A 69,857-nucleotide genomic window follows, 5' to 3' on the forward strand; every position below is an offset into this window, starting at 1 on the left:
TCTGGGCGGGCACAGGGCTCCCGAGAGGGGAGTTGGTATTTTCTTCCTTTCTGGTTTTTTTTTTTCTTCCTTTCCTTTTTTTTTTTTTTTTTTAAGTGGCTGCTTCTGCTACGGAGAGCATTCTTTCAAGGTGCATATGCGCGTGTACATATCTATGCATTGCGTGTACACGTGCACAAGCGGGCCTGTGAGAGTCCAGTTTCCAAACATGTGGCTACCTTGGCTTTCAGAGGAACTCAGAATCCTCCAGGATCTAGAGGAAGGAAGAAAAATGTGTAAATAATCATTTCTTATCGCTTTTTGTCCTTTCTTGTTTTTTTTTTTAATATACATTTTATTTTTTGACGGTGTGTGGTACAGTGTAAATTAAATATATTCAATATATCCCCACCAAGTACATATATATAAACAAACACAGTATCTATATATATAACTCTGCACTGTCTTCTGTTTAGTGTATGGAAAAAGAATCGTGTCCAAATGTCCATGTGCAGCCGGGACGGCCCCGGGGGTGTGCCCGTGGCTGAGGCAGACCCACGGCTGGACCCCTGAGGACTGAGGGTGAACTTCTCTCTTTGCCTTAAACCTCTATTTCCCTGCGATACCACTTTTATTTTGTACATACTAGTGCAAACCTTTTTAAAAAGGAAACTATAAAAAGAAAAGCTGTAATTTAAAATTCTGTGAAATAACCAACTGCTGCTTAGGAAACTTCAATGAAATGATATGCCTTTTTAGCAGGAAGCAAAGTTTTGGGGTTTTTATTTTTTTATTTCTTTTTTTTTTTTTCGTTTCTAAAACGTGCATTTTACAGTTCCAATATCAAATATTTATAATCTTATGAGAAATGAATGTTTCTATTTACAACTGTGGTTATCAGCATTGTGAACATTCCCCTTGCATTTTTTGTGTGTTCTAATTCTTGAAAGTTACATTAAATAAAAAAAAAAAAACTGCTTTATTGTAAAACATTGGATGTCCAAGGTGGAATGACTAGTTTTTCTAAGCCTGTTTCTAAGTCCAGCCCCACTGCCCTGGGCAACCTCCCCATCACTCAGGTACTCCTGGCCTTGGCCTCCATCGAACAGGGGGTACACATGCTGTCTTTGTAGCCAGAGGTACGATTTCTTTTTTTAAACAACGAAGACACTTGCAATATCTCCTGTGTGAGCACAGAACCACCGATGTCCTCTGAGTATGTTGAATAATTGTTGAAAAATCCCACAGAACGCAAATCCCATGAAAGGGACAGAGACGCTGGGCCCGTGGGGAGGGCTCTCCTCTTTTGTGTTTTGTTGTTTTTACTCCTGCCCCCTCCAAAGCAAGGGTCATGGACAACATCTCAGGACAGATGGGCGGGGGGTGGGGAAGGACAGGCTTTGCCCAAGCTGACCAGAGAGGTATCTGTCTGGGGTAGTGTTTTGCGGGGGTTGACGTCCAGGGCAGCCGGGCAGGGGAGCGCTCCCTGTTGATCTATGTCCAAAGTATCCTGGCTTGAAAAAGATGATTCTCCCAGGAAAAGCAGCTCAGAGACTAGCGAGAACCGTCTGTTGCCAAAGGAGACTGGTTAGGCGTTTTACGTTCACGTTGGCTTCCCAAGCAGAAGCTGGGCCTCCAGGCAGGAGAGCGGCCACTCCCGGGATTTGCACAGACACGCTGAGTGAGAGAGAGCTGGGGTCTCACCACAAAGCTCTGGAGCCCTAGCTGCCTCGTCCCAGGAGTGCCCCAGGGTCATCGCCAATGGGGCGCCATCACTCAGGCCATTCCAAGTGTCTCCCCCTCCACTGCACAGTTCTGAGGATTCTTTAGACTAAAAACTAAACAAAAAGCATGGGCACAGCTTCTGTTACCCGATTGGCTTCTCTCTCTTTTTAATAAAAAGACGGTACAACAACTTTAAGCAATCATTTTTGTTTTTTAATTTATTCACAAATCATAACGTCGAGGGGCAATGTATAGTTTTGTAAGGTAATGAGTTCCCCGTCCTCAGGGGAGTGCAAGCAAACATCAAGCCAGCAGTGGCATGAGGAGTTTTTCTTTTTTGTCTCTGATAGGGGATTGGACCGGATGAACCCCAGACCCTCGAAATGCTGAGATTCTGGTTTTGCTCCTATATTTATTACTTTTTTTAAAAAAAATTCAACATGCAATCTAAGTTCGAGACTCGCGGAGAGCCACTGTTGCACCAGCCAGCCCTCTCTCAGTGGCAAGTGGAGACCAGAGCCAGGCCTGCAGGCGAGGCGGTGCTCCTCTATGGACCCAGAGCCTGCGGGACTCCGGGCCCAGCGTGCCTTGCATCTGGACCGGGACCGAAGCCCCAGGAGTTGATGGAGCTGGACCGCTGCCAGACCGTCGCCCCTCCGGGAGGCCGGTTCCTTAAACGTTCTCCGGAGGAACGCCCGTTTATAAGGGAAGTCCTTGCTCCTTCCAGCCAATCGGCAGCCACCCCCCAGGCCTGGCTGTGCCCACAGCCCTCCGTCGCCCGGCAGAGTCCAGGCAGGGGCCCGGGGGGGGGGGGGGCTCGCTGGGGGTGGGGATCGCTGCCTGCTGCCCCCCCCCAGCCCTGCCCGAGCAGAGGCTCCCGCGAGGGGTGCCCGACCGAGGGGCCTAGAGGGCTCCCTGGGGCCCAGAGGGCCTTCCTCCTCCCGCTGCCAAAGTCAGATGAATAGGGTCGGACCCTGGGGCCCGAGTCAGAATCCGAGGGTCTGCACGGGCCTGAGCGTCACGCAGGGTGGACCCGCCACGTGCTTTCTTCGGGGCAGACCGGGACGGAGCCACGCGGCTGTCGCCCGTCTTATCTCCAGGAGGACTCCGACTGTGGTTTTGTCTTTTTCCTTGAGGGCAAAGGTGGGGCGGGCGGGGGCGTCTGGACCGCGCGGCGCAGGTGTGCGGGGCGCAGGGCGCTCACCACCGACGGCCGACCCTGGACGCGCACAGGCGCTCGCCGGCCGCGGGTTTGCGGGCTCTTGCTCCGCTACGAGCCGTCCTGCGTCCGCAGGACTAACGTCCGACCTCCGCGGTCACGGCCCGCCCCGGCAGCTCCCCACGTGTCCCCCGCCCCCATCCCGGCTCGGCCGAAACCCGCAGCCTGCCGGGAGGAGGCGCGGCGCCCTGGGAGGCTAATGGAGACTGGCGACCTGGAGCTGTGTCGCGGCGCCACGCCCGCACCCCGACATCCGCTCCGCGCTCGCACGGCACCACCACCCCCTCCCCCCGGGCCGGGACCCCCCCCCCCCCCTTTCCGCGCGTCTCGGGCGGGCCCAGGCGGGCGGAGCGCGAGGCTTTCTGCAGGCCTGGGCCGGGCGGCGTGCGGCGGGACGGAGCGTCGCGTCCCCCGGACCCCGCGGGCTGGCAGGACGCGGGTGGGGGCGACCCCTCGCGGGCCCAGCCTGGCGCGCGCGCGCGGGTGCGGGCGGCGGGAGCCCCTGGGCGCACGCAGGTCGGTGAACCTGGCCGCGTGAGCCCCGCGTCCGCTGCTCATGGCGTTGTTAATGTCAGACGCCCACGGAAAATAAAGGCCATTCTTGAAATCGCCCGAAATGTAATAATATTCATCAAAGTGGTTCCTAATTATGAGATTTAATCAAGCGTGGTCCGCCGCGCGGGCTTCGGCTGGTGAGGCTGATGACGGCGACAGAGTTACTAATATTGCTGTTGTTAGCAGCCCGGGTCTCAGCCCCCAGAGTGCCGCCTGCTTCTTCAGTTTGGGGGTTGGGGGGAGCCCCACGATGGAGGAAGCGGGGCGGAACGACTCCGGAACGGGTGTGGCCCAAGCTCGCTGCCTTGCCGACCGGCCCCCCAGGCCCGTGCAAGGCCTGCGCAACAGCTCCGGGAGGAGGTAGGGGGTCCCCTGGCTCCTAGGACCCCCGTGTCCCCGAGGGACGCCAGGGCAAGTTTTCTGGGAAGGGGAACGTTAGGTCCGGGGCCCGGGACACCTCCCTCCCCTCCCCCCCGTTGGCTGCTCCCTTTTCGGGGCTGAGCCCCGCGCTTTGCTCGGAGCAGAAACAAAGAGTAGCCAGATCTGCCTCCCGGGCCGCCTTTTCGCCCCCTCTGCCTGGAAGGCGTCCCAGAGAGGCTTTCCCCACCCCCCCCACCCCCCCACCCCCGCCGCGTCCCGGGCCCCCGGAGACCCGGCAGGGCAGGGCAGGAGGGCCTAGGGCCTAGTGCGTTGCGCCGCTGCCCGGGCCTGCGGGGCGCCTTCTCCTGCGCGGAGGGACCCTGGCGCGGCCGGGGGTGCTCCGTGCGGCGAGGAGCGGTGGGGATCACCGCGTGCACGGACCGTCTGGAAGAGTCGGGGCGGGCCGCCGCTCATCCCCATCTGTCTTGGCCGCGCGGTCCGAGCGCGCGCTGCCTGCGGAAGGGGCCGCCCAGCGCCTTTCAGCCGCGCCTTCGGGGTTCTCTCCTCCCGCCAAGTCCTTTGTCTGGAAGGGGACTGTCAGCTCCGCCGCCTCCTCCTTCCCCCAACCTCTACCCCCTCCGCTAACTGCCCTTTCTTCCCTCCGCTTTTCTCTCCTCCTTGGATGGTTAATCACAGGCTCCAGCTGCCAAGCGCGGCGAGCAGTCGCTGCCCTGTTTCTGTGTCTGCGGCCCCTCCCAGCGCAGACCGGCCGCTTCCCTCCAACCTCGCGGGGACCCCAGGCCCCTGCCCTCTGGCGTCATTTGGTGGCCCGGGGGGCCGCTGCCTCGGACTTTTCCCCTTTAGGCCAAAACTTTAGGTCCTCAGGTTTTTGGCAGCTTTACTCTCCATCAACTGATGTGCCCCCCCCCCCCCCCCGGAAGCTGGCATTTCTTTGGGTTCAGGCAGTAGGCAACACGGCAGAATCCCGGTGCCCTTGGCAGCATCCGACTCCTGCTAGGGCCAGCACCCTTTTTCTACCGCTGCCAGTAAGGTGCCCCCACTGAAATGCTTCTGTCATGACCCACGAGTCTCAGATTGTATCTTCTGATGCTCCAACATCTGGATCAAAGATAGGAGACCTCAGCCCCTCGAATGAGTGATGACTATGCTGGCTTCCAAACACCTGCTGGTTGGGGGAGAGGAGAACGTGTACAGGGCAGCAGGCCCGGCTGGCCGTCAGGTGCCCCAGGTCTGTGCTTGCACACCTCGGCTCAGGCAGTCCAGGGTGCACGGGTTTGTTTATATTTTTTTTTCTTGCGGAGGCATAATATCACTCAGCACTGAAAGAAGTGCCCTACAGTGAAGGGAATTTTCCCAACTGCTTCCCCCCCCCCCCAACCCCAGCTCATCCATTCATCTCTTCAATAGAAAGAAAATCTATCTAATGGGCTTCCCCATAGGGTTTCCCATGAGGGAAAATGAGCATAAAAGCCCTTGGCACGGAACGGGGCAGGGTGAGCGAGAGGGTGACTCATCACGGGGCAGTGACTCTGGCGCTGGGCTCGGGCTGTGCCCTCCACAGCTCAGTGCCTGTTGTTGGTAGAGCGCCTCGCCTTCCTGGCTGCTACCACCCAACGCGGCCTCGCTTTAGTTGTTCGGGAAAAGGAAAAAAGGAGGAGGTCACGACTAGGACAGTGTTCACACGGCTATACAAAGAGGAACCACGAGAGGAGCTGAGAACGACAGAGGAAATTCAGGATGCTGGTCTGCACTCCCCAGAAACACTACCCCCTTCTCTGGAGCACTGCTGTGTGTGCTTTGTTCCCGCCCGGCTGGGACGCAGGCACACCCCTTCCCATCAGGATTTACCCCCACATGTTTCTTGACCGCAAAGTAGGGAAGATGCTCCGGTTTCCATAGAAGCCCGGTGACTTCACACGCCACGCGGCTCTCCGTTCCGATCCCGTAGTCACTGCGTTCAGCAGCATAGTCCCATCACCCTGACTCAGACTTGACTCCGTGCACAGGACGCAGGCACCCCGCTGGACAGTGAGGGAGGCCAGAAGTCAGGCTGCACCTCGCACGCACGCACGTGGGGCCCAGCCTGTGGTCAGGAGCCTCCCTGTGCCCCCCGCCCGCGCCCCCCGTGCCCCCCCTCCCCGTGGCTCTTCCTCCAAGAATGAGTGGGCGTCCTGATGGCCTGATGAGCTATTTGGTCTAAAGTAACCCCTTTAAATTAATTGCTGTTCCTATAGCTAAAAGCATAACAGGCTTTGATTACATGCTAACCAGAATGAAACATAATCCTGAGTTAATTATGTGGGGATAATTTTATAATTATATCATTTAATTTGAGAAGCAATGTGTTGTTAACCTCTCGTTTTGACAAGAGTGTTGATTCGAAACGAAAATGGTCATAAATCTGGACCTTGTAAAAGACCTCTCAGGGCTCCCCGTTTTCCCCACATGGCAAAAGTGACTGTCAGCTCAACCCACCTCCAGTCCCACCACCTGCGCCACGTCCCCCCAAGAAAGTGGAAAGCCCTGGCAAAGCTCAGACAAAGGGCCATTCGGAGCCGAGCGTTTCCCAGCGCTGACCTGCTCTCAAATGCTAAGGAAGTCCGTCTGCATTTCTATTCTGTCCAGCTTGTTTGTGGAAATAACACCCAACGTCCCTCACGTAGAACCCCCCCCCCCAAACCGAGAATGACCGGCTGGGAGTGAATGGAGCCCGGGGCTGGGGGCTGAGGTGAAGGTCAGACCCCAGCCACCCCTGCAGTTGGCTCACTTCCTCTCCCAAACACTAGTGCTCTGGGAGGGGTGGCCCGTGTGGGGCCGGCGGGACCAGGGCTGGCTGTCACCGTCTCCCCTTCCTCCCCCTCCCTCCCCTCCCCCACCCCTAAGCCACCCGAAGGCGGCTCCGGTGGTGGCGGTGGCTTGGGAGGCGAGGTCGTTTAAGAGGTCCCCCGCTGGGATCTCCTCTCCAGGCCTGTTCTGCCAGCAGGCTGGCCTCTCCCGGGGCAGTTCGGGGAACCTGCGGAGGGCCGGAGGGCCCGAATCTCGGGTCTGGGTGGGGAGTGAAAGGGCCTGATACTTCTGGGCCCATCAAAGGTCAGCGAGACACGTTCCCTCTGGGCACCGGGTGTGCCCTAGAATTCATTCGCAGCCGACTGATGGGCGAGTCACTGGTGACTCATCACCTGGAAGGGGGAGGGGCAGCTTTTCAGCCGTGGCGGGAGCGCGCTGGTGGGTTCGCGGCCCTCAGGAGACAGAACCGGCGCGTCGGGAGGATAAATACGATACAAACCACTGGAGTCACAAGCCGAACGGCCCCCGAACCCAGCGCGGGCGTGACCATGGCCTTTGTGCCGGGAGCCGCGCAGAGCCGGCCCGCGTGGGGCACACGTTTGCACGCAGGTAGGCCCGTCTAGGGGGCACAACCCAGGGGCGCGAGGGGCCGGGCAGCCCCTCCCTCCCCCCTACGGGGCTATTTCATCCCTACCTTTTTTTTTTTTTTTTTTTTTAATGCTTCCTGGTCTAACTTGAATATGCAATGAGGCGCCAGACCTTTGTGGCGGAAATGTAATTAAACTGGTGGAAGATGTAAAAGAGGAAGAATGATGATGACACCAGGCCGATTTCACACTTGGCAGTCGGATGGCTGGGCCCAAGCCGCGCTCTCTCCACGCAAGGCAGATCAAAGTGCCCTGCCACTGCTAAAAAGGCAAAAGGGGACTTAGTATGCTAATCCCCAGGACAAATATATTTTAATCTTGTTAGAATACAAGTTAACGCTGCAGCTCAGTGGCTGAACTTGGTCAGACTGTAGAGATCCATTTTTATTTTAGCTGTGAATGAGGGGCAGACCGCCTGGCTTATTCATAGGTGGTGAAAGTAAATTTGCAAAACGAACCCCTCTTTGGGCTGCGGAGGGCATCCCCCTCACCTAGACCTTTCTCCACTGGGTTGGGGGGGGGGGCGGGATTCAGGACGCTCCCGGGATGGGCTGATCCCCAGGCCTCCCTCTCTCTGCACAGGATCCTGCCGGCCGAGAAAGGAACGCAGCTCATTTGGTGGAGAAGAAACAGGGAAACTCTGAAATTAATTAAAAGATTCTCCAAAGCAATCCGTTTCCCTTTAGGCCCGAGGTATGACAACCAACCCAATCCCTCCCTATCAGCCCCCTCACTTTAATTTTTACGATGTCAATTTTCATTACTATTAATTATTTGCCGAGCTCCAACTGTACATCCGGTGTTGCCCTGATTAACAAGAAGCTTGCGGGTGCTTGTGCCTCGGAGTTTCAGTCCCTACTAGATGTGAACGTGTAAGGGGGGCTTCATGCATACGCAGGCAGGCAGGCAGTTATGCACCGAAGGAGAGAGACTAAGTCTGCAGAGCTCCCCCTCAAAGCAAACCATCAAGGTAAAATATCATGGAGGCGTGTGGGAGAGAGAGAGAGAGAGAGAGAGAGAGGGAGCGGGAGCGAGCACTCAACTGTAAGGTTACAGAAGGTTAAACTACCCTGCAGAACCTACCTGCTAAATATTGCTGATGGCAGCCATCTAAAAGGCAATTTCTGTCTTGCTGTTCTAGCCTGTGTTAGAATTCCCTCTGCCTCAGGCATAAAACCTGACTCCCGCTAAAGCCGTCAACGCGTCCCTGCATTCCAAAGACCCGCCTTGGCTGTCCGGATCCCGCTGACCCATAGCCCCCGCCCCCGGAACGCCCCGGTTTCCAGGACTTGGGCATGTCCGCGGACATAATCCACCCCCCCGCCCCCCCAGTTTCCCTCGTGTGCACTGTAATTACTGTAAACAGCCCGTGGGTCCCACCTCTCACCACCAGGGGAAGGGGGGCCGGCGGAAGCTCACTGTTCCGAGGCCAGAGACTCCAGAACAGGAATGTCCCGGGATGTTCTCTTCTTTCTCCGGCCAGGTCTCTCCTTCCCTCTCTGTTGTGTCCCTTAGCTAGTGGCCGCCTTAGAAGACAGTCTAGAACTTCCTTTGTGTTTCTTGCCCCAGCGGCCCTGCTTCCCAGACATTCAGTCTGTTATATCCCTTCGGCCTTAAATAGGAACACCAGCCAACCCTGACAGGCCTCCTAGTATGCGCCCGTGGCTCAGTTTCCCAAGGCCACCATAGCAGAGAGCCACGCGCTGGGGGCTTAAAACAGCAGGAAGTTGTCGTCTCAGCTCTGGAGCCCGGAAGTCAGACACCAAGGCACCAGCAGGTCAGGTGGGCTCCTCCTGGGGCTCCAAGGGCAGAGCGGTCCCAGACCTCCTCCGGCCTCCCGTCTCACCTCTGTCTTCACGGCCCGCTGCTGCGTGCCTCTGTGTCCAAATCTCTCCCCCTTCTGAGACACGGGTCACAGAGAACTTAGGGCCCACCCTTCCCTCGACTGCATCTGGAGAGGGTCTGTTTCCAAATAAGGCCACAGTCACAGGTTTGTGCACGGACGTGGACGCAGCCGGTACAGCCAGGACGTGGCATTCGACGTAGATGGTCCTAAACTCTTGTGACATCACGCCTTGTGCCCTGGACCCTGCTCTTACCAGCACTTAGCGGTGAGGACCCCAGAGGTGAGACCCTCCCGGAGGGTGAGCGTGCTTTTGTTCTCGGCGTGACGCAGCCCTCCGGCTTCCTCTGCTGGTCTGTGGCACCGGTGACACGAGCCCCGACTTGGGTTGGGGCCTGGCCAGCCCGCATCCGTGTGACCCAGTGAGACACTGTCCCTCCCATGACACAACTCATGAGAACGGCCTTCGTCATCCGCTTGGCCAGATGCAGGGCACAAGGCAGCTACATGGTGATGCTCCCCCTCGCCCTCCGTGCCTTGACTTCCTCGTGTGAAACCGGGAGAGAGGGGGCGACAGAAGCCGTCGCGGGGGCTGGCTGGGGAGGGGGGGGGGTGGTGACCGGCAGGGCAGGCGGGAGGCCTTTGGACCGCCAGCCCGGCACCGCGGGGAGCTCTCAGGAGGCGTCAGCGGAGGAGATTACGACTCAGGCTTCCCACTCCTCTTTGCCAAGGTTACCTTCGATTTTTTCATCCTAAGAGTCCAACTACGAAGTCCTGTGTGCCGCCCTCTGGGTTGTTCAGGTTCAGGTAAGTCGCAAGCAGTCCTCTAGGGTCCCCGGCTCTGTGAGCAGCAAGTGGAAGGGACCCGGGCTTCGGGACCAGCCAGGCCCGTCTGGGAACTCCGGCAGATCCAGGCAAGTCGTCTCTGGGTGGCTTTCGGCACGTATGGGCCCGGGGCTGACGAGGACTCCACAACAGCCACCGCCTGGCCTCCCGGGGGCCCCGCCGGGTGCTCCAGAGCAAACCCCGGACCCTCGTTTGCCCGTCCTGTGTGAGCGAGTCCCGTTCCCGCAGAGCGGACAGAGGAGTGTGGGGCTGGCACGCTCAGAATGGCAGACGGCCGAGCGCCCGGGTGCAAGGCCCCCGACCGGACGACTGTGGTTGGAGATTCTATTTCAGGCAGGGAGGGACGGGCGGCCGTTGTCCGGTCGGAGCCCTTGGGGAGAAGCGTCAGGTGGAGACCTGCTGTCGCACCTTCTCAGGGGCCTGGAGGCACGCTAGCCGCAAACGCACGTTGAAGGCACTGTCCCGGGTCGTCCGGCTCCCGTCCGCTCAGGGCCTGCCATCGCCCGCAGCGGGAAGGGGATGTCACCACTGTGGCAGACACGTGGTGCTCCCGAACATTCCACGTGCACCCACGTGCTCCCCAGCCTCCCCGGCAGGTAGGCTGGGGACACCAGATTGTCACTGACCAATGATCTTGGGGCAAAGTGGCCCACTTGGGCCCTTGGGTACGAGGTCACTAAAAGCGGGCCTGGGTCCCCCCACATTCTTTCTGTTCTGCCTTCAGGGCTCTGGGCACCCAGGTTAGACCGTGATGTCACGGCGCGGTGAGGCCCGCATCCGCCTGGGTCCCTAAATGGCCGTGTGGGACAGAGCTGCTGGCTCACCCTGGACATGTACGTCACAACGTGACTCCAAAGCCCGCCGGTCCTGATGGAGGCGACCCAGTCCCCTGCCCTGGCCCTTCCACCCCCACTCTCGTCCTTTCTCACTTCAACCTCCAGGGGCCTAGACCCAGAGCAAGGAGGCAGACTGAGGCTCACACATGGGGCCCAGGGGGTCCCTGGGAGGAGAAAGGGCAGCCCCTGTTGCTCTAACCACTTACTGCGTCTTTATGAAAGGGCAAGAGGGCCCGTCTGAACATTTGCTGAGAAAGGAAGGAGCGGGGTGAACGGGTGCGTTCAAAGCCGCCGAGCGGCACCACAGGCCTCCCGCCGTCCAGGACGCCGTACAACACGATGGGATATGTTGATAGTCGCACTATTCCTGGGGTCTCCTCGGGATGATGAAAATTCAAGACTAACGTCGTCAGTATTATTCCTACGCCCAGCCCTCTTTTATGATGGTTCTGGGCGACACTCGCCTAACTCAAATAAATGTACATTTTCTTTCTTTTTTTTTTATGTTTATATTTACTTATTTTTGAGAGACAGAGTACAAGCGGGGGAGGGGCAGAGAGAGAGGGAGACACAGAATCAGAAGCAGGCTCCGGGCTCTGAGCCATCAGCACAGAGCCTGACACGGGGCTCAAACCCACGAACTGCGAGATCACGACCCGAGCCCAAGTCGGTCACTTAACCATGTGAGCCACCCAGGCGCCCCTAAATTTACATTTTCATCTCCTCTAGCTTCATAGGAGAAAATCCTACCTTTAAAACCATATGTTCGGGGTGCCTGGGTGGCTCATTTGGTTCAAGCTCTGACTCTTGATTTCAGCTCAGGTCATGATCACATAGGTTTGTGGGTTCGAGCCCCACATCAGGCTCTGTGCTGACAAGAGATTTCCTCTCTCCCTCTCTCTCTGTCCCTCCCCTGCTCATGTTCTCTCTCTCAAAATAAATAAACATTAAGAAAACCAAAACCATGTGTTTAACCATATGCTATTGGTTGTCTTGTATGACCCCTTCACCCCAAAACACAGTGCTTGTTCTCTACCGAGAAGCGAACGCAGTGAGGGGTTTGTCTTCTCTTGCTTTTCAGGGAGCATCCACTGACCTACGTTGGAGTTTCCTGTTATTTGCTAGTCCAGAGACAGAAGTGGTACACAGACAGGCCGCCACACACAGCTGAACAGGTTGTTCACTGTGCAAGGGCAGACCCGTGAGATGGTTGAGCCGTTTGCCAGGCCCCATGTCCTGGCGCAGGGCTGTATCCACCTCGAGGGAGGGGTGCATTTTTTAATTTTTTAAATGTTAATTTATTTTGAGACAGAGAGAGGCAGAGAGAGAGAGAGAGAGAGAGAGAGAGAGAGAGACCCAAGCAGGATCTTGCCACTGGTACAGAGCCTGATGTGGGGCTCAACCCCACAACCGTGAGAGCACGACCTCAGCCAAAACCAGGAGTCGGACGCTTGGCGGACTGAGCCCCCCAGGCGCCCCTGTTTCTCGTTAGGTTGCCTGAACGTGCTGCCCACTCACCGGGGTTCGGGCTCGACTGTCCACGGCGGCTCCCAGAGCAGAGGCTTTCTCGCACTTGCACACAGACCGCGGAAGCAGCCCCGCCAGAAAGGTTTGGGAGGCTACCCAAGGAGTGGCCACCCACACGTCACCGAGACGTGAGCGCCCAACGTGGACAAGACAGAACTCAGAAACAAAAGCCACAGCAACACAAAGCCCTGCCGGGTACCTTGACCGTGGGGATCTCGTTCAGCGAGGCTCCACTCCCCTCTCCCCGCCTCCGCTCCTGGCATGGAGTGCTGTCCCCACCACCTCCCACGTGCAACTCTGCTCAGGAATGCGTTCGCAGACGTCTTCGGCTTCCCCGTGTGCCCTGCTGATCGGCCGTGAGGAGACGTGGCTGCGGGCAGCCCGGACTCCAGATGCACCCCTGCGCCCTTCCTGAAGCACGGGGCCAGGGCCATCCCTGCTCAGCCCAACGAGGGTTGTCCTGTAGACCCGTGAGCGGAAGGGATCTCACCCCTGCAAGCCGCCCCGGGGCTCCGCAGCGCCCAGCAGTGCTCCACGAACCGCTAACGCTATTCTTTCTTTTTCTTTCTTTTTTTTAAATGTTTCTTTTTGAGAGGGAGAGAGACAGACAGAAAGTGAGCAGGGGAGGGGCAGAGAGAGAGGGAGACAGAATCGGAAGCGGGCTCCAGTCTCAGCTGTCTGCACAGAGCCCGACGTGGGGCTCGAACCCACGGACCGCGAGATCATGACCTGAGCCGAAGTCGGACGCTTAACCGACTGAGCCCCCCAGGCTATCCTTGCAAATGCCTTCTTTGCCCACATCTGGAATTTGGGGCTGTTTTTTTTTTTTTTGTTGTTTTGTTTTGTTTTTGAGAGTTTTAAACACATTTCAGTGCAATCCCACTTAAACAGGCCCCGTGTGTGACCCGGGCTGGCGTTGGACAGGGCGGCCCCAGGCGCTCTCAAGGGGCAGGTGGGTCACGGGCAGGTCTGGACTGAGCGTCCAGCAAGCACCAGGCCCTGTGCTTGCTCCTCGCTCAGCGAGACCCGCGTCCCCGGAGGAGGTGGCTTGCATTGCATCGAACGTTGGCCACTGCGCTGGCCGGGCTGATAGTGGGGACGCCCCAGGACGCAACAGGTGGACTTGGCTACACAGGGCCATCCCGAATCTCTGTTTGCTCCGTTTCTTGGACGCCCAGACCGGAAAGGTGGGAACACGTCTCCCTCTCGCGTCTCTGCGTGCGTAGTCCTGCCAGCAGGCCCTCCCAGCCATGCCCCTGTCTCTCTCTTGCTCTCCCCTCCCTCCCGATTCCTGGGCATCAGACCCTCTCTCCAAGCTGTAACTGGCCTTTCCCCTCCCGCATGGTCCCCTCACCGCAGGGAGAAGGGCTGGTGGTGGGATCTGGGGCACCGAGGCAGAGGCGAGAGGCGGGGCCCCCAGGTAGAGCCGGGCCCGGGGACGTGGGGACCCTCATGTGCCCGTGCACAGACTCCTCCCTCTCGGGGAGGCACGGGGTGCCCGGCAGTGCCAAGGACAGCAGGGCCTCCTACGGGGTCATAAGGGCAACTCTCAGGCTCGGTGCGAAGGGTTCCAGGGCTCATCCCGCTGCTTCTGGCGGTCGAAGCCCCGCCCCGGAGAGGAGCCTCTTCCTGACGGAGGGAAAGGACCAGAATGCGGAGAACCCGCCTGGAGCTGCAGGTAGGAGGCCCGACTGTGACGTGAACTCTGTCCTTGTTTAGAGAAGTTCTGGTCCTACCGGAGAGGCTACCCGGAGGCTGTTCTCTGACCCAGGAAATGGCAGACAGTGCTGGGGACGCTGGGGCCTCCTTCCTGCCATGCCTGGACCCGATCATCTGAGGGGACAGTTCACATGGCGGTCTACTTCTGTCCTCTGGCTGTGTCCCTCACACCCTGTTCGGGGTGGAAGGGTGTGCGTGTGGGCTCTGGGGAGAGCATGGTCTGTGTCTGAGCCAGCAGCTCGGGACGGGCCCCCGGCACCCCGACTATCTCAGCGGTGGGAGGGGCCGGGGAGGGTGCAGGGGCAGAGGTCGCCCTCCCAGACCTGAGCTCCGGAAGCCAGCCTGAAGCTTCCCTCCTGGAGGGGCAGGCAGACGGGGCCCAGGCCTTTGGGTCACATCCCGGTGGGTGGAGGTCCACGGGGGCCACGAAAGAGGCTGTTGCCCGAGTGTGCAAGGTCGGGTCGGGAGGTGGGAGGTGGGTGCGTGCGGGCGTGCCCGGCAGACGCGGTTCACGCAGGAACGGGCGCGCGGAGGCTGGTTTCGGGTCGAATCGAGAACAGGCACCAAGGGATAGCGCTCCTACCCGCTGAACTGCAGAGCCCTTGTGCAAGGGTGCGATGCAGAAGGGGCCACGGCGGGGGCGGGCCGGGGTGAGAGGGCCGAGGGCCTCTGTAGAGTCTTGGGGGCCAGACCCCAGCCGAGGGCCGGGCAGGCGGGCCAGGGAGGACAGCCTCAGCCCGCCGGTGGTGGGGGGGTGGGCAGAGACCCCGACTCAAGGAGCCAGGTGAGCCGAGGGTCCCCAGAGTAGAGTGAGGGGGGCCCCAGACCCTGCGAAGGGCAGACCGGGTCCGTTTCCCCAGCGGCTTAGGCCTCCGGTGAGCACAGGGCAGAAGACTGGCCGTGTGCCCCGGGGAAAGCTCATGTTCCCTGAGAGCCATCTGTGCACGCTGACCTGGGGGGCAGGTATGCATATGTGTGGGTGAGTGTGCATGTCTGTGTGTGCCCATGTGTGAGTGTGCAGGCTGTGTGTGCATGTGCACAAGTGTGCCTGTGTGTACCCGCATGTGTGTGTGCACATCGTGGGTGTGCACGCATGCGCGTGTGATCCCGTGTGTGCCCACACGTGTGTGCATTCTGGGTGTGCACACGTGCGTGCGTGTGTGATCTGGTGTGTACCTATGTGTGTGTGTGCATCGTGGGTGCTCACGTGTACATGTGTGTGTGATCCTATGCGTACCCACGTGTGCGTGTGCCTGTGAGTGCGCACACGTGCGTGCATGTGTGTTCGCACGTGTACTCTACAAGTCTACGTGTGTGCGTGCACATCGGCATGTCAGGTGCGTAAGGTGTACGTGAGGAGCGGTTTCTGTCTGTTGCTGGGTTTGGGACCAAATGCTATTGCTTTGGGGACCTGAAATCAAACCACGATATAGTAAACAGGAGAACAGAACCTCTTTCCCCACTAGATTTTTGGGGACTCATCCGGCGGCTGCTCAGAGCACCTGAGGTTAGATCCCCGCTCTCAGCCGGGTGTCAGGGGCACCTTCTTTCTGGGGGGGACCTATGACCCTCAGCCAGCAGGGCTGGGACGTTGGGATAGCTAACCGGGACCCGGGCATCCGAGGCGGGACGGCTGAGTGCACGCTGGCCAGGCTGGTGCCCCTGCCTGGCAGCCTGAAAGGGGACACCCACCTCTGAAGGAGAATCGGCAGCCCCACCCCCAGCTATGCCCACCGGGCATCCAACCTTGGGCAGGACAGACAAAAATCAAACGCGGAAACGATCCTGAAAAGTAGAGAGAGTTCTGTTTTTTCCTCCAGCCCAAATTCGAATTGTCTCTCTTGGTCTGGTTGATTCCCATCAGCAGGAGGCCTTTTTAAACATCCAGAACATGCGGGGCCTGCCGTCCTGTACCATCCGCTCGCGGAGAAATTAAACAATGGGAAGGCACGATGACGAATTAAGTAATGCCTTTAAATGCGGAGATCACAACCGCATCTACAGATATCCACTTGTATAAACAGGAAACACTTCATTTCTCCAGCCTGTCGGAATTGCTCAACATAAAATGAATTAATAGTTGTGTCAGTTAAGACGCTTTCGGTCACAAGGAACAGTAAAAGCCAACTCAACCCGGCTTAGACAGGCCCCACGGTTCCCAGGACGGTGGCATCAGGTAAGGCTTGACCAAGGCTGGTCAAAGTCACCGGCGCTGGTTTCCTTTGTCCTTCCCTTTACCGTGGAAGGTGTCAGCTTTTTTCCAAGCCTTCCTCCCTGCACGGCTGCAAGTGGGCTTCCCGCAAAGACGGGGGACATGACCTTCCTCCTGCGGTCCCATCGGAGAGAGAAAAGCGGAGAGGCCCAGGAAACGCGTCTCTGTTTAAGCCTCACTGAGTTAAATCGGGTCATGTGATTTTCCTGAGCCAATGAGCAGGTGCTCTGCTCACTGGCCCGCCCAATCAGGGCCCTTCCTAGAGCTGGGGGCGGAGCCAATACTTCCCGGGGCGGGGGACCCGGTCGGGGTGGAGGCAGGAAGGCGGGGGTGGCGGTGGATGGGTCCCACGGAAGGTGCGCGCGCTCCCTCCGCACCCCTCTCGCTCTGTAAACGGGCCTCGCCCCGCCCCAGGGAGACACAGCACCTGCCCCAGGGGCGGGGTCCCGCCACTTTCCAGACCCCTTGGTTCTCGCTGCGCCCCTGCCCCGACCCTCGGCTGAGACCTGTTGGTTATTCTCCACTGGGGACATGTTAGTCGCCAAATAACTCCTCTGGGGCTTCCGCTGTCACCCTTTCCCCTCTGGTCCGTCCCTTCCCTCCTCCTCCAAGGCGAGCCCACACGCAGGGCCAGGGCCAGGCCCGAGCACCGTCTTACAAGAGGTGACTTTCAGGGGCTCCGCTGTCTTTTTGTCCAGCCACCCGCCCCTCCTTGAGCGGTGACCCAAGGACTCATGTCCCTAAGGCCCCATTTCGTCCCAGGAAGAGAAAAGCCCCTTTACCGCCTGGGCTCCAGGTCGCTACCTGCCCAACACCAGCCTTTGGGCACAGATGGAATGAAAACGTGCTGACCCGTGAGATGTATCCGGTCAGGGCCTCATCCTCTGAGACGGACTGGGCCTTCCTTGGCTTTAGGAAGCCACCAGAACTTAACCATCCCCGTGGCCAGCTGGCCCACGTGAGCAGGACACCCAGGCTTCTCGCCGACCCCTCTCCATCCTGGGTCTGACACTGTCCCTGCCGACTGGCCCACAGCACATTCTTCAGCTCCTTCTCCCACCACGGCCCCTCCCGCCGGTGGGGGGCGTCCCAGGCCGCTGTCTGCTTCGGCCACACGTCAGCTTGGATGGAAAGGTGAACAGGGGCTCAAGGAGGGGTCTTCCTGGGAGAGTTCCTCCAGCACTGCGGGTCGCCCCCCAGGTCCCCTGACCAAACAGGCTAACCTCAAGGCCGCGGGAGGGGGAGGCATGCATATGTGACATCATGCCAAGCAGACGTGTCCTTGTCACTGAGGCACAGGGAGGACGGAGAATTTGTCATCATTTAGCAAAAAGTGTTGGGTGACCAGTACAAAAGTAATTGCTTGGCTGTCGTATGAATTCCCAGGGGACATAGTCACACAGTTGCTTGTAATGTGACAGCCTCAACACGGGCCAGTGGGAAGATAGTGAGACAGCCGGAGGGGTGGGGGGGGGGGGTGGCCTCCTGGTGGCGAGGGAGGGGAGGGGCAAGGGTGTCCTGTCCTGTCTTATCTCCAAACTCTCCCTCCATTGGCTGCCTCTGGGGAGGCTGCACAGCAGGGTGGCCGGGAGCAGGACTCTGCACTTGGATCCCCAGTTGACCACTGCCCAGCCGTGTGAACATGAGAAAGTCTCTCAGCCTATCTGTGCCTCAGTTTCCCTGTCTCTGGTGCTCCCCGCATTAGGCTGTCAGAAGATCATCTCCACCCCCAGGCCACACACCTGGACACTCCTGCTTGCCTTGCCTGTTCGAGTCACCCACGCTGAGAGCCCGGCCCGGGACCTCTCGCCTGCGACCGAGGGTCAGCGGTCGAAGCCCCCTGTGCCCCCCACAACGTCCTCACAGCAGCGTGCAGACCTCAGGCTGGGCAGCTGTCCGTCTGGTCCTCCGCTCTGGCCAGTCTGGTCTTCTGGCTGTGGCAGTGACTCTCCACCTTTTCAGGTAAAGGCTTTCTTTTTAACATCTAAAAATGGACTTGGAGGGGCACCTGGGTGGCTCATTTGGTTGAGCGTCCGACTTTGGCTCAGGTCATGATCTCACGGCTCGTGAGCTTGAGCCCCGTGTTGGGATCTGCGCTGACAGCTCGGAGCCTGGAGCCTGCTTTTGATTCTGTATCTCCCTCTCTCTGCCCCTTCCCTGCTCACTCTCTCTCTCTCTCTCTCTCTCTGTCAAAAATAAACATCAAAAATGGACTTGGAGATCCATGACTTGATGGCAATGACAGCTTTAGCACTTTCTGAGAAAACATACAAAACCCCAAAAACTTTGCATCTGTCGGTCACATTAGCACCCACACATGTCTGAGGCATAATCTATGTATATGTGTATGTATGTATACACACAAATACACACATTCAAAAATACAGATACCTGCAAATGTATCTTTATATAAATATGCATACCCCCAAGTATGTATTTATAAACACAGAAACACCCACAAATACATACTTATGCAAATGCATACACATACAACTATTTACATAAACATATACACCCACAAATATTTACACAAACACACACAGCCACGCATATTTACATCAACAGATACACCCACAAATATTTACATAAACACATATACCCACCCATATTTACATAAGCATATACTCCCACAAATATACACGTAAAGGTAGGTTGCTGTAACAAAGAGGCCCCAAATACAGTGTATTCTGCTGAGAAGACAGAAGTTTACGTTTCTCTGACTGGCGCGCTTCTGCAGTGAACAGGCCCGGCCGGTGGGGCGGCTCTGTGCCAAGGGATCATCGGAAACCCACCATCCTCCCGGCTGCCGTCCGCCAGAACTCTCCACGGTGGCGAGAACGTTCTGCACGTGCACCTTCCAGTACGGCAGCCACTAGCCCACGTGGCCGTTGCGCTCTCGCGACACGGCCGGTGCAGCCGGGAAGTGGAACCACAGTTTCCCTGAATCTCGGCTCACTGAGATGAGGTGTCACGGCAGCCGCGAGGCGGGGCCTGCGGGACAAGGTGGGGTTGTCGCAAGGCACACGATGTGAGGGCTGGTACGTGCGTGGGGAGACAAACATGGAAACAAATACTCCGAGGACAACACGCAGCTTTCCGGCCGTCACCGATGGGTATGGATGCCCCTGAGAGGAACGCCGAGAGCACATCTGGGGATGTGGATGCAAACGTGGTGCCCCCCCCCCCAGATGGCATCGGGGGCTCCGCGCTCCGTGACCGATGGCGCCCCAACCACCAAACCGCAAACTCATCTGGACAAACCGCGTGTTCAGTGTGAGTGGCGCTCCAGACGGTATGTGCCTCCAATTCTGCCATTAGAAGATTCAAAGGTGGGTCCCACCTGCAATGCCTCACAAGCGAAGACAGTGGAAAATAATTTAAGCACGTAAAATACGGGCTCTCCAGGTAACTGCACTTTTACTGCTTGGTATTAACTTGATTAAAATTGTTTGATTAAGCCAAAAAAAAAAAAAAAAAAAAAGCTGCCCAGGGGGCTGGCGGCCACTGTGATGGACCGTGTAGCTCCCCCAGCCTGGCCCGGTCCCCACTGGGAGACCTGATTGGAGGAGGCAGTCCCAGCAGGAGGACTATGTCGACTCACGCTCGAGAGAATCAGTCCAGGGCCACTCCTCACGGCAAGGGGCCGGGGAAGGGACTGGCCGAGGGCAGCAGCAGCTGGGGCGCCCCGAGTTACCGTGAAAGGGGCATGGGGGACAGCTGTCAGTCTGAGCCAGGCCACCTCAACCCGACACGCGCTGTTTCTTCTGTCCGTAGAACTCACCGGTGAGCCTAGGGGCCCCTGGCAGTCACTGCACACTCAGGGGTCTGTGACCAGGGGTGGGCCCCCCCCCCCTCGCTCCGCTCCCACTCAGTCCTTCCTCGTCTGACGCTGGAACCCCTCACAAGCCGGGTGCCCTGCCTTCCGGACACTGATCTTTCTCTGATCCCCTTGGACAGGGCTCCCCGCCTCTTGGGGCCCGGCTGCCGTGGGGGGGCCCTTGAGACACCTTGCCCCAGCCCCGGACTCAGGGCCGCCTGAGAGCCTCCCATGTCATTGTCAGAGGACCTGGATGGCTCCTGGCTCATCCCGTCTCCCCAGCAACCCTCAGAGGGAAGCGGGGGGGAATCCCCACTCCCTGATGAGCCAGCTCAGCCCGGCGCCCTCCCCTAAGCCCCCTTCCCTCCGACACAGCCCCACGTCCATCCCTCGTGTCCCCAGAGCGATGCTGGGTCTATCAGACCATCTCCCTTTCTCTCCCACTTTGTCTAATGGGAAATCTGATCACTTAAAACTTGACCAGCCCATAGGTATTTACTAACCATTTTCTGTAATAGTGGGAGCTGGAGGCCCACACCCCCGTGTGCTCTGCTCACGCCCTGGCCCCAGCCGGCCGCTCCGAGCCCTCCCTGCTCCAGGGTCTCAGGTCAGAGGACAGACTCTGCGGTTGCCTTATAAGTAGTGTGACTGTTTACACACGCGCTTGAAAGTCTTCTCCTCGACTCCTCACAACAGGGCTGTGTGGCAGATACGGTTCCCCGCCCATTTTACAGGCGGGCAAACTGAGGCTCAGAGGGCAGAGCTGGGATTCCAGGCTGAACGATTTCCTCGCCGATGCGCTGAGCACCGAGGGGTGGACAGACGCGTCCGGCGGTCAGGCAACCGGATTGCACGCGCAGGCGAACCTGGGTGGGACGCCTGGATCTGAGCCCCGGGGGTGGGGGGGGGACCAGTCGATGCTTCCCTTGAGCTGCGTCCCGTCCTGCCCCTGGGCCAGTGCCCAACGGCAGGGAAGGGTCTTGGCGGCCATTGGGTCCCAGAACCAAATGGCACAAATGCCAAGCGAGGCTTGGGACCGGGGAAGGCACGCCCGAGGGACGACGGGATCATTCCCCGGCTGCAGGCCTGGGCACAGAAAGGACGCGGAGGAAAATAAAGGCTGAGAGCCAGCGAGGGAGCCCGGCCTCTGCGGATGACGGAAGGCCGTACAGGGCAGTGTGGCTGGGGCCCAACCACCAGAGGCTTATCCGGTGGCCCCTGAAAGGTGGCTGGAGGGAGGCCAGGAGAGAAGGGCTGCGGGCCCGCATGGGACAGGAAGGCAATGGCGGATGAACCCCAAGAAGCGCAGGCTGGTGGTGGGGGGGGGGGCAGAGGCAGGCGGGCAAAGTGGTGCGTGGGGCTGGCAGGGCAGGCTTGCTCCCGCTAAGGGTCCCCGCTGGGCCGAGACCGCCTTCTCCCTGGTCCAGGGCGAGCGAGGCCCCATCCGGGCACCCCATCCCTCCACACAGTGCCGGCTGGGGTGACCGAGGCGTGTGGCAACCCGGCAGGAGCGAAGGGCGATGCTTTGCCACTGAGTGTCGTCGGGCGTTCTCATCAGGTGCCTCCTGTCCCAACCCCGGGTCGGCGGAGAACGAGGGATCCTCGGATCAGGAAACGCTCTCCTGGGGAGCTCCTCCCAGGGCCCCGGCCCCCCGGCCTGCCCCCTGCTCCCGGGGATTGTCCTGAGCGCCACTGCCCAGGACGTCATGGTTCAGAAGCCACCAGAAGGCAAAGGGTGAATGGCGGCGGTTCCCAGACTCTGCGAGGGCCCCGGAAGGGGCCGTTCCGGGCTGCACGCTTGGCTGCGCTTTCTGTGTGCTGCGCGTCTTTAAAAGTGGGAAGAGCTGAGGCCCGAAGAGAAAAGGAGGAACATCCCGGGAAGTGATGGGGTATCTGCTCTCACCAGAGAGACTCTTTTAAATTTCTAATCAGGAGCCAGGCCTGGGCCGGGCAGGGCTTGGCGGGGACAATGAGGCCAGGAGGCACTGGCCCGGGCCGCTGGCAGACAGGCAGGGAAGGGCTTGACTTCGGGGCGCGGGCTTTCCAGGAAGGGAAAAGGTCAGAGAGAGAAGGTCTCGGCGGGCAGCGGCCCCGGGGCCCCTCGGCCAGGCGCAAATTCGTCATCAGGACCAGGACGGCTGCGGGATGGCGTTCTTCTCCATCGGGGCGTTAATGTGCGATTTTTACACACTCAGAATTCCCTGGTAGTTGTTAGCAACGCGTGTCACCCGTGAGCAGGGCGCTGTGTCCCCGCCGGGCCGCTCAGCCTCCAAACGCCCTAGGCCCGAGCGGCCTAGACACCTGGACTCCGGGCTCGGGGTCCAGAACCTTCTCCCTTTATCCCCTGCGAGGCCCGGGCCGCCCCTTCTGGCGCTTTCCGCCCGGGGAAGGTGAGGCCGGGCGCGGGCCGGCGGTTGCCATGGTGGCTCCAGGCATCCGGGGGGCCTCGGTGCGGAGAGAATGGGCTCACGGGGAAGACGGAAATTTTTCTAAAAGTGTGCAAACAGTTGAGTGAGCCCCACAGACACAAAAGGAAAAGGAGGGAAGACAAAGCGACAAAGGCCGCAGCAAAGCCGGCTGGGCCGCAAGATGAGGCCGACGGGGGGAGGGGCGGGAGGGGGCGGGGCGGGCGCAGGTGCACCGGACCGGAAGGGGCGGGGGCGGAAGCCGCGCTGGGGCACGTGCAGGGGCCAGTTGAGGAAGTCGACCCGAAGGCCGCGGCAGGGTAGGTGTGGGGCGCTCTGTGTCGCTACGGCGTGTCACTGAGGAGCCGCACAATCCGGGAGGGGCCGGAGGGGCTTGGCGGCCGCCCAGCGGGGCCCCTTTCTTCCCAGGGGACGACAGAAGCTGGAAGCCAAGGGTGAGGGGTGGCCCAAGGTCACACCACGGGGTCCGGGAGGGGGCTCTCTGGTGCAAGCTCTTTCCCTGGCGCCACGCAGCCTGCTTTTCCTTGTTTGTTTACTCCCCCGCCCCCCCCCCAGTCTCTCTCGTTCCTCTTATGGAGGTGCTGCGGCGCGATGACTCCGTACCCGTAGGTCTCGTGTGCGACAGGGTGACGGCGGTTAGCAGCGCCGCAGTCCGAGTTTGGACTGTTGCTAAGAGAGCGAATCTCACGATTTCTCACCACACACACGCAGCCGGTAACGACACTTGTTGTGGTGATGCTTTCGGGACATATTCAGCCTGCTGCTTAAACGTTCGTCACACTTGAGCTCTGGACGCAGAGGCCTGGAAGGAGCGAGAACAGTGTTGCCAGGGCGGGAAGAAGCAAACAGACGGGAAGCGGGAAGGGCAGATCTCAGGCTGTGAGGACTGAGCGGGGCAGCACAAGGAGGCATGGGGTGGGGGCACCTGGGGAGGGCAGCTGGAGGAGGAGGAGGAGCAGCTGGAAGAGGAGGAGCAGCTGGAGGAGGGGGAGCAGCTGGAGGAGGAGGAGGAGCACCTGGAGGAGGGGCAGCAGCTGGAGGAGGAGGGGGAGCAGCTGGAGGAGGAGGGGGAGCAGCTGGAGGAGGGAGAAGAGCAGCTGGAGGAGGAGGAGCAGCTAGAAGAGGAGGAGCAGCTGGAGGAGGAGGAGCAGCTGGAGGAGGGGGAGCAGCTGGAGGAGAAAGAGGAATGGCTAGAAGAGGAGGAGCAGCTGGAGGAGGAGGAGCAGCTGGAGGAGGAGGGGGAGCAGCTGGAGGAGGAGGAGGAGCAGCTGGAGGAGGAGGAAGAGGAGCAGCTGGAGGAGGGGGAGCAGCTGGAGGAGGAGGGGGAGCACCTAGAGGAGGGGGAGGAGCAGCTAGAAGAGGAGGAGCAACTGGAGGAGGGGGAGGAGAAGCTGGAGGAGGGGGAGCAGCTGGAGGAGGGGGAGGAGCAGCTAGAAGAAGAGGAGCAGCTGGAGGAGGAGGAGCAGCTGGAGGAGGGGGAGCAGCTGGAGGAGGGGGAGCAGCTGGAGGAGGAGGAGGAGCAGCTGGAGGAGGGGGAGCAGCTGGAGGAGGAGGAGGAGCAGCTGGAGGAGGGGGAGCAGCTGGAGGAGGGGGAGCAGCTGGAGGAGGGGGAGCAGCTGGCGGAGAAAGAGGAATGGCTAGAAGAGGAGGAGCAGCTGGAGGAGGAGGAGCAGCTGGAGGAGGAGGGGGAGCAGCTGGAGGAGGAGGAGGAGCAGCTAGAAGAGGAGGAGCAGCTGGAGGAGGAGGAGGAGCAGCTGGAGGAGGAGGAGGAGCAGCTGGAGGAGGAGGAAGAGGAGCAGCTGGAGGAGGAGGGGGAGCACCTAGAGGAGGGGGAGGAGCAGCTAGAAGAGGAGGAGCAGCTGGAGGAGGGGGAGGAGAAGCTGGAGGAGGGGGAGCAGCTGGAGGAGGGGGAGGAGCAGCTAGAAGAAGAGGAGCAGCTGGAGGAGGGGGAGCAGCTGGAGGAGGGGGAGCAGCTGGAGGAGGGGGAGCAGCTGGAGGAGGAGGAGGAGCAGCTGGAGGAGGGGGAGCAGCTGGAGGAGGGGGAGCAGCTGGAGGAGGAGGAGGAGCAGCTGGAGGAGGGGGAGCAGCTGGAGGAGAAAGAGGAATGGCTAGAAGAGGAGGAGCAGCTGGAGGAGGAGGAGCAGCTGGAGGAGGAGGGGGAGCAGCTGGAGGAGGGGGAGGAGCAGCTGGAGGAGGAGGAGGAGCAGCTAGAAGAGGAGGAGCAGCTGGAGGAGGAGGAGGAGCAGCTGGAGGAGGAGGGAGAGCAGCTGGAGGGTGGGGGGTTGCCGGAGGAGCATCTTGGCCCACGGCACCCGGGTGAGCCCAGGGCGGGAGCTGGCGCGAGGGGAGGCTGATTTGGGGTGGGGGCCGTAAGGTGGGAAGCAGTACAGCAGAGACGCCGTCCCCAGGGAAACGTGAGGACCACACAGAGGGAGTGTGGGCTCGCTGCCCCGGGTGAAGTCTCCCCGCGGCAGCCTGAGAGCGTCTTTGGGAGAGGACGGCGACCCTGTGCCTGTGGCGCGGTGATCCTGACCACCACGGGATGTACAAACAAACGCGAGGAAGGGAGAGATTTAGGAAGAGTCAGACCTTTGGTTTATGGAAATGGGGCAAGAGTCCACGGGCCCACCTTTTCCTTCAGACTATTTCTTCAATCAATAAATAACCACGTACTGTTCCATTCTTTGGGGTGTTATTTTCCATATATTTCTGGAAACGTCTGACATTGGTCTGTACTTTCGGGGGCTACTTGCCTCCAGAGCGCTTCATTTTGTACAGAATTTCGGCAACACGGGACCTCAAGACCCATTGGCCACGTCCTTCATTGCAACCGCAACGTAGTAAGTGAAGCTTACGGTTAACTTATCTATATAGGTATTTATTTCTTTTAAATCTGAACTTGGTCTGAAGGATTTCTTCAAGCAGTCTTATTACTAATTTTATAGCGCTCCCCAGAACGAGGGCCATGAACTGGAAGTTCAAGATTTTTCTCTAGCGAAATGAATCTTCTCATTCCCCCTCGAACCGAGCAAGTCTGTGTGTGTGGTTCAGGTGTGGGTTTTAGATGATCAGTAACTCTTTCCTGAGAGACTCTTTTCAACGTCTTAAAATTTTGTCCATAGTCTTCTTCAGTGAATAGCAAATGTGGTCAAGTGATCTTCGTGGAAGCTCGTCAGGATGAAATCTCTAGAACACTCCCGAGGAGGACGTCTGAGCCAGCACTGAAGGTCAGTGCCTTCAGCAGAAGGTCCCGTGTGGGGCTCTGACCTGCTGTGGTGCCTTGGACCAAACAGCGAGCCTCTCTGCCTCGGTCTCTTCTCTGAACAGGTTGACCCATTCCTGTTTACTTTAAGGCAGGAGCTCTTACTCTGGCTTCCGTGAACTTGGGCCGGGAACATGCGTGCTCGTTGTTGTCGCGAGTCGGTGTCTACCAGCCCCCTCCCCGTTCTTTTCCTTACGAGACAGACATAATGATGTCGCGGCAGGAGTCAACCCTGCCCGAGCCCCTGTTGGCAACTTTTTAAAGGTTTCACTTTCGTTCCCGTCAGCGGCCACGGTGTTATATTCGTCTTAGGTGTGCGACGTAGTGACCCAGCACTTGGTGTCCACCCGGTGCTCCTGGCCAGCGCATCCTTAGTCCCCGTCGCCTGTCTCCCCCCGCCCCCCCCTCCCGCCCACCTCCCCTCTGGTGACCGTCAGTGTGTGCTCTGTAGTGAAGAGTCTGTTTCCTGGTTTGTCTGCCTCTCTTTTGTCTCCCTGCTCATTTGCTTTGTTCCTTCAATTCCAAATATGAGGGAAATCCTGTGGCATTGGTCCTTCTCGACTCCTTTCGCTCAGCCGTATCCTCTCTAGCTGCCTTTTTGCCAACCGAAACCACAGATATTTTCATATCACGCTATAGTCGTCGCAGATACGGGAGATCATCATTTCGGCCCGTCGCTACTTAATTTTTTTTTAACGTTTGCTTATTTATTTTGAGAGAGAGAGAGAGAGCATGAGCAAGGGAGGGGCAGAGAGAGAGAGAGAGAGAGACAGAATCCCAAGCAGGCTCCGCGCCATCAGCACAGAGCCCGATGCGGGGCTCAGACCCACAAACCATGAGCCCATGGCCCGAGCCAAAATCAAGAGTTGGAGGCCTAACCCACTGAGCCACCCAGGTGCCCTTGAGAGACAGACACTTAGCTGACTGAGCCACCCGTGCACCCTCGCCCATCACTACTTTAAAATCATTGATTCAACCTGTGACTACGTCGTCTTATCTAACACATTAGTACAGAAACACATCACAGTTAAAATATATTTTGTAAGTATTTTAATCCGATTGTGTTTCTTGTCACCTTGCACATTTTATTTTGTGCATGGATCTATCTATCTATACACACACGCGCACACACACACACGTATCCGTCTAAGAAGGGCGTTGCCAAAGGCTTCCCAAGGCTGCCAGAAGGCTCCATGCCATCCGAAGAGGTTAGGAAGCCCTGCTTTAGAGAGACGTTGAGGCGAAACGAACGTTTACCAAAGGGCCAGCAGAACAGTGTCATTACCTTGGGGAACAATCAATGAAGTAGCTCCAAGGAGAGGAGGCTGACCTTGGGGCATCACCTCAATTATTAGTATTCAGGGCAGACAGTCCCTCAGGATGGTTTTGGGGCCACACCACCTGGCCGAGCCTGGCCTCCGTGACCCCGCAAGTGGATGTCAACGCCCCCGGCCCCGAGCTCAGCCCCGCATGTTGGGGCCACGTGCTCTGCCCCTCCTGGACACATATTTCCCCGTCCCAATCTCTAGGGGAGATGTCACTGTGGACAAGCGCGCGTCCGAGCAGCAGCTGGGCTGACGCTGGGGCCCTGTTCCCCGTGCAGCAAATTTCCGTCCCGATGCTCCGTGCACAGGGCTTCTGGGGGCCCTCGAGGCACGGAGGCCAGAAGCTCCGTCCTCCCGCCGTCATGCTCTCACGTCGGCACCCGCGGGACCGCGGGGACTGTCCTGTCCAACCAGTCCATCTCGGGGGCCTCCTTCACCGTGTCGGAGGGGGCCCCCCGCTGGAGGCGGGCCGGTGCTGCAGTCAGGACACCGGGGCCTTCGAACCTGGTCACCCGTGTTTCTCCAGACCCCGGCTTCCTCATCTGCACGGTGGAGACGAGATTGTATTTCCACACGCGGCGGTGGGAGGGTGATGTGAAACGGTACCCGTGGAAGGGACTAAAGCCACGCTCACGTGCGTCGCCAGCACAGCTGTTACTGGAGCCGTGGAGGGCTCCCGAGGGCTCCGACGACCGGGCGGGCTCACCCTGTGGCTTGGGCACCACGCCGGGGACGTCTGCCGGGCGGGGACTCCTGTCCTTGCACCGAAGACGGGGAGTTTCCCAAACAGGAGAGGACCGTTTGGACCCCTCACCCACGGGGGGTGCCCAGTCGGGAGGGCAGGCGCTGTTCTCGACTCTGATGGCACCGCTGGGGACGTGGGGCCACGGGCCCCCCGAGACCTCCCTGCGGCAGCGAGGAACCCAGCCGAGGCCGGCGGCAGCCAGGGAGAATCCGCCGAAGATCCAGCTACCGAGATTCACCTCCGCCTCGTTCCCACTAGTCAAACACTGAAAATGGTCTAAATGGTCCTAACGTAGGAGGCCCGTTACATACAAGTAGACGTTCTGCAGCCGCGACAACTTACGTGGCAGGAGGACATTGAACAACAGGAGAAGAAACTCCTAGCGCTTTGAGGGGAAAGGCCGGGTCAGAGAACACAGGTGACGCACTCAACTCCCCCCGACACCCCCCCACACGTGTGTGCACACCCATATATGATGCAAACAGTTATCTTGGTGATGGGACTTGAGGACTTTTAAAAACTGATTTTTTTTTTAATGTTTGTTTTTGAGAGAGAGAGCACAGGCAGGGGTGGGGCAGGGAGGGAGGGAGACACAGAATCGGAAGCAGGCTCCAGGCTCTGAGCTGTCCGCACAGAGCCCGACGTGGGGCTCGAACTCACAGACTGCGAGATCATGACCGGAGCCAGTCGGACGCTTAACCGACTGAGCCACCCAGGCGCCCCTAATTAATTTTTGGAGGAGGGGGAGGGGTAGAGGGAGAGGTAGGGAGGGAGAGAGAGAGAGAGAGAGAGAGAGAGAGAGAGAGAGAGAGAATCTCAAGTAGGCTCCACACTCAGTGCAGAGCCTGGGGCTCGATCCCATAACTCTGGGATTTGTGACTTTAACCAAAATCAAGAGTCAGATGCACAACTACCTGAGCCACCCAGGTGCCCCGAGAACATTGTCATTTTCTTCTTTTTGAAGAAGTACATGTATTTCTTCTTACCCATGAGGAAAAAAATGTAGGGTTTTTGCGTGTGTGTTTTTCATTTTGCTTTGTCTGGTGTTAAAGAAGGGAATCCAAGCTGCAGAGACTGGGGTGCCTCGTGTGCAGTCCGGCAGACTGAAGGGACCCTGGCCACCCGCCCGTCCAGGGCCCAGCTTGCTCTGCCCTGAGCGGCACCTGCTGAGTGTTTGGAGGGCCAAGGGATCCCCCAGTGTGGCGCCTGAGCCCCCGACTTGCCCTGCCTCCAGGAGGAACTGGGCCCGGGGCACTTGGCGACCTGGAACGGGGTCTTCGGAGGACAATGGGGGAGAAAGACCAGTGAGGTCCACTCAGTGGACTGGAGCCCGAGCGGGGCGGCCGGCGGGTAAACCCACCGAAGTCGCACGGTCACCTCGACAAACGGTCCCCGGCCGAGCAGGGTCCCTCAATTCCTACCTCGCGTTGGAGACTCCCTGTGCCAGGCTTTCAGAGGGAAGGTGACCAGGAGGCAAACCGATCACAGGCACTTAAATAAATGAAAACTCTAGAGAGATCCAAGGGATTCCTTCTGCTCTCCACCGCCCTGACCACCCGCCCCCTACTGTGAGAGCCAATAAAAATTAAATGCTTTCCACTCTACTGAAAATTAGCAAAAGTAGATGAACTACGTTTACAACACATGTTTGTGTTTAGCTTGAAGCTCAGGTAACGTCCACGCTCCGAGCCGGCCCTGGCAGGTGACCGGGTGACACAGGTCCTGCAGGAGGGGGGCTCTGGGTGTGGCCAGCCAAGCACAGTGGAGGCGGGGGGCGGGGTGGGGGGCACACATGGCCCACCGTTCTTGCCAGTGAGCCTGCAGAACCGCGAGCTGACCCAGGGCGGTCATCCTCTGTCTCGGCCCGGATCACAGCGACCTGGGAGACACCCCCCTACCCCACCGAGGTGCCCTCTAGGGGCACCGAGGGACCACCCAGCCGCTCTGACCCCCACGGTCTCTGTGCCTCTCCCCTTTCAGCGCAGGAGACCCTGGGAGCCTCTGAACTCCTCTCCCCGCTGACTCCTTCCTCCCCCCAGCAGGGAACACATCCCCCGGTCCCTGTCCTCTCCTCCATAGCGTCCACGTTAGCATTTCTTCCCACCACCTGCCCCTGCGGGGGTCTTTTCTGGGTCTGCTTGTCCCACCACTGACCTGGAAAGCAGTGGTGGCCCCCGGAGGAGGTGGCCCTTTTGAGACGAAGACAAGGACCCCGGTCCCTGTCCAGCACGCAGAGGGCACCAGCGTTCACGTCGAGGCCTCCGGCGAGGCCTCCCCACGGCCCCCCTTCCCGTGGAAAAGTCCCAAATTGAATGTAGAGGGGGCCCCGGCCACCGCCCCTCCGCCTCTCACCGTGGGGCCTTACAACGCACAGGCGTCTGCTGAAACGTGGGCCAGCAAGAGTAGTCGTCAAGGGGGGACAGTTACTGTGGGGGCACGGGCTTTCGGGGGCACCCTCGGCCCCACGCGGGCAGTGCCGAAGCTGTGTGACGTCGTCCAGTGCTTTCCCGGGGGGCCTGCCAGGAAGGGGCTCTGGCTGAGAAGTTTCTCCGGTTTGGGCCCATGGCTGGCTCTGAGCTACGACACGCGGCCGGACTCGGGGGCCCCCTGAGGGAGGAGCCGTGCGCTGGGCCGGTGCTGCCCGGGTTCCCCTCAGCGAGACCACAAACGGGAGGCAGCCAGTGCTTTGTCTGAGCCTGACGGGCTGACCGTGGTGTTTGGGCCTCTGGGATCCAGGACGGGGGCGGCCGGGCTCAAGGGCACTGGCTGTCAGAGCAAGGCCGCAGGACGGCCCTGGACAAAGGGCTCCCCACCTGGGCCGGCGTCCCTCACCTGCCCCGAGGGGCTCGGCCCGGGGCAGCCAGAGCCGCGGGTGTGGGTCACACAGCTGCACCCCCAGGGGCTGGGGGGGGCTCTGGCCCTGAGTCATCGGGTCACCGTGTGGTTACTTAACACTGGGTCCATGAGTGAGAGAACACTTCCCTCTTTGGTGATGGGCCGTACGAACTAGAAGAACAAAGGCTTTGCTAGACTTAGACACTCAGTCATCGAGTAGAAGGAAAAGCATTTCTTAATATATATATATGTATGTATGAACGTATTCCTTTCCTTCTGTGGTATTCAAAGCACCACACCCAACAGGTGGACAGTCAGCCCTGACCAGCGCTGCTCCAAACGGACTCCCATCTTCTTGCAGAAGGGACCCGCGACAGCCCTGGTCCACGGACACAGGGCCACGGAGCTCCCTGCAGCGCCATGACAAAGAATCTCAACACGACTGTAGACCGCGCAGGGGCGGGGGCTCAGCCAGGCGAGAGCAGAGCCCCCAGCCTGGCGCTTTGCAGTCTGGAAGTTGTCCAGGTTTCGGTGTCCACAAAGTATGCAAAATGTAGCTAATTCCCACCATTTGGGGTATTGCTAAAAAAAAAAAAAAAAAATCCACTCAAGTGACCCTTTAATCTTAGGGCATTAATATTTAATCACAGCTCTGATTGCATATAAGGGCAGTTCAAGGGCATATTTTCACCTTAAGGTCTAATAATTTAATAACACTTATTGGACCTGCATTTGTATTAGACCTCACTCTGTTTTAATACCATGTTGCTTTAAATAGGGTCCATTTTTAATGGGGACCGAATAGTCTATTTTTTGGTTCTGTGCTTTCTTCTACAAACCACAGGGCATGAAGGTGCTTAATCAGTGCGCTTTGATGAAGAACAACAAAGCCATAAAGATCGTTTCTATCAGACAATGAAAACCACCTGATTGAAATCTTCTCTCCCTCTGTTGACAGTGGTGTCACTTCAAGGATTGTCATCGCCCTTTCTCGGCCCGTATCAGAGAATACGCTGTAGAGAAAGTCCCACTTGTTCGGAAAGCGGCTTTGAGGCGAACCCTTAATCTAAAATGTCAGGAGTACATTCTCTCCCTTCAGGTACCAGCCTCGCTCGTCGTGCAGTTCGAAATCGGGATTAATATTTTAACTTCTCACTTACGGGATCTTTCCGAGTCGGAGCCAGGCTTAATTAGCCGACATTGGGCATCCGGTGTCCCATTATGGAACTTGCATTCCTTAGATATTGGTTCGTTTATGCTCCCGGAGGAGGAGGCAGCTCCTCTCTGTCCGCTCCGAGGAAGGCGTGTGCGCCTCGAGTGGTATCTTAGCTCAGCCAAGTGCGCGGTGCAGCTTCCACTGTGGTTTGGGGGCACGCGGCGCTCTCTCTCCTATTTAATCGCTAGCCTCGCTGTCCCGGCCTCCACTCTGTGCCGTTACGTTTTGGGGGATACGATGTTGGCCCGCGGGTGGTCCAATAAAATCCGTGTTCCGTACTAATGAGCCATGTTGCAGTTTCGACATATTTCCGGTGTAACCTCATAGCTTGTTTCCCAAGCTTCTTAACAGATGGCATGTGTTTTGTAAATATCTCGCTGCCGTGAGACAGGATATTTTTGTCAGCTGACTTCCCCTTGCCCAGACGACAGGCCCACCTTTGTGCGTGGGACGGTATGCCTGCACCTAAGTTTCCGCTCTGAACCCTCAGAGAACCCAGAAGGGCACGCACCTGTGGCTGATGCCACAGACTCGTCTACAAACTGTCCCCAGGAAGCCAAGCCAGATTTTCAGGTGACGTCCCTACAGACAGGTGCGTTGCTATTACGGTCACTGTAAGCACCATCTCTGTGGAGAAGGGCAGATCCTGAAAACGGACAGAACGAGTGGGTCACTCCTCCTCAGCAAACCCACGTTCGGGGGCCAAGGGGCGGGAAGGACAAGTCCGGAGACGACATCATCATCTGTCCGTTGCACCTCTTCTGAGGTGACTTATGGGCGATGTAGGTCTATGATTCCATATTTCAATTTTATGTACCTCATTCGATCTTTTGTCTGTGTAGTTCCTTGCCCTGGAACAGTGACTCCGCGGACCGTAAGGAATGTAGCAGGGGGCATTAAGACCTGGGCAGAAAATCATAACAAAACACACACTCGTATGTAACAGGTATCGTGACAATTTGCTACCAGTGCATTGTGGGATAGAACGACACAAAACGCCATTGAGTGGGTTTCCAGATTTGAGATGAGCTCATAGTTTTGTATCAGATTTTAACACAGGCCACAAAATCACATCAAAGAATGGCTTTTTCCCATATGCCACTGTAACCTGAATTTTAAGGTTGAAAGCTTCAACTTTTCCATGTAGCTAAAGCTACCACCTACGTGGATAAATATCAACCTGAGCAGAGAAACAGGTAGAAGAAATAACAAATATAAACAGCTACTGACTCTATTTTTTAGGGCTTGTCTTAGTAAATAAAGTATTGATCCCTCCCATTTGGGACTCTGGCTCAATTCCACTTTTCAGTCCTCAGTGAAATGGATTCAGTGGCCCGGGCTTCTTCTTAGCAAATGGTAATCCACATAACAGAATACAAACCGCTCATCTTGGCCAGCCTGGTTCCTCTCCAGGAGAACAGGTGCGCAGGATCTTCTGCAGAGACCCAAAGAGCCGGTCTCACAAAAACACAACTCGAAACCCCTGCCTCCAACACGTCTACTCTCCGCAGTATTTTCATAAGCATCACACGCCCCACCCCCCACCTTTTTTTCCCCTCCAGGAATTTCCCTGACCTAGAATTAGGTTGCTTTTCACGGGCTCTAAGAAACTTTTGTGCCACGCTCTGGGTGCTGACTCTTTCTTTTCCCCCCAGGCTTTTTGCTGTCTTTGGTTTTGGTCAATCAACGTCATTAAAAAGGCAGGAGTGTGGTTCAGAGGGTCGCTAAAGCAACCCACTGCTCTGTCTCATTATTGCTCATTAGCAAACGCAGCACAACTTGACCGTGCCCCACAGGGAACCCCAGAATATCCCCAGCCCAAAGATGCAGGGGGTTCGCGTCTACCCCTCAAGCGGACGTTTAATCGGTAACTTCGCAAAGCCAAAATATTTACACGGGTTTAGCAAGTTGGATCCGGAAAAAAACTTTCTGGAAGGAAAAAGTACATAGAAGTCGTGGGGCATCAAAAGTCTTGTAAGAGACGAGCCTATTTTTTACCGGGAAATAAGAAAAAAACTGAAAAGCCGTATTCGGCGGAACCTTAGATGTGCGCCATCAGAGGCAAGATGAGTGGTTCGCGCCAGTCAAAGCAAAAGCATCCACACCCACGAGGGACACCCATCGGGGACAGAAGGCACACCTCTTGTGTTCGTGCGGGTTGGAAACGGGAGCCCCAATTCTCCTGAGCGGCGCCATCAGCACTGGCCGCGTCTGTCTCTGAGAATTTGTAGCGACCGCCAGGGAGGTGGAGACAATGCCACACGATCACAGAGTTCCCGTGTCACTGGGCACTTCCTGCCAGGGCCTCTGCCATGTGCTCAGCAAGGAATCGAGTCCCCGGGCAGCACACTTACCAACAAGGCCCACGTTAGGGAAACGTTTATGACTATGTGAGATGCTGAACGAATCTTAAGTAGGTAGGCTTACACACGGATGTACGGGCTGCGCTTTAAACAACACTTTCGCTACCTGACTGCAATACGGTGCTACTTATTCTGAAATCCTCTTTCCGTGTTGTGTCAGCTGTGGTGCAGGCTCGCTGGGCTACACTGGGCAGGGTCTAGACTCGCAGCCAGCTGCCGACACGTCCAACCACCACGCGCCTTTCTGCTTCCCCCAGTAAATAAGTGGCGTGAACTTACGACAAGAAGTGGGGAGGAAGAAGGAAAAAAGTGGAAACCGCTTCTCCTTAATTTTGGTAAATTTTCCTAAGTTCCAGAATTGTCTCTTCCCAAAGCATCAGCTGAGTGGTTTAAACAGCGTGATTTCCAGGCAATGACGTAACACACGGCGGACGGTTTTTGCTCTCTGGGGGCAGACTTTCTGTCACCCTGCCTAGTAAATTCTCACCACCAACAATGAGCATCTCTTCTTCAGAGTAAGGTACAGCATATGCCCCGGGATCGGCAACGATTACAGTCAGATGTCACTGACTGTAGGTTTAGCGAAGACAATGAAATATCCAAGCCTAGCACTAGGATGACTACGTTCTGGTATTCAGTGGGGTCAAAAGTAATTTTTCATCCGGTCCCACCTCCCCTCTGTCTCCACACCTACAAACACACCCAAATGGGAGGACAATAGATTAGTTAGTGGTAAAATACACTAAGCGTTAGCTGAAAGTCTTTTCAGAGACGCACACGCACAACAGAGTTTGCGGCAAAACAAAACACGGTCACTGGTGCCATCTTTGAGGAACACACAAGATAACAGTACAGTGACTTTCTGACTCATCTGGATTAACAAGGTATGCGGAAGAAAGGCCACCATATTGCTTGCGAGAAAAGCGTTCATTATTTTTTCACACATTCCGTTACATTTTAGAGATTAATACGTTTTTAAACTGAAGGTTTCTGGAACTTTGTATCTCCTTCCTGATGGAAAGAAAGTTTGTGTCTTTAATCGATCACCGTATAGAACCCAGAAGACATAATCTGGAATTTGTGGCAATATACTTTCTTACCTTCATGACCAATCAAGCATTTAAGAACTCAAATCATGCTCTTTCTCATCAACTAGAACATTATACTTGTAGATGTGCATAAGATATTGTGTATGTTATCAAATCCTTATTTCATTTATGAAATGCCTTCCGTTTTTTCTTCCTGGGCACTTAAACGCTTCACTCCTGACCCTGTCTGTATCCGAATCCACAAGGGTAATTTGTTTTATGCAGTCCTCAACTTCCCCTATCCAAAGAATCGGGTCTGTCGCGACACCAAACAACAGATTTTCAACACAATGTCACACGTGCGACAACACCGTATACACGAGACACGTGAACTTTGTTTTCGTGAGGAAACGTGAAGATAGGAACACGGACGTTGACCTGTGGGCTGTGACTTTCCTCCTCAGTAACCAGTAGAGGTGCCATCCAGGAGCTCTGCGAGGTTAGCAGAGGCTCCACAGAGATCTGGAAAAAAAAAAAAAAACACAAACCAAGAAAAGTCACAGCATCACTAGCCCATCTCACACCAGCGCGTGAGTCACAGACTTTCTGCAAGAAACACAGTTTTGAGGGAAGCACATTTTAAAAACTTTTTTATCATGGAAATTTTCAAACACACACACCTCCTCCCCGGTACCCCAAACGTGGCCTCCACACCTGCCAAGGCTCTGTTATCTTTGCTGCCGTCCTCCAGCATTTTTTCCCGGAGTATGTTAAAACCAAAGCCCAGGGAGCGTGTCACTTTGCCCATGGCCTTGGGGGTGTTTAAGAAATGCCTTAAATAGAGGCGCAGCACGCTTGGCATTTAACCCACGGAGCAGAGAGGCAAGGAGGGGGCTCTGAGACGCTCCACTTCGCCAACTGGAAGCAATTAACGTCCGCCCCCTCCAGAAAGGCTACGATTCTTTTTACTCCATAATTTATCAAAAACAGGAAAAAGACGAGGTTTTGAAAGTAATTATTTTGTGTAATATAATTCAACACCCCCGTTCGCGTAGGGCAGTCTGCACGAAGAGGTAAAAACGCTTTTTCTTTAGACGGAAGCCGAACATCTCAAGGTACCTGGTCCTTTACTCCATAGGTCGCATTCACAAGGATCACGCGTCAGATTCCTCAGTCTCACGTTTTCAGGGTTAAGATTTAGGAGCGGAGCGGAAGTGACACGTACCCAGAATATATTCGTGTATTCACATGTAGGCCCTCACGCTCCAGCTAATGAACGCCTCCACAAAACTAAGAGGGTCCATCCATTCCCAACCCAGAGTGGTACACCCTCCACCATCCGTGGGACACAGCTGCCCTTTTACTCATGACCTTCTATCTTATTCCGATTTTAAAGCATCATTTGGACTTCGAGACGTTAAACTGACGATGTGGCCGGGGTAAGTGCCACAAAATATTCCACCAGGAAGATCGAATACACTCACTCCTCTTTTTTTGCCTGGGGAAAAACGACGGCGACGACAGATTGTCTATCAGGTAGTCCCATTACTCTGTCTCACACCCCAAGAGCAGGATGTATTTGACGCTTTTCCTTTTATGCGGTGCAGAGCGGTGAAGAGGCATCCACAGACCCGTCTGCGATGCTGTCGTCTTTCACCGAGGTTTTCTTTATTCGTTCAAGGCAGGGTGCACACGTTCACGAAAACCTCACCGATGGGGCCTTTTTAAATCCAAACGGTCATCGCGAATGTAACATGCGTTTTCTCCATGGCCCCCCACGTACTGGTCTGTGCACGGGGAGTAAACTGGACAGTCCTGTTAGGGTCCAGCGTCAATGAACTTGATGGGAAGAAGGTTTCACAACGTACACACGTATCAGATCGCCACGGTGCACATGTGAAACGCCTTACGGTTTTATACGTCCATCAAAGCCCAATAAAGCTGAGGCTTTAAAATCCGTGAACGTGCTTTCTTGTGCTCCTACGTAATTACCAAGAAGAAGGTGAAACGATCTACCCTCAAGAGAGAGAAAAGCAAAATTCATATATATACACGTATAACACACACGTGTGCACGCAGGCACACGCACGTATAGGTGAAGTGTATACAAAGTGTAAAAAGGGGCCGCCCTTCCGATTAAACATCTAGTTCTAGAACCACCTATTTAAAAAAAACCGATCTCCCTAAAAGCAGAACGTACACACTCTAGCAGCCGTCAGTGCAGCGCCTTGGACACAGCACACTCTGCCTTGGGGGACGGTCACCGGTGAATGCGGCCTCGCGGCCTCCAGCACACAAGACACACACACACACACACACACACACACACACACACACACACACACACGGCCCTGTCTTTAAAACGTTTTAAATCACAGAGCTCAATCGTAGCAAAGTTTCGGACAACAGCGCGGGAGTATTTCTACAACATGAGAGTGTCCCCTTTTCCACGGGAATCCGAAAGCCTCCCAACCTGTGAAAACACATGCTTCTTTGTCGCCGTGGTCACCGAGGGCGAATGTCCTCACTGACGCGTGGCTTTCGGTTTTCTGGCGATAATTTTTAAGTGTGAAAAAGGCGACCTCGTTACGTGGCGCTAACTTACTTCGACGGCGGGGACTTTGGGCTGAGAGGGAGTCTAGCCTCTTTGTAAGGTGACCGTGTTCTCACTTGTTAATTTACGGATGGTTTACAACAGCCATGAGGATGCTTCACGGGGAAACACGACCCTGAAAAGGCTCGCTACCTTGCGGCCACGAGGCGGTGGCCCACCTTGTACTCTCAGCAGCTCGGAGGGGCTGGCGCTTTACAGTGGAAATACTTCACCAGTTTCTAAACAACCAAATGCTATTAAGACTCCGTAAGCTAAGGTTTTCTTTCCTGCGTAAATCTTAGGGTTTTGCCTTACACTCACGCTTTCTCGGGGCTAACGTAATTCTCAGTTCCAGGGACCAGTATGCAGAAGCAATGAAAAGGCAGTCACTATTATTAAAATTAAGTCAAACTGCTGCATTGAGGAAGAGGGTCTCTCCCCAGAATCTTGTCATTATTTGGGGCCACCGCTGCCAGGAAGAGTTGGTGAAACTTTCTCAGGCCCTTCTGTGAGGTCCAAACAGGTGTTTAGAGAGCAAACTACTGGCCCTCGCCATAGGTGATTGTGACAAGTCCACACCCTCTGTGACAGAAAAATAGGAAAACAGGTATTTCCAATAGCACGCATCCCATTTTTGCTCGTATCTTCAAGCACGTGCCCATCTCTGAATCGTTCGCAAAACTTCGAAAACATCGAAACTACTTTCTTTGGAAAATCGTGGCTACGCACTTACTGATGGGAGGCTCACAAAAGCAACCTTTCGTGTCTGAGCTCAGTGAGACGGCTCTCCGGGCCCTGAGCAGTCCCGAGTGTCTCCTTCTACGGTACTCTTCAAACCCCCAACCAAACTGGATCATCTTTATTATTTTTTTTTTCAAGCTGGATTTTAAAAAGAAAACAACCCCATTATCTACTCAGAGGAAGAAAACTTCTTCCTGTTGATGTGGCTTTGTCACTTTCTCGTTTAATAACCTTTGATGACAGAAAACGTTTCTCCACAGATGGGCAGTAACTCTTATTTCAAGGACTGGGGCGCTAAATTTGATACTGTGGAGGAAGGTACGTTAGGCTTTATTAGAAACAAAAAGATATCCCGGGAAAGAAACTCGAAAAAAAAAAATACCCAGCACCCCTCGCAAATCGGCAAACAAAAAAAGCTTTTAAAATCTCGTACTAAATAAAGATCCCGCCTGCTATCAGTTTAGGTTCCAGGCGAGTCATAAAGAGATTCTCCTTCCTGGTCCAGGAGGGAGAGAGAACCCAACCTCTCTGAGTCTGCAAACTGGAAAGAGAAAGTGCTTTGGACCCCGCCGGTTCTGATGGGCCTGTGCCCCCTTTACCATCTTGAGACTTCCTTGCAAACGCAGAAGAAAGCCAGCGCCCACGGAAGAGCCACCTAGCCCCGTGGTTTTGTTTATTTGTCTTCTCTCACATGGGGTCTTTCTGACTCAGTGCGGAGCCGGTGGTGGTGGTGGTGGTGGTGGTGGTGGTGGTGGTGGCGGCGGGGAGGCAGCGAGGGCGGTTTGAAAAAAAGATGCTGCCGCGCCGGGTGAGGGGGGTGGGCGAGCGGAAGACACATGTTACATCAGACACAGTACCTGCTTTCTCACTGCACAGCTTGTCAGCGAGGTCGTGTGCCTCCTGGGCGATAAGTGAGAATATCTCGTCTTCATGCTCCTCTATAATAGCTTCGCACTGCGGAAACGTAATAACAACATATGTGGCTAGATCCGCGCGCACGGGGCTCTCGTGAGAAGGACGCACCAACATTTTATTAGCTAAAAACAGAAAACCGTGTTACCGCCGTGGCCCGTTTTCATCAGCCCCTTTGCTTTCGGGACCTCACTGCCTCGGATGGAGCCTCGTCCCCAAACGTTAATTGCGTCATTTTCCTGGGACTTAACTAACCGATTAGTCGTGTTGAAAGACGAGGGTGAGGAGGAAAGCGGTTCTTTGTATCTGTGCCTCTTCGTTACATTGGAATGCGAAGAAAAGGAAGAAAGGGGTCTCCTAGGTAGAGCTGGGGAGTCTTAGCTTTCTGGTTTTGTTTGGGTTTTCCAGACTCCTTCAAAGAACCCGGCTCCTGGAGACGCTTAAACCAGTTTCCCTCAGATTTAACATAACAATCCATTTTGTGGTTTTAAAACAGAGTCTGAAGTGTGAAAACAATTAAGCTTTCTCAGCAATCAAAACAAACCTCGTCGGTTTCACTGTGGGTAACATGCTTGGCAGTGACTTGGCCAAGTTTCTTTTCAAACCATCTAGCGCTCCATTGATAATTTCACTTTGCTTCTAGCCCCAAATCTCACTTTTCAGAGAAGAGGGAGCCCAAAGGCGCCCGGGGCATTAAAAAAATCTTAAATTCTAACTGAAGGACGCGTCTGTGCTAAAGACCCACAGGGTTACAGCTCCTGGAACCGTGAAGCTACAGGAGGGCATTCGCTCGAGACTTGGCAAAGCACAGTCCAAGTTCATTCAGCAAGACTTTAAAATTTTTCAATGGCATTTACAAATATGTAAATTCCACCATAACGTGTTTATTTAAAACCTGTGAAATACAAGCACACGTACTCATCGCAATTCCTGTTCCAGGGTACTTTTACCTTGGAGTTATTGCCTTTACTTTTTAATTAAAATGAAATCTCCAGAAGTCAGCTAAAGCCCCTGTTTCGGGGCGTCAGCATGCCTGGCATTTCGGCCAGTGTGTGAACTTAATACATTTTTTAAACAGGCTTTCCCATCACTTGGTCTGATTCAACAGCGTTAAGTAAAGCGAAATATATTGGAATCTATTTTGCCAGGCACATTCTAGCAAGCCAGAGGCCAGCATTCACTTAAAATAAACACCACACCGGACGGGAGTTTGGCATTAAGCCAACTATCATACCTAAGCCTTTGTTTAACTTAGTTTGTGCTAAAATACTTGAATTAACTCGGGAAGGAAATTCTCTGTCTTCTGTGAAGCCTGAAGGGGGAGAAGGAAAAAAAAAAAAAAGATGTTTGTCACTCTTCCTCTATCATTTGGCTATAAATATTTGAAAACGACATTCATTCTAATTTGGATTTTAACCTAGGAGCCACCAGCCCTGATTCCTTCCGTGGGAACCTGGAAGAGACCTGCCTCGGCAAGGGGGGGCCACTGAGACCCCTCTCTGAGCCCCACGGGGGCAGAGCAGGCGCGACCCTCGGCTTCAAGTCGCTGGGAGCTACAACAGCACTTTCTGCAAAACACCGCCTGTCTGCACAGCCCCGTGAGGTGTCTCAAAGGCAACTTCCCAAACGCATGGTCAACACTGACGCCGCCGCGGGACCACAGAGCAGCCAGATAACCTTTTAACGTTCAAGGTCTGGAAACTCAACCACAACCCAAGCAAACGGCCAAAAAGAATACCCCAAATGGTGTTCCTGGCGCGTGGGATTCACCTGCGAAGAACGGGAGCTTACCGCGAATTTCAAAGGTCTGTAAGCATCAGAATAAAAATGGAATTTTTTAAATTCTTTGTACATTCTGTCTCCTTTCCTTGGAGCAAATCTCTTAAACTTCTTCTCCCGAGTCACGGAATCTTCTTCCAGCTGGTAGTGGTTCATCCGCTCGCACACTTGGTCCAACAGGTCTGTTAGGAAAACCTCCGAGTGGGCTAGGGGGGTCTGTGGAGACAAACGGGGCAGGAGACCTGCCTTAACGTCCACGCGGTCTTAGCAGATCGTGCGCCGGACGCGTCCGGAGCCGCGCGCCACCCCCAGGAGCGCCGGGAGGCATGACCTTCCTCGCACAATGTGCTTGCGGTTAGGTTACTTACAGAACGTGAGAAGTTCGCTTACACTGTGCTTTTGGGAAGGGGCGGGTGTTCGAAAGTGGACGGGAAGAAAACGCCTAGATTGGAACTGGAAAGTGCACTTACACAGGTAGTCCTTTTTCAAAGTCATTGCACACGCAGAATACGGCACCGAGGACAGAAAATGGCTGTGATTATTTACTAGCCGGAGAGAGGGAGGGAGGGGAGGGGGAGGGGCGGAGGGGGAGCACAAGAGGGGGACCGGGAGGGAGGCAGAGACCGCGGGCCAGCACGCCGCGTCCTTCTGGACGGGTCGGGCCGAGCCGACAGTGGCGCCCGCGGGCGCCGGTGGGGGAGGGGGGGACAGGGGCGCGCGGGACGGCCACGGGCGCGGGCTCGGGGAACAGCTGGCGCCCGTCTCCGCGCGCCCCTGTCCCTCCGGAATGCGGCGAGGATTCAGGGGACGCCCCCCCCCCCCCCACTCCGGCCACCACCTCCGCCCCGCGCGGGGGTCAAAGAGCACCCCTCGCCCCTGGTAACCGACACAAAACCTCGGGGCCCGTCTAGACGGGTCAAGGTGCAGGATGCCGCGTCCCCGCGGCTCCTTCCGGAAGGGGGCGGGGACCCGCCAAGGGCGCCGCGGACGCGCCGCGCCCGGGCCTCCGCGGGCTTTCTCCCTCTCCACCCTCCGCTGATCAAAGTAGGAAGTTTGCGTGACAACCGTGGTGAAAGGGGCTGAATCGCAAATGAACTCGATTTCGGCGATGTTGATCTAGCCGGCCTCCATTGTCCCCTTTCAGGCGCAGTGTGAACCCTTCCGGTGCCGGCGACCGCGCGGCGGCGAGGCGCGCGCTCCGGGCGCACAAAGGGTCCCCGCGCCTCCCGCCCCCGGGCCGGCGTCCCCGCCGCCCCCGGGGTCCGCGAGCAGTGCGCGCGGTGGGACACAGGCCTGCGGGAGCCGGGGCAGCAAGAGAGCCGAAAACAACCGCCGCCGCCGATGGGCGCCCAGCTGCCCCCGCCGTGTGCGCGGTAACGGGGTCCCCGCCTCTCCCCCAAAACCCGGTTCCAGGCGCATTCTTTCCAGGCCCGGGCGCTCCCTTTTGCAACGAAACCGCTTACTCAACTGGATTAAACCACAACGGTTATCCATTCACTAAAATAGCCAGTTTTTAAAAACTCGCGAGTGTGGTTTGTTGTTGTTGTTGTTGTTTTCGGGTCTACAGTGAAAAGACCCTAAAGGTGGTGGCTTGAAGTGCATTCCAAATACAAGCTGCATTTTACTTACACTTTTAAGTATGCCAATCAAGCCCTGTAAGTTGTAAAAACAAAACAAAACAAAAAGCACAGCAATGCGTGGGTTAAGGAACAAACTGAAAATCCGTTTTATTAACCACAGGCGCTGAGGATTAAATCTGTATTGGGTCTGCACGTTATAAAACACAGAGGCAAATTCTTAATTACAGTTAATCAAGCAGATCATTAGCTGCATGATTATGGGGTGGTTTTTTTTTTTTGCCTGCCACGCGTGTGGTTTAAGTGTATTTCCTTATCTGGTACGTTTGAGATACCTTCATGGTACTTTCTGGATGTTAGCAAAGCAGGTTTTCACTTTACAGTGATGAGTGCACGCTTTCACTTAAAAAAGCTAAGTGAAACCCGGAAAGGCACTCTCTGTCCCCTCCGGCCCCCACCTTCCCCAGCGGAAAAGTAAACAGGGTGGGGGTGGTCGTCACCGGAGGGCAGGGGTTCGAGTCTGGGAGACTTTGGGGGAACACTCAGCGCCGCCTTGACGGATCCCAGTACTTTCCGCTGACTGGGGACGCTCTCGAAAATGTTTTTTAAATCTGACCGCACCCACCCAGCCGTGTGCAGAAACTGCCCACCGTCTCGCCTGAGCAGATCAGACGCCAGCGACCGAAAGGCCTCCTCAACTTACTTTGGAGGGGTTTTTGATTTGTTTCCCGGGGCTGGCACTATTTTAGAACAGTCCCCACTTTACAACTTTCCCCAAAACGGGATTTTTTTTTTTTCCAGTTTTCAAAGTGTCATGCTATACGTTTGAATATACTGATATGGTACTGTTTTAACACACATATGTTATATCAAGAGATCAACACGTGAATTTTGTTGATTTTATGAGTCTGAAGGCAAACGGGTTTGTGTGTGTCTCTGTGTGTGTGTGTGTGTGTGTGTGTTTTCCCATCATTAGCTGGCTCTTTTGAGTAAACATTCTTTAATAGGAGGAAGTGTTTGCCTGCCGATAGCTCAGGAAATGCTTCCTCAAAATCTCCGCTAAAAACAGGTAAAGGAAAAACACCCAACGTGAACTTACTAGATCTGGTTTCAGAAGACTAAGAGAAAAAAAAGGATTTTAAAATCTCAATCAAAGCATCCGGCTTTGTGAGAAAATGGTAAAGATGTCTAAGCATCGCCGCTCTTTGCACATTGACGACGACGCACACGATTGGAGTCTAAAATGATTTCACTTAGCTGAACTGCCTTCAGTAAATTTAAAGACTGTTCACAGAATAATCGGGCCTTTTTCTCCCCTCAGAGTGTTTTGATTATAAGAGTGCAATAAGTGTTGAGACGAGTGGAATAAAACAAAGTCTTTCTTTCTATACTATGAAGATTTTGAATAGTACTTGTCAATAAAGCAATTCCTATTGTAATCTTAGGGGAGGGTGGCCTCCACCCCGGAAGGACTGTCTCAGAGATAGTAACCTCATTACAATATGAATGAAAAAGGCCGCCAGCATTGTATCGGGAGAAAACCGATGCACGGGCACCCGGTTTTCTTATCAGCCGTTACTTTTACGCAGGCACTCACTTGGGATCCGTTATACATATAAAAGCGATCCGTTATAACTTCATCGCTATCTCAGAGCGTGCTGGTCAAAGTAAATCCTAACTTTTGCTCTTCTGAAACCTACCTGCCCCTCTGGATCCTGCTACGTAGATAGAGTGTCTACTTTTCTTTTTTCCCCTCAAGGCTTATTCTGACCATGTGCTTATTCTGTGAGCAATGAAAGGGAGGGGGGGCGGAGGGAAGTACCCATATCCCAACGTGAAAGCGGGAAAAAAAGTCTCTGGAAGTTTTGGGTCTGGAACGCTGGAGTGTGGGGTTCATTCCAGACCCCGTGAGCCACATTCCTAACGGTTCCAGGGCGCCTCCGTGCGTGTTCATTACTGTGTCTCTGTTAATCTTGTAGCAAATTTCTTGCTTGATAGCTATCACAATTAGGCAGGAACACAATTATGTTACGGCGCACGATTGGACGTGGAAATGCCCTTGTGCTCTGTCTGTGGTTTTCATAACAGTCTGGCAATCTCAAATAAATCTCACTTATCTTTATCGTTATCTTGAGTGTTCCTCAGATATGAACCCAGGACTTAACCTGCTTAGCGACTGATAATTGATTTCACATTGTTGCAAAGATTCCCCTTCTGGAGGTTTAGTTAATGTCGAAATTTTAATTGCACTCTGGCAAATATTGCATCTGGCTTAATCACTAACTTTCCATCCATAAAAATATTGAAATCGCTTCTGATATTAGTTAAAAGTCAATATTTAGAAGTGAAAATTCAAGCCTCCTTTGCTCTAGGCGACAACAGGGTAAGCATACATTCGGAAACTTGTAAGATGATGAGATATATAATTAGCTTTTATGTTAATTGACTGTTATGAGTTTGTTGTAGGACAATTCTTCATATAATATGCAGATAGCATGGGCTGTTTAGTTTTATTAGACAATATAATTAGAAAGCTAAAGGAGCTCATTTCGATGAGGAATAATAGAAGCTGATAAATTTGCCAGTGTTCTGTGTATCAGAAGTGAATTCCATCTGGATTTAATCAATAACAGAGATTTCAAGTAGCCTTTGTTTAGAGAACTGAAGCCAGCCCACAGATAACAGAACTAATATAGTTTTTCCAGTTACCATCAATTCACTGTTAAAACAGGTGAATTTCTACAATCAATAAAACCTTGGGGACAAAACTACAAAGATTTCGGCACAGTTTATCACAGAGACACAGTAAATTTACCCAAATAACATCACAATTTTACCTTCCGCAACTTGAATAAGGAAAAGAGTCTTTCCTATTCTTACTTACGGACATATTGTGTTATATCAAGTATATGTTCAGGTTGTGAGGAAAATAGAAAGAATGAAATAAGAACATTTTGATTCGGGGGTAAATTTTCCTACAATTCAAAACTGCTCTAGTTTCGATCACATTTTTTTTTTTTTTTTTTTTAATTCTGGAGCCTTTTTCCAACTTACCAGGGATAAAACAGAATCAGAGAAAAATTGCATAATGCATCATCATTGATGAACTCCAAATGGGGTCATCAAACACAATTTGACCTTTTTCTGAAGTTTAAAAAAGCTCTGCTTTCATTGGCAAATGCAAAATTGGCCCTGCCACTTGGTTTCCCACCCTAAAAAAGTCTTCCACCAAAAACTTTAATTTTCAAACATTTTAGGTAAAGTGAAAACAAAATGCACTTATCCATATGAAAATGTCACAACTTTTCAATCTTTTAAACAAATCAGCCCTTCCCACAGTGGAGCTGTGCCCTCCGCCGGCGTGCCCCGGAAGGATTTTGCAGATTAAAAAACAAAACAAAAAAAAAGTGAATGGAAAAGTGCATGAAAGGAGACAGGAGCACCGTGGCGTTCCTAGAGTAAGATGCGAATCTGTCCATTCATGCCACGAATCCCGGTCCGTCTCCGTGCCAGGTCATTCACGAGGCTTGGAGGGGGCCTCCTCTGTGGTTCTGAATAAAAACGAAGGTACTTGGGGGAGCCTGTGTGCCCGGGAGAGGCCCAGCGAACGCTAGCGAACTGTGATGTGACTCCTCGTCTGTCGGCAGAGCTGAAGGTCACATAAATGCAGAATCGGTGCTCCTGGTTTACAGTTTTCCGCCCTCCCCCCAAGTCTGCATCCCTCACTACCTTGTCACGGAAAACAGGAAGGGATTGAGTGGTTGTGTTTCTGAGCACCGTCACGCAAGGGAAAAGGTGAGACCCCACGTTTGTGGGATGTAGGGCGGCATTTCCCAGCTTTGTGGGCAAACGGTAGCAGTTCCTTAGAAAGCGGTGGCGGGCTCAGGGGAGGAGGGACGGAGAAATGGGACCACGAGAACCTGAGTTGTTCCGTGTCCACAGATGTGGACACGGCCACGCACACACAGTGGTTTCCATGGACCAGAAAGACAGCGCTGTTTTCCTTTAAAACCATTTTTAATAGGAAAAGTAACATAGTCATTTGATTGGGAAAAAAAAAAAAAACATTCAAAAGGAACAAAAGGGCAGAGTAAAAAGTGAGGCTGATACCCGGGACCCTACGGCCCAGCTCTCCCCCGGGGCCAGGAACCTTCCCCCTGCACATCCATGTGAATGTGCCTGCACGTGTGTGTGTCTGTGTGTGTCACGAGCATTTGTGAGCACCCCTGTCCCCTTGGTACCCAGACTAGGGCACAGCGCTGGGCCTTGGTGACCCCATCCCCCCGCTCCTGGACTTGAGGGCACTGGAGCTTGGAGACCTCGCAGCCAACCCCCTTCTCATCAGGGGAGGGGGCAGGCACAGAGTGGGGGGGACGGAGCCGGGGTCAGAACCCAGCCACGGGACGTGGTCGGCCAGTCCTCAGGGAAGCCTGTTCCCTAACTACCTTCAGCCAAAGCCACACGCCATGTCCTCCCCAGGTGACCAGGTAGGGGCACTCTTTGGGGCTCAGTTGTGTCCCCTAAACTCCTACGTTGAAGCCCCGACCCTCAGGACCTCACAACCTGGCCTTATTTGGAGACAGGACCTTCACAGAAGTCGTTAAGGTAAAATGAGGTCACCAGGGTGGCCCCGATCCAGTGTGACCGGTGTCCCTATAAGAAGAAGAGGTCAGGACACAGACACACAGAGGGACGGCCACGTGAGGACACAAGACAGCCTTCCACACGATGGGGGGAGAGGCCTCGGGAGGAACCGGCCCTGCCCACACCTCGGTCTTGGACTTCCAGCCTCCAGAACTGTGAGACGCTACCCCGCCCCCCCCCCATCTTCGGTACCTTGTGGTGGCGGCCTGACCCGCAAATACAGTCACAGACCATGAGGTCCCCACCGTGAAGTCCTGCTACAACACCCCAAGCCCATCAAACCGAAGATTTGCAGAGAGCTCGACGGGCTGACTACCGCAAGGAGGTCCTGGCTCTGAACAGCACGAGGTGCGCGCCCAGCGACCCCATCCCCCTCCGTCACGTCGCCGCGCTGAGTGGGCAGGGCCCCCGCACATCTCCCCTGCGTGGCCCGGCCAGCCGCTGGCTTCTCCATTCTTCCAGGGTCCTGGCCTGTAAGGCTGGGACAAAAATAACACCCCGGCGGTGTCTCTGATCAGGTCAAGCGACTGGAGTGACATCCTCCCAGAGCCCAACAAATAAACGTAAAGAGCTGTGATTACTTTCCCTTCGACGGGTGCTGTCTGAGTCCGTCGACGTCTTGAGCGGGACGCCAACTTCAGGAGCGGAGACTGATTTCTGTGCTCTCCTTACTGTTGGGCTGGAGGGAGGGGGCCGAGTCCTTTAGGTGCGGAGGACGGGTGGGTGACCTCCCCGGCGGTGCGGACCTCTGCGAAGCTCTCCTTGCCGCTTCCCCTCCTGTCCGCTCAGAATGTGAGGGCCGCCAGGATGGGCACCTAGACCCTTGGCGCTCAAGGGGTGGTCCAGCAGCACTGGTGTCCGGGGGCCCCTGTCCCACCCGGACCTGCTGGGTCCCGCTCTGCCCGGGAAGGGCGTCTAGACCCTTGGCACTCAAGGCGTGGTCCTGGACCAGCAGCACAGGGAAGTTGAGGCCTCGCGGCTCAGAGTCCTGAGCACGGTGCCTGCGGTGGAGACAAGCGTGTAGAGAGCTGCCCGAGCTGGCGTCAGAGAAGCCGGGCTTTTATTCACCGCTGCCGCGCTCCCCCTGGAGACTGGAGGGAGGGCCACGCGGTCAGCGGTCTGGCTACAAGGCGTGTCTCCAGAAACGCGGTGTGGGACCGCCGGAAAAAGGTGCCTCTGTCCTCAGACCCAAACCTCACGCGGACAGCACCTCCGGGAGAGCCAAATGCGCCCATTCTCCCGGCGAGGACTGAATGTGATGAGGACCGTCTTGCGGATTCGAAAACAGGCTTCCAGACGCGAGCTCTTTCACCAAGAAACCGAGAGCGGCAAAAGGCGATGAAGGGTATCGGCCGATCCTTGGCGCCTGTCGTCCCGGCAGGACCTTTCATTATGTCACGGGGCTGAACGTTCTCCGGAACATCGCAGAGCTTGTTCTCTGAGCTCACGTGGCATGCTCTTTCTCTCACGCATTTCCAATCTTCCCTCTGTTCTCCAGACCCACCCCAGGCGCGTGAGCCGTGTGTCAAGACGGGCTCTGCTCCCGGGGGCTGGGAGCCAGAACGCACGGCCTCCCACGGGCCCGGGGTGCGGGAGGAAGGGCGGCGGCAGGAGAGAAGGCGCCCCAAGTGCGAGCCATCCGATGCAAGCGGCTTGGAAACACTGAGGGTGCTGCGTCCCCCCCCCCCCCCCCCCCGCCACCGGACACAGAAAGTTCCGTCTCCGAAACACCTGGTCTCTCCAGCAGCCACGCAGAGGGAGGTGACCGCCCGTGGTCTAGCCTAGACGCGAAGCCAGGGGGTCAAGAGGAAACCCCCCAAGGGTTTGAGGACACCACCAGGCCTCAGGGCCAGGAGGGATTCCCGCGTGTCTTTGCCGTTCTGGCGGCTCTCGGACGCCAGTCGTCTGCCATGTCTCTGGCCTGGAAAGAATGGGGCCAGCGTGTGAGACCAAACCCAGCCCGCCCCTGTGGCAGCGAAACGGAGACGACTAGTGAACCCACTTGGTTCTCGTTAAAGAAAGCGCTTTTGTTGGCTTGGCTTGCTTTCCCTCCTTCGGTGATCCCCGAGCCTTCGTCAATCCACGTGCCCGCAAGGTAAACGTTCAGCAACGCGCTTTTACTCGCGCCGTGGGACCCACGCGCGGCCGCAAACCCTGTCCCCCTCCGGCGCACACCGGCCCCGGCCATAGCCCCGCTCTCGTGTCCCCGCTCGGGGACGGCAGAGCGTCCCGTGAGACCTTCCGGCCCGTCTCACGGCCCCTTGACCTTGGGACGCTGAGGGAACCACCAGCACTTGAAACATGAGTAACTCCTCCGCTCTGTGCTTCTGGATCCTTTTCTCAGGACGGGGTCCCAAACGTCGGGTAACGACGTCATCCTTGATACGCGTTTCCACGTGTTTCGGTCTCAACCCGGCCGCGTGTGGTCAGCACACTGAACCCAGCCGGGCTAATCACAGAAAGACGTCTCTAGAAATAAACTCTGAGCCAACTCACCGGATTCCTCTGATGGCTTCCCAGAGGAGAGACGGCGCCACAGGCTGCCCGCGTCCTGAGGGTCCTCTGGTCTCCCCTCTTCAGTCCAGCTTGAGAGCAGATGGTGGGGGACCCAGAGCTCAGATCCCTCCCCCCGCGGCAGGAGGCACGGACCCACGCTGGAGGCGGCCCTCCGAGCCGCAGTGACCGCCAGCTTCCGCACGACTTCTCGCGGCCACGGTGGCCTCTGCTTTCTGACGTCCATAGACAGGAGATTCTTTTGCTCCGTTGGAACCGAATTGGTTTTTCACTACTTAAAAATTACTAATCCCAAGAGATAATGTGAAATCTGTGCCTTCCTGAGTCTCCGTGGATTGGGGTAAATATTATCTTTCTGCTAGTTAGTACTTGGACCGGAGAAGAAGGTTATGCTTCTATTTTTCTAAACAAGCATGAGATTAAAAAGATTTTTTTTCTTTAATGTTTATTTATACTTGAGAGAGAGACAGAATGCAAGCGGAGGTGGGGGGGCAGAGAGAGAGGGAGACACAGAATCCGAAGCAGGCTCCGGGCTCTGAGCTGTCAGCGCAGAGCCCGACGCAGGGCTCGAACCCACAGACCGCGAGATCATGACCCGAGCCGAAGTCGGACGCCCAACCGCCTGAGCCACCCAGGCGCCCCGAAAGGTTCTGTTTCTAAATTGAGGGTATGAAATACTCCCCCTGGAGCTCCTGGAGAGAAGAAAGCGTGGTTGGCCATTCTTCCGGGCCCCAGGGCTCTGGCTGTGGGCGCACCAGCCTTCCAGGGGGGTTGCCAGCTGGGCCTCCGATTGCAGAGGCCACGGGCATTTGCTGAGCCCTGGGCACTGAGCACTGTGCTGCGGGCTGACGGCAAGGAGAGTAAGCGTGTCTCCGAACGGGCGAGGTGCCTCGCCTGCAGGAGCCCCGGGAGAGGCTGGGCAAAGAAACACCTGCCCGAGAGAGAGTCTAAGGCAAGTCACATACTTCCACGGTGAAAGTGAGTCCCTCGGCCGCTGTTTGTTGAACGTCTACTTCATGCCGGGTTGTGCCAGACACGAGGAGGCCGCGGCGAACAAAATTAAGGTGGTCCTCGTCGTCCGGTGCCGGCGGCCTGGGCCCCCGCCTGAGGTCACACGGGGGCCGTATCGGCCTTGGGAGGAGCCCTCCCTTAGAGCTGGGGACCCCAGGCCACCGTCTGTGCACAGCCTGGGAGCCAAGACCGGTTCTTGCATTTATAAGTGGCAAAAAATCAAATCAAATCAAAATCAAAAGAATAGCGTTTGAGACGTGTGAAAATGATAGGAAATTCAAATTCCAGCGTCCACAATAAAGCTTCCTGGGACGCAGCCACACCCGTCAGTACACATCTCGCCCGTGGCTGCCGTCCGGCTGCAGTGGCAGGGGTGAGTCGTGGCCACGGGGCCCCACAGATCCTCAAGTACTCACTGTCTGGCTCTTTCCAGAAGCCACTTGCCCAGCCCTGCTCTGCGGCCCCGCCCCTCTGCGCAGGTGGCGTTTTCCTGCTGTTCCCTGGGCCCCTGCCGGCAGGGCATGGTCCTGTTCCCACTGCCCTGCCTGTGTCCCTCCTCCCTTCTCTGTCAACAGCCTTCCTCTCCTGCCTGATGCAGCAACAGTTCTTCTAAACAGGCTTCAGACACACGTGTGTGCACCCACACACGCGCATACTCCCGGGTGCACACGGGTGCTCACACACACGCACGCACACGTGTACTCATACACACGCACGTACTCGCGCTGCACACGTGTACTCACACACATGCACGTACTCACGCTACACACGTGTACTCACACCCATGCACATACACGTGCACATGTGTGCTCACACACGTACGCACACGTGTACTCACACACATGCACGTACTCGTGCTGCACGTGTGCGCGCGCACACGCACACACGCGTGAACACGTGTGTATTCACACAGATGCATTACTCGCGTGTGCACACGTGCATACACATGTATACTCACACGCACACGCGTGTACTCATGTACATGCACACGTGTGTGCTCACACACGCGTGGTCGTGCTGCACACGTGCAATCACATAACATGCACACGCGCACACGTGTGTACTCACACACGGATGTACTCGCGTGTGCACACATGTATACACTGTGTACTCACACGCACACACGCGTGCGCTCACACACACACGTGTGTACTCACACACGGACGTACTCGCGTGTGCACACGTGTGCACACATGCATACACTGTGTACTCACATGCACACACGCGTGCGCTCACGCACACACGTGTACTCACATACACACGCACACGTGTGTACTCACACGCATGTACTCATGTGCGCACACGTGTGCACACATGCATACACTGTGTACTCACACGCGCATACACACACGTGTGTACTCACGCACACATGCATGCACTCATGTGCGCACACGTGTGCTCACATACACACACACACAGTGAGCAAGCTGCATCGCCCCGAATGGAGAGGAAAGCCATTTTTATCCAGGGCATGATGACAATGCCAGAGCACCCCCCCCCCCCCCAGAGCACGCTCGGTCCCCGCTCCTGTCCCCCCCGGGGCGGCCCCGTGCCACTGAGCGGAGCCAACGCAGCGCGTGAGGGAGGGCTCTGGCCCGAGATCACAAACTAGTCTATTCGCTGAAGCCAGAAGACGAGCAGGTCAATCTGATGCTAAAGTCCTTCTCTGAGCGTCGGGGGCCAGAGGGAGTGGCGGCTTCCCAGCCCTCACGGAATGTTCCGGGTTCTCTGCCGTCCTCCCGAGAGCTGTGCGCGTGTGTCTCTACCGCCGGGCGCACCCCCGCGCAGCGCGTCTGGCTCCTGTAGCGTCAAGCACGTGCCCCCCAAGTCGCCGTTTCCAGGAGAGTTAGTGTCACAGACTCAGTCTCCCGTCCTGGCGATCTCTCTCGAAGGCAACCGGGGCCTCGCTTTCCCTCCGACGGCTCCCTGGAAAGAACGTTCGAAACCCGCCAGACTCCAAGCTGCCGCGCAGGAAACCCGGCCTCCCTGCACGCGGGCTGCGCGGCGCCCACCTGGGTCCTCACCCCTGTGTCCTGGGGGAGAAGCGGCGGCAGGCCTCTAAACGCTTCCCGTCACCCGTCCCTTCTTCACCCGATTTGCGGATTCCAACAACCCTGATTCAGTGGAATCAGGGCAATTAACGGGACTAGGGATTTATTAAGGATAAGTCATGCAGACAGTTTTGACAGCTTGTTTTGAGTGTGACAGAATTACAGGATGCATTATGTATTTAGACTTTTGTGCAGCGTCTAATACCAGGCTTGTGAAATTATTCTTGCCAAATGGTCTGAACCAGCCTGGATGAGAAACGGTCTCACGTACCGGAAATGAACTCAAACATCAGAGACAAAGGGTAAATGGCAGTGAGCCGCACACCCAGACGGGGGTCAGGAGCCATGGGGGGGGGGGGGGCATGGCGTTTCCTGAGGGGCTGGAGGCCAGTGGTGGGGTCTGTTGCCCTTAGCACCTCTATTGCTGATCTGCAGGGAGGGGGTGCGGTCCCCAACACGGGGCCACGTGAGGGGTGGGAAGGGCCAGCCCCGACCAGGTGGCCCCCCTGGCCCGGCAGCTGGAGGGGGGGCTGCGAGGGGGATGCCGGCCCAGCCTTCCAGCACCCCCATCGCTCGACAGTGCCCGGCAGACACTGAGGCAGAGAAAAGAACCCCCTCAGCCTCACGGGATCAGACAGACAGCCGGAAGGCTCCAGGTCGCCAACTCGAAAGCCTGTGGTGGGTGAGATTGTGTCCCCCCCAAAACACGTGCTCCAGTCCAAACCCTTGGTCCCTGTGAATGCAGCCTTATTTGTCAACAGGGTCTCTGCAGACGTAATGAGCGCAGACGAGGTCACATTCAGTTAGGATGGGTTCTGACCCGATGTGACCGGGGTCACGGACCCCCGGAGAGGGGTGCCGTGTGCTCACGAGGCAGACACTGGGGGTACAGCTCCAAGCCAGGGAGCTCCAGGACTGCCAGCCACCCGCAGAAGCGGGCGAGACAGGGGACCCGCTTTTCCTGAGCACTCGAGAAGGAGCCCAGCCTGCCCACACCTCGCGCCTCCTGACCTCTGAGAAACTCAGCCTCTGTTCCAGCCTCTGTTCCGGCCGCCCAGTCTGTGGCATCTGGTCAGGGCAGCCCAGGACACACACCAGTCTGCTTTCAGGCACGAAGAACTAATGAGGGGGCTCCGATGGCCCCGGCCCCCCCCCCCCCGGGCAAGAGGAGGAGCTGTGAGCGTCCCCCCCCCGCCAGGGGAAAGTGGCCAGAGGAGGGGTCTCCATCCCCCGGGGGGCCCAGGGAAGATTTCAGTCGGGGGGGGGGGGGTGCCTGGCACATCCTGTCACACCTCCTGTTTGTAGTGATGAAAAGAAACACGCGTGGCCAGCAGCTGGTTAATTAACCCTGTGCCGTGCTAAGCCGCTACAGCCTTTAATTCTCTCCCATCACTTTATGCCCTCTGATAATTATTATTTTTATTCTGCTCAGGGGTACTGAATCATCTGTTTTATTTCTTCCCCCTGAGGGTGGTATAGCATTTAATCCTCCTACATGGCCAAGCGCTAAGGCTGCTGTTTTCTCGCCGCACCAGGATATTTGATTAAGCAGAAAACACTGCGCCTCTGCCCCTGAGATGCGTCGTGTCACCAACTTTCACGTCAGTCCCGGCCGGCGGCCAGCGTTGCTGCCCGCGGGGCCCCGGGGCGGGCCGTGGGGGAGCAGTGCAGGGAAGAAGGCGGTGCCGGGGACGCAGGGACCTGTCACAGGCTCACCGCCTGGACCGAAGGCTGGCTGTGCGAAGCCGCCCTCTGGGTACGCAGCGCCGACCCGAGCACAAAGCCACAGCTCCCGAGTCTTGTCTAGAAACTCCAACCCGACCCATAGACTCTTGTCATATCGCGCTGGGCTTAATCAGCACCTGGTGCCACAGACACTTATCGTCAAACTAAATCCTCAGGAGGTTAGCAGGTAGAGGATCCCCTTTTTTCCTTGACATTCTATCACTTTTCTAAAGTCTTCACAAGATAATGGCAATAGTCCCCAAACAGCTCACAGAACCAATAGAGAAGTGATACATTGGGGTGCCTGGGTGGCTCCGTCGGTTAAGCGTCCGACTTCGGCTCGGGTCACGATCTCGCAGTCCGTGAGTTCGAGCCCCGCGTCGGGCCCTGGGCTGATGGCTCAGAGCCTGGAGCCTGCTTCTGATTCTGTGTCTCCCTCTCTGTCTCTGCCCCTGCCCTGCTCATGCTCTGTCTCTCTCTGTCCCAAAAATAAATAAACGTTAAAAAAAAATAAAAAAAAAAAAGAGAAGTGATACATCAATCGAGCAAACATTTATTCTTTTCCTCTTGCATTTCACGGAAATTCAGAACCGGGGCGCCTGGGTGGCTCAGTTGAGCGTCCGACTTCGGCTCGGGTCATGATCTCACAGTCCGTGAGTTTGAGCCCCGCGTCGGGCTCCGTGCCGACATCTCAGAGCCTGGAGCCTGCTTCGGAGTCTGTGTCTCCCTCTCTCTCTCTGCCCCTGCCCTGCTCATGCTCTGTCTCTGTCTCAAAAAGAAATAAAGACTTTAAAAAGCAATTTTTAAAAAATTAAAACAAAAAGAAACTGAGAGAACACACTAGAAGCAAATCCCGTGCTGTGTGCATACGGAGGGGGCGGTGCCAGAAAAAGACGTAGTTCAGGACAGAGATGTATTACGGCATACACATAACTAGAATAAAATGTAGAAATCAGCAAATGCTCTGAAAAAGCTACAAAAATACATCCGATGTTAGGAATGTGTATTTAGGAGTATCTGTATTTCAGTTTCTAACGAACTCCTCTTCATAAAAAGCTGACGACGCATCACCCTGATTCAGTGAGGAGGGGTGTGGTTTCCTTAGTAGGGCTGACACATGTCACCGGAAGGAGAGGAGCCGGACCGTACCTCACGCCGTATCCAAAACCATGTTCCATATGGATGCCATGTCCACACACCAAAGCACAAGCTCTTGGGGGAAAATTCAGAAAGCCGTCAGTATGACAAAGAGGAGGGAGGCGTCCCTGAACAGGACGAGAAACCCACAGCCATCGAGAACAAAGACCGTCCGGGCGCCGAAGGGGGCGAGGCCACTGACAAACCACGCGTGGAGACTCCTGTGTGGCCGGCGAGGCACAGTGTCCCCGTCTGCTGGATTGTCAAATAACAACGACACGAGGGACGAGCCAACAGAAAATGGGTAAGGACACAAATAAACAACTGGAAACACGGGAAATCTAAGTGAACGGTGCCCTTGCGAAAATATGCTTCTTTCACTTGGAGCCCATGAAAGGGAAATGAGGACAAGAATGAGATAGCATCCCGGGCGCCTGGCGGGGCTCAGCCGGCTAAGTGTCCGACCTCGGCTCAGGTCATGATCTCGCGGTTCGTGGGTTCGAGCCCCGCGTCAGGCTCTGCGCTAACAGTGCGGAGCCCACTCGGGATTCTCTCTCCCTCTCTCTCTGCCCCTCCTCCACTGTGCTCGCTCGCTCTCAAAATAAGTAAATAAACATTAAAGAAACAGAGAGGCAATGAAATAACCCTCTTTCACTTACGAGATTACCAAACATCGAAGAATGATATGATCCAATGCCGGCCACAAGGCAAGAAAGCTGGTGAGGATCTAAAACGCAACAGCCTTTGGGGAAAACAATCTGGCAACACCAGTTCCAAAGAAAATGCACACGTCCTCTGAGCCCCGCCCTTCCGGGGGTCTGTGCTCTGGAAAGCAATTCGACACCAGGACGTACCGTCCAGGGGGCTTGCTGAAGCCCTGATGGGTTGTGATAACACACTGGACACAGCCCGTCCGTCCGTCGCTGGGGCGGTCACCAGGGTGCAGACACGGACAGAGATGGGTTGGATCTCTGTCCGTTGGTTGACAGTGGGGGGTGTCCTCGTCCGCTCTGGCGGCCATAACAAATAGCACCGTCCGGGGGGCTTAGGCATCAGGAGTGTATCCCTCACACTTCTGGAGGCTGGAGTCCAAGATCGCACTGCCAGAAGGTTCCGTTCCCGGCGAGAGCCCTCCTGCTGGCTTGTGGCGGCCACATCCCCCTCTGTCCTCACACGCGGCACAGAGACAGATGCCTCCTTCTCTGCTCACGAGGATCCCAGTCCTACCCGAGTGGGGCCCCACCCTCACGGCCTCATTTAACCCGAATCACCTCCTTATGAGCGACCCGTGCCCAGTGTGGCCACATGGGGGGTTAGGGCTTCAACATATGCATGGGGTTGCACACTCCAGTCGAGAGCGTGGAGTCTAGACTGAACACTTAGGTTTATTTCACATTTCCACATTCTTCAGAGGAATAGAGAGAGGCTATTAATTTATAATGACAAGCAAAACCAAAAAATACTGAACGTGTGGACGTTCGCGAGAGTTTGAGTGCGCGTGCAGAAAGCTGGGGGCTGGTCTCCTACCGCTGATCATCTGAGTCGCTGGGAAGGGTGGATTTCAAAAGCTCCTGTATCCCTCCAGCTAAAATCACCATGTGTTACTTTCATACTGTAACGTTTTTGACGAAAAGAACTTAGAAAACCCAAAGTGGGGGCATCGGACACAAGCGTCCCTACTCTGACCGCCTCCTGCCTGGAGGCCGCTCATCGCCCAGCAGGAGCCCCAGCCCACAGTCGGCGCACTGCTTGCGGGACCCCGGGAGCCCACAGAGACCCAGCCCCTGGGTGGCATCACTGACCCCTTCACTCAAAATGCGACGCCTTCCCCGAAACATGGGGACAGCTTGAGAGCTGACTAGATAGATCTTATCAGCGAAATCTACTGGCCTCCGCAATATTAGAGATGACTCTTAACTCTACGTTTTCGTACAGAAGGGAGAGCAGAGCTCTCCAGGCAGCCCCCTCCACACGGTCAAATAATTCAACGTGGCTGGAGAGGCTCTCTCCCTCTGGTGTTTCCAGAAAGTTCACAGACCAAGACTTGAGAAGGGGCCCAAAGAGCCTAATTATTTCTGCACTTGACTTAAACAATGGGCCGGAAAATAAGACCCTGTTCATATAAAATTTAAAGTCTCTCCATTGGAGCTGTGTCCACACCAACGCCTCCCTCCACGGCTTTCCGTGCCTCTTACCGGCGGGACGGCAGGGAGGACGGGCCGGTCCCTGAGCCAGGCCGGCCAGGTCTCCGGCAGCTGGGCATAGCGGCCCTTCCGGTCACAGGTCACCTTCCCTTCTCCGTCCCACGTTAACCTCTGCTGGAGGGATGGGCCGCTGTCACCACCGTGCGGGTCACGTTGGCACCGGAGAGAAGGGATGTTCACGTCGGGCACATGGAGTGGAGCCCCCTCATGGCGCCGGGCGGTACAAGCCACGGCGGTCCCTCGTCTAGAGCCAAACTCCAATGAAGGGGAGCTTGTCTAACTCCTTCCACAGGGCAGCCCGGGCTCCCATTTCTCTCCAAACCCGTGACATCTTGGTCTTTGAGGTCCGCTGTGGTTAGAGACCGGGCTGTGGACCCAGACCCTGCACCTGTAAGGAAAGCACTGGGCCAGCGGTGAGCACTGGGCTGGGCGGCCTGGGAGGCCACCAGAGGGGCTGTGGACACCGCAGGGAACACGCCGGATGGGGGGGATGACTGAGGCCCGAGGGGCGGGTCCCCGGATGCCCCAGAGAAATGAGAAAGACAACCGTTGACAGGGAACCTTCCACGCACGATTGCTGGCTCGCGGGTTCTGTTTTCCACATTGTGGGGGCTGCATGTGCGGGACCCTCCGATCTTTCTCCCCCCACGGGACCCGCTCGCTTCCCCGGGGCCGGGCTCCCACCTGGCTCGTGTCCACACTGTGGCTCCGAACGGCAGAAACATGCTCTCTCGCAGTTCTGGAGGCCGGGGTGTGACCTCGAGGTATCGGCAGGGCCTCGCTCCCCCTGAAGCCTCCAGGGAGGGTCCTTCCGGGCCTGGCTCCAGCTGCTGGTGTCCCCCGCATCCTTGGCGACACTGGCCTCTCCGATCTCCGCCTCGGTCTTCGCATGGCCACCTCCCCTCTGTGTGTCTCTGCTGGCCTTCTGGGAAGGGCTGCGATCATTGGAATAGGGCTTCCCTTAATCCGGGATGACCTCCTCTTAACTAGAAACATCTGTAGAGATCCTATTCAAAAACTTTTGTGAGAGAGAGAGAGGGAGGGAGACAGAGTGTGAGTGGGGGAGGGGCAGAGAGAGAGCCTTCCACTGCATTCCACGGCCTTCCTCAGCCTTCCACTGCTTTTCACAGCCTTTCTCAGCCTTCCAACGCCTTCCACGGCCTTCCTCAGCCTTCCACAGCCTTCCATGGCCTTCCTCAGCCTTCCTCGGCCTTCCTCAGCCTTCCACGGCCTTCCACGGCCTTTCTCAGCCTTCCACTGCTTTTCACAGCCTTTCTCAGCCTTCCAACGCCTTTCACGGCCTTCCTCAGCCTTCCACAGCCTTCCATGGCCTTCCTCAGCCTTCCTCGGCCTTCCTCGGTCTTCCTCAGCCTTCCACAGCCTTCCACGGCCTTCCTCAGCCTTCCACAGCCTTCCACAGCCTTCCTCAGCCTTCCACTACATTCCACGGCCTTTCTCAGCCTTTCACGGCCTTCCTCAGCCTTCCACAGCCTTCCACGGCCTTCCTCAGCCTTACACAGCCTTCCATGGCCTTTCTCAGCCTTCCACAGCCTTCCACGGCCTTCCACGGCCTTCCATGGCCTTCCTCAGCCTTCCACAGCCTTCCACGGCCTTTCTCAGCCTTCCACGGCCTTCCTTCAGCCTTCCATGGCCTTCCTCAGCTTTCCACAGCCTTCCACGGCCTTCCTTCAGCCTTCCACGGCCTTCCTCAGCTTTTTACAGCCTTCCACAGCCTTCCACGGTCTTCCACGGCCTTCCTCAGCCTTCCACAGCCTTCCACAGCCGTCCTCAGGCTTCCACTGCCTTCCACGGCCTTTCTCAGCCTTCCACTGCCTTCCACGGCCATCCTCAGCCTTCCACTGCCTCCCACTTGGCCTTTCACACAGCCTTCCACAACTTCCCCGGCTTTCCTCCACCTTCTGCAGCCTTCCGTGGCCTTCCTCTGCCTTCCTCAGCCTTCCACATGGCTTTCTGCAGCCTTTGACAACCTTCTGCAGGGCCTTCCTTAGCTTTCTACAGCCTTCCACAGCCTTCTGCAGCCTTCTGCGTGGCCTCCTACAGCCTCCCGCAGCCTTCTGCTGGTCACCCCTTACTTTTACTGGGTTCATCCTGCCCGGCTCACCCTCTCCCTCTGCAGGTTAGCATTCGGGCACTTCCTTGCCAGATGACACACAGCCCGCACTCAGAGATGGGATAATTCCTTATTGGTATTTCTGTTTCCAAAGAGCTGCTCAGCCGAGCCTTGGGGAGCTCTGGCTAATTTCAGCTTCACACAATCCAGCAACAGGAAACCCCAGACAGGACGTCAGGGTGAGTGGTGACAGCCAAAGGGACAGAGTTCCAGGGAAATGCCTCAGAAACAGAGAAGGGGATTTCGCCTTGTCAGTTCCCTAGAGGGCTGAGCCCTGAGCCCCTGAGCATCATCAACCCAGGATGTCCAGAAGCATTAGAAAGGACCTCAGCGGAAAGGGGTCTCCTCCTCGCGGTAAATTGTCCTCTCACTGCACAATCCTGTTCAAGTGTGACAGCCAAGTCGGCTTGCATTCCAGATGACAGAATAGAATAGAACAGAATATGTGCAAACAGCAGCCCAGGATAATAAATAGCTCACTTACCTCGATGGCTAGTAGGAGACTCCATAAGCAAAAGTGATACTGAAATTCAGAGAGGAAAAAAAAATTGGTTCTGAAAGTTCAGCCTGATTTTTCAAGCCCATTAGTTAACAATGGAAGTTATTGCAGAAGAGATGTGTCTGTGGACGGTCCCGAGGCTGCTTCTTTCCCAGGGTCTTTGTCTTTTGAAACGATTCTCGGAGAACCCTCCTTCACCATTTTGGAAACAGGACACTTTTATAAACCATTGCTTTATTTTATGTTACCTACTAACTCCTCCTAAAAATGTTGCTGGAATTTTCCTTCTTCCTTCCTTCCTTCCTTCCTCTTTCTCTCTCTTTCTTTCTCTCTTTCTTTCTCTCTCTCTCTCTCCTCTCTCTGTTTCTTTCTCTCTTTCTTTCTTTCGGAAAATTTTTTCTTAAATTAAACCCAAGAGAGAAGAATTTGCATGAAAAACTTCCACTATGCCTTTATGAGAAGATGCCATATCGCAAACACGGAAAGTCGTGCCGATGGAGGACCTCCCAGCCTGGCCATAGGCCTCTGTGTGCCTCCTCCTGCCCACGGGCATCTCCAGCCCCTGGGGAACATTGCTAACAAAGTTCAGCTTGCAAGCCCGATACGAGAATTCACCCCCTCAAATACTGCTTGCGGGACGCCTGCGTGGCTCAATCGGTCGAGCGTCCGACTCTTGATTTCCGCTCAGGTCATGACATCACAGTTCGTAGGTTCGAGCCCTGTGTCAGGTTCTGTGCTGACAGCGTGCAGCCTGCTTGGGATTGTGTCCCTCCCTCTCTCTCTCTGCCCCTCCCCAACTCATGCTGTCTCTGCCTCTCTCAGAATAAATAAGTAAACTTAAAAAAAAAAAAGATTCTTTAAAAAAATGCTGCTTGCGTCATCAGAGAACAAAATATGCTAACTTCTTTCTCGCTCAATAACAACCAAATGATCTCAAACGGATACCCGTTCAGACTTGCTCACCTCCAGGTAAGTGAGCAGGGCGTGTCACGGGGCCTGGGAGGGTGGGGGTGGGGGGGTGGGGGGGGGCTTCCACTGCCGCTGGAGGAGCGGAGGATAAACCAGACGGAGCTAACACGCACGCGGTGACTGGAATCTTCCAACGCCACGTGCAGATAAGTAACTGCAGACGCGGGGTTTCCCACCGCAACGCGTCACCCCCCGGGCCACCGCACCCCGGACAGAGCTGCGCTGACTTCTGATCTCAGCCTGCGGCCCGTCCGCACCAGGCAGGTGGGACAAGCGGACCGGCCGGAATGAGGCAAGTCAGGGCCTCACTGAGGCAGCTGCTCTGTGTTCACTCCCGGCCCGGCGGATTAGTCCGAGCGGGACGGGGGACCGAGAACGTCTGTGTCACTTCCCGGAAGGTTCTCAAGGCAGCTCAGTGTTCGGGTTCACTTTAGTTTTAAGTTTATGCCTGAGTGATGGGGCGGAGGCTGCGGGCGACCCAGCTAACAGCCCCCAGAAGGAGCACCCACCCCCCCCATCGGGTTGTCCCCGCGACAGGCCTCCTGGGCCGGTTGGAAACCCGGACGGGGAGAGGTGCCATCACGCCTGAATCCCACCCGCGCACGCCCAGCACAGGAAGACCGGTTTGGGGCCGGGAAGGCAGTGGCCGGGTGGGGAAGGCCTGGGGAAGGGTCCCCCTGCTGGCCCCTCCGGGAAGAGCAGTGGCGCCCCCACGCCGGGGCACGCGGTCCTGCAGGAGAGATGTGCCCTCCCCCCACCCCAGGGCCGCAAGCAGTCCCCCTGGGGTCCCAGCCGGGCCTGCCCCCGCCCCCCGCAGCTCCTACCTTCCCGAGGCTCACGCTCTCTGCTCTGTGATAGGCGACCTCCGGCTAAGGTGCCTGTGTTGTGTGCATACACGCACACACACGTGCACACACGGAGCCCGCAGACGCCTGCTCCTGTCCCCCAGGGCTGCATTCTCACCCCGGCCTCCCAGGACGAGATTTGGTGGCAGGGGCGGTTCCACTCTGCGGTGGTGGTCCATCGTGCTGACCCAGAGGCAGCCCCGGACGGTCCCGGACAATTCAGAGGCAGGGGCGAGGAGGGGGTGCGTGAGGTTGGACGGGGGGAGGCACCCCAGCCTTGGGCCCTGCAGGCCCAGATGCCCTCCCGGCCACGCGCGGAGAGGAGGGCACCCCTTTGAGCCACAAAAGCAGGGCAAAGGACCTGGAGGCTTCGCCGCAGGGTCTGGCGGGCAAGGGGAGGTGGAGTGGGTCACCTTTCCGCGGACGATGGGGGCGAGAGAGGCTGATGTCGGAGGAGGCGGGCGGTTCCGGGTCAGGAAGATCCTCCTGAGCTAAGCCGGCTGGGGGGCGGGGGGGGGGAACCGGCTGATGAGGGAACCACCCCCGGGCTGAGCCGCTGCAGAAGAGGAGGTGGGGGGTGTGGCGCCAGGTGGGGGAGGCTCCTCCCCCCCAAACAAGGGGCTGTCCCCAAGCACCCGAGTTCAGATTCCACACCCTCAGGGCCCCTGCTGTTGCGCGTGAACAGTGTGCGGACATCCGGGCACACCCGCGTTGTGGGGATACCAAGGCGAGCCTTCTCTCCACTGTCCCCTGCTCCCCCAACCCTGCTGCCCCTGCCTCCGGGGAGGCCAGCGCTGCGGGGCCAAGGGCGAGAGTCTCAGGCCACACCCTTCTGTCCGTGCCTCTGCCAGAGCGGAGCCCTCCCGGACTGGACAGCGGGAGCCCTGGGGAGGCGTCCCAAAGCTGGGGAGAGGCAGAAGGGACACAGGGGCAAAATGACGGAAATACACTGGGCCCAAGAAGGAATCTGAGGCTGCCCGGAGCCCACCCGGATAAGATGACAGCATGTTACTGGACATAAACGGACTCGGATGCACGGAGCGCACACCTGAGTCCGGGCGCCGACTGGCTCCCTCCCAGACAGACCGCCTCCCACCACCCTGCAGGGGGCGCCACACAGCACAGCCCTCTGGGCAGCTGGGGCTCTTTCTGGGGCCCGCTGGATGTCCTCCCACGTGGCCGGAAGACGGGGACTCGTCTTCTGCCGTCATCCTCCGGTCGGGGTGTCCGCGCCCTCGGGTTTTCCCAAAGCGGTTCCCAGCACCCCGCACGGGTCTGGAGCAGGACGAGGGTGTCTGCGGTAGGACCGGGCAGGGGCCAGGACTTCCGCTGCTTCCTTTTGTGGGAGCTGACCCAGCAGACGTGTCCTGGGGGCAAGGTCACAGCTGCCGCAGTCACTTGCTGGGCCCTCGGTGACAGCTAACCGGAGTCCCGCATTTAATGCGGCTGCTCCCGGCCGTGGCCTCTCGCTCTCCCTTCTCCTGTGGGCAGCAGAGGGGGCAGCTCCCTGGGGGTCTGGGTGTGCTGTGTGGACGCATCTAAAAGCCTGTATTAAATTCCTTCCTGGGGGCGCCTGGAGGGCTCGGTCGGTTAAGCGCCCGGCTCTTGATTTCGGCTCAGGTCACGATCTCGCGGTTCGTGGGTCGGAGCCCCGCGTCGGGCCCTGCGCTGACAGGCTCGGAGCCTGGAGCCCGCTTCGGATTCTGTGTCTCCCTCTCGCTGACCCTCCCCTGTTCATGCTCTGTCTCTCTCTGTCTCAAAAATAAATAAAAAACGTTAAAAGAAAAAAAGAAAAAAAAAAAAAACTTTCCCCTTCTCTGCTCCGAACGCCGCGATGGACGGTTCATTACGTAGGCGTATGATCGATTAAATCATTGGCTGTTGGAGATTGAGCTCTGTCTCCAGCCCCCGCCCTCCCCAGAGGTCCGGGTGGGGTTGAAGGGTCGACCCCAAGGGTCACCTCACCAGCATACACTCTCGTCCCTATCACTCAGGATATCACAAGGGTTTCAGAAGCTCTGTGGCAGGAAGGGAAGGCAAAGACCGAATTCGTGTCTTGTTGCTGTCACACGCGGTGTTCACAGTGGCTAGGGTCTAACTCCTTCCGGGTAAGCACTCTTTGTCTCGTCTCCACCACGTTCAGCAGGGCTGAACTTGCATCCGGCGTCCTGACCTTGGGAGGCCACAGCGTCAGAGCACAGCTCCTGAGACGGCAGTAGCAGCGGGCCAGACTCGGGCCACTGGGGCCGCTGGGGCCAGGAAGACATCCGTCCCCCCGTGGGGCCCTGGGTCCCCGGCCTCGAGAAGGTACAGACCACCAAACTGCCAGCCATTTCTGCCCTGATATCTGGTCTCAGAGAAGTTCTGGCTGCTTCTGTAGAGGGAGGCAGGAATTATTACAGCTCTCTCTTTGGGTATTAATAATCTTCCCAAATGAAATACCTTTAGGCTACTGTCCCATGCTGAGAACAGCCATCTGCTATGGTGGCTTTTAGCTTTTTGGACATGACCCACTTTTTGCATTTCAGCTCATTACACGGTGTCATGAGATAACAGTTTCCTTTGCCATAAGATGCACTCTGATATTTTATGTATATTTTTACATGCTGGTTTCACCCCACTACACCTATTTGTGACAGACTACACTCTGAAAAGCATGGAGGGACTGAATTTCCCCTCTGCTTCCTAGCTGGCCTATTACAAAGGCCACGCCTCTCACCTTGTTAGCAAACAGGGCCCCCATACAGTTGTACAGGTTGTGCACTGCACAACTTCAAAATGCCGCAGGAACCTGGTGCTATACAGTATGTAACAGCATGGGGTAGCTCTATCGATAGCAAATGATGCGGCTCTGTCTAAACGGACTTATCAGCAATTAAATGAAATTAATCCCGATTTGCCAAAACAGTGAGTCACTAAAGCTTTCTGAGCCTCGTCTTCTGTATTTTTGTTTTAAGTTTTAATGTTTATTTATTTTTGAGAAAGAGCGAGAGACAGAGCATGAGCAGGGGGAGGGGCAGAGAGAGAGGGAGACACAGAATCCGAAGCAGCTCCAGGCTCCGAGCGGTCAGAGCACAGAGCCCGACGCGGGGCTCGAACTCACGGACCGGGAGATCGTGACCTGAGCCCAAGTCGGACGCTTCACCCACTGAGCTTCCCGGGAGCCCCTCATCTTCTGTATTTCTAAAATGAGGCTAATTAAGGGTGCCTGGCAGGCTCAGTCGGTAGAGCGTGCAACTCTATCTCATGGTTGTGAGTTCGAGCCCCACATGGGGCTTAGAGATTACTTGGGAAAAAAAAAAAAAAAGGAAAGGGAGCTAATTAAAGTGGCCTTATTTACTTTGCAGAGCTGTTAAAAGAATGTAACGAAAGAGGCTTTACGTCCTGGTCTAAATCATCGTTGATCGATGAGATCTACTCTCTTCGAACTTTCCAAGTTTCGCGGTCTCAGTCACGGCAAAGGGGACCTTCGTGCTCCCTCCTTCACCTACTGCACAGAGAAGTGGGTCCTGGGTCCCGCGCACTGAGTTCGGGGTTTCGATCTGTAGAAGCAAGCGTAAGCCCTCACATCCCCCCCCCCCCCCCCCGCTCCCAGCTCCCAGACTCCGGGTCCCCGTCACGAGAGCACAAGTTCATTCACGGCCCCTTCCGCGAGGCCCGCGGTTGGCTTTTCAGGAGAGGATGAACACATGGTTACGAAGCGATCGTACAACAGCCGCCTCCGGACGGTGTCGTGCTGTCCCGCTCACCGTGGGTCACTACGACCGTCACAAAACCACGAGGTGACCTAGAGGCTGGCGTGCACGGACACGGCTCTGTCACAAGCCCGGGGAAGTATCAGGCGGCGACGGTCCCCTCGAGTGCAGCCAGCAGGAGGCTCCCTCGGCGGTCACCGGGCCGGGGCCCTGGGCCCCCAGAGCGTGCCTCCCCCAGCCCCCCCTCCCGCTCCGCTGCAGAGACGCGGCCGGCGACAGGAAGACAAGCACGTCCGGCTCATTAGACAGCCCGAGGCAAAACGTCGCTGTGCGCGAACCGAACTTGTCCGTTCAGAAAACGAGAAAGGAGACTGTTTCCAGCAAAGCCACCAAATCTCTGGGGTCGGTCCGGCACCGGGACTCACTCCATCTGTTTTTCAGAGTGTTTTTTTAAGCTTATTTGTCCATTTTTGAGAGAAAGAGTGAGCGAGAAGGGGGCAGAGGGAGAGAGAGACCCAGAACCCGAAGCAGGCTGCAGGCTCCGAGCCGTCGGCACAGAGCCCGACGCGGGGCTCGAACCCACAGACCGCGAGATCGTGACCTGAGCCGAAGTCGGACGCTCGACCGACCGAGCCACCCAGGCGCCCCCGCTGCACCGTCTGCTTTTATAGGCCGTCCCTAAAATCGGTAACACTGGAGGCCTCCGAGCGACCTCGAGGATGATGTCATCAAAGCCCAGGAGACTTACGTCTTCAAACCCCAGCCCCACATGTCAATCTCTGGCAGCCCGCTCAGCCCAGCAGGCTCGGGTCGGGTCGGGGGCCCACCGAGTCCGGGCGGCAAGTGTTGGGAGGCCTGGCCGGTCACAACTCCGACAAACGGGGGCCTCTGCCTACCCGTGCTGGGGTAGGGAGCCGTTGGCGGCTCTCGTGTCCCTCCGGGACCCCCCGCTCGTCCACGCTCACATCTGTGAGCAGGACACAGAGGAGGCGCTCTCAGAAACCCTTCATGTCCCCGGAGGGGGCCTTTCAGCCCCCGGGCGGTCGGGTTTTCATCCGGGAGGCTCCCGAGGCAGGGGAGGGGAGGGGGCAGAGCTGTGGAAGGAGGGGCGGCCGATAAGCTGTGCTCTCCGGGAGTAGCTGGGGCCTGATTCCCCCGGGGACCTTCGCGCTGAGCATACTTCACAAGTACTCTGAAGGTACCAAGGAGTACTTAAAACCCGGTTCCGGGGGCTGCCCCCCGGGAGTCGATTCCTTTCTTGCTCAGCTGGAAACAACTGCCGGGCAGAGAGCAGGTCTCACTGGAAGTCGGCTGGAGCCCCGGAGAAACGGGGGTGTCTCACCAGCTACGGCCCCCCCCCCCTCCAGTACCCTAACCCTGCCCCCAACCCCACCTGAGTCCCGCCCAGTCCTCCGAGGGACAGCTCTCCCAGCGTCCCCACCGCCCGGCATCTTGCCGGTGGCCACATGGGCCGTCGCGTCTGGGAGCCGGTGGTGTTAGCTAGCCGGTGACCCCGGGGGTCGGCAGCCTCTTTTGCTCCCGTGCGCACAGAGTCGGGGGGACGAAAGACTAAAACTAGGACTCAAAGCAAAGCCGGGTCAGAGCCGGAGAGGGCCAGGGAGATGGCGTGGCCACCAGACGAGGTGGGGCCGGCGGGCGGAGGGGGGCCGGCGGGCACGTGGGGGCAGGGGCCATCTGCAGCCCTGCACAGGGCAGCTTTCTCCCCGGCCGTCCTCTGGGGGCAGAACGTGCACCAGGAACCCCCTCGGGTCTTCTCACCAACTGAGAACTGGTCCTGAACAGGCCCCCCGTCCATGCCACCCTCCCCACGCCCGCCCCGCTGTGGGCCCCGATTCACAGCGAGGAGGAGCCCTGCGTCTCTCAACCACACTGTGCAAGGCCACCTCGGGTCGCTTCACCCCGTCCCCCTCCGAACATGGGCTCTCTCGGGGGGCGCCCCCACCCTCCCTCTGAGGAAGGGGAGGCTTTCCAAGGACCTTGGGGTGTCGGCTCCCTCAGCTCGCAGATTCGTGTTTCCTTTTATCCTCGGAGAAACGGAATGCAAAGGGGAAGGAAAAAGCAGAAAGACGCAGGAAGGTGAGTGGTCTCGTCCCTCGGGCCAGCCGCGTCCCTGAGACCCAGGAAAGGCCCTGGGCGTCTGAGGCCTCGCCCCGCCAGGGCGGCTGGTCCAAACCTCCTCCTTCAGCGTCCTGCCAGGCACTGCTTTTGTTCTTTGCCCAACGCCAAGCTGAGCCCGCACATCCTGCAGGCTCGCGGCAGAAGGGCAGAGAAATGCCTCTGGATCCACACCAGGCAAGAGCCGCCTGGCCCCCGTCCAAGACGGGCATTGGAAGGGCCTGACTTCCTGCCGTGACGCCCCCCTGCATTTCCAGTGTGGCGAGCAGCCGGCCGGCCCAAGAAAACAACGCCACGGGGTTTTGGATCACCGCAGGGGAGAGTTTTCGCAGGCCCCGGTAGCTTCCTGGGGAAGGTGGCAGGGCTCCCGAAACGATGAGGGCTTTGGGGTTATTCTGCTGCGAGCTGGCCAGAGGTGGGAAAACCGACCCGCACCCCAGAGCTGAAAACCACACGGTTCCAAAACGCGGGGCTTTAAAGAGCAGCCTTCTGGCCGCCCCACAGACCGGCCCACATGCCCGCGGGGGAGCCCTGCTCCAGCCTGAGACCCAGGGCGCACCCGCTCCTCGTAGCCGGGACTCTGAGGTTACGGATGCGCAGGACGGTGGCTTTCAAATCGCTCTGCGGACCGACGGTTTGTGGCAAACGTCGAAAAAGTTATTTCAAGTCGACGGACTCAAAGTGAGATATCCTCTGGTGAGAGGAGGAGGGGAGAGGAGGCCCATTTTCTCCAGGTAAATGCGGTCCCCTGTCCAGAGGGCCCAGGGCCTCTAAGCCAGGCCTGGGTGAGAGCCAGGAGGCGGGAGGGCCCGCGGGTGCCCTGGCGAGCCCCCGTGCAGCCCTCCGTCCACCACGGGACCCCAGGCTCTGCGCACCGGCCTCATTCCCTCCTTCCGAGACCCTCTGGTGTCTCCTGTAACCTTTGGCCTGTTACCCTGTGAAGAGAGAGGTCTTCCTTCGTCCTGGGCAGGCGCCCGACAGGTAACCCGCATTGTAACCTCGTATGATACTAACACCCGGTTATTTTTGACCGTGTTGGCCTGTGTCCGGCCCTGCCTGGCTGTGGGACCCCGCTCCGGCTGGTGCCAGGAGCCCAGGGCCGCTCCTCGACAGGCTGCCGGGACCGCGTGGGGCCGGGGGCACCTGGGGATACGCGGCGACCACCGCCGGCAAAGGAGCCGCACGGATGTGCCCGTGATGCGGGTAAGCACGGTCCTTCCGCTGGCATGACGCGAACAGCGAGACCTCAGGGCCTGTCCTTGTCTGTGGCCTCAAGACGCGGCGCACCGGAGCCCCCCCGCCCCCTGCTCCCTTCGCCAGCAGGTGCGCGGGCTCCTGACGGAGGTGAACCTCACGCTTCGGCCCCCGTAAAGGCTGTCGTGTCCACACAGCGCAGCCCCC

General features: G+C 56.6%; 1 protein-coding gene and 1 long non-coding RNA gene across 3 annotated transcripts; one reads left to right on the forward strand and one right to left on the reverse strand.

Annotated features, from left to right (window-relative positions):
- Positions 1 to 22,770: 22,770 nt before the first annotated feature.
- On the forward strand, positions 22,771 to 42,822 carry LOC132679715 (uncharacterized). Of its 2 annotated transcripts, XR_013551946.2 has the most exons (6): positions 22,771 to 22,818; positions 25,279 to 25,359; positions 25,642 to 25,746; positions 31,645 to 31,785; positions 40,961 to 41,344; positions 42,463 to 42,822. It is a non-coding gene; the product is annotated as an uncharacterized LOC132679715 (long non-coding RNA). The 2 variants fall into 2 exon arrangements; XR_013551947.2 differs by lacking the exon at positions 42,463 to 42,822 and having other exon boundaries at positions 40,961 to 41,381.
- CNPY1 (canopy FGF signaling regulator 1) lies at positions 31,782 to 41,654 on the reverse strand. The gene is made up of 3 exons (XM_060633480.3): positions 41,331 to 41,654; positions 39,485 to 39,581; positions 31,782 to 35,815 (listed from the first exon to the last, which is right to left on the reverse strand). Exons 1-3 carry the CDS (start codon positions 41,472 to 41,474, stop codon positions 35,754 to 35,756), a joined length of 303 nt encoding a protein of 100 aa, XP_060489463.1. The 5' UTR covers positions 41,475 to 41,654; the 3' UTR covers positions 31,782 to 35,753.
- Positions 42,823 to 69,857: the final 27,035 nt, after the last annotated feature.

This window comes from Panthera onca, chromosome A2 (assembly GCF_046562875.1).
Source record: "Panthera onca isolate mPanOnc1 chromosome A2, mPanOnc1 haplotype 2, whole genome shotgun sequence".
NCBI classification, from domain to species: domain Eukaryota; kingdom Metazoa; phylum Chordata; class Mammalia; order Carnivora; family Felidae; genus Panthera; species Panthera onca.

Coding starts and splice junctions, on each gene's coding strand:
- CNPY1 (XM_060633480.3), bottom strand. CDS start 41,474: ATGAACCACTACCAGCTGGAAGAAGATTCCGTGACTCGGGAGAAGAAG. Junction 39,582..41,330: donor ACAGACCTTTGAAATTCGCG/GTAAGCTCCCGT, acceptor ACGTTTCCGCAG/TGCGAAGCTATTATAGAGGA. Junction 35,816..39,484: donor GCTGTGCAGTGAGAAAGCAG/GTACTGTGTCTG, acceptor TTTTTTTTCCAG/ATCTCTGTGGAGCCTCTGCT.